The 72,089-nt window shown below is 44.3% G+C and overlaps 1 protein-coding gene and 1 long non-coding RNA gene across 3 annotated transcripts; both read right to left on the bottom strand.

Annotated features, from left to right (window-relative positions):
• Positions 1 to 41,580: 41,580 nt before the first annotated feature.
• LOC135532228 (mucin-2-like) lies at positions 41,581 to 52,522 on the bottom strand. Of its 2 annotated transcripts, XM_064959820.1 has the most exons (16): positions 52,277 to 52,522; positions 48,478 to 51,690; positions 47,786 to 47,887; positions 47,560 to 47,657; positions 46,844 to 46,987; positions 46,635 to 46,720; positions 46,394 to 46,527; positions 46,067 to 46,180; positions 45,449 to 45,618; positions 44,761 to 44,913; positions 44,505 to 44,617; positions 43,922 to 44,251; positions 43,587 to 43,668; positions 42,989 to 43,146; positions 42,236 to 42,395; positions 41,581 to 41,998 (listed from the first exon to the last, which is right to left on the bottom strand). In XM_064959820.1, exons 1-13 carry the CDS (start codon positions 52,308 to 52,310, stop codon positions 43,629 to 43,631), a joined length of 4,731 nt encoding a protein of 1,576 aa, XP_064815892.1. In that variant the 5' UTR covers positions 52,311 to 52,522; the 3' UTR covers positions 41,581 to 41,998; positions 42,236 to 42,395; positions 42,989 to 43,146; positions 43,587 to 43,628. The 2 variants fall into 2 exon arrangements, with proteins under 2 accessions (XP_064815892.1, XP_064815893.1); XM_064959821.1 differs by lacking the exons at positions 41,581 to 41,998; positions 42,236 to 42,395; positions 42,989 to 43,146; ... (2 more) ...; positions 44,505 to 44,617; positions 44,761 to 44,913 and having other exon boundaries at positions 45,532 to 45,618; positions 46,067 to 46,176.
• Positions 52,523 to 57,828: 5,306 nt separating this feature from the next.
• Positions 57,829 to 59,766, bottom strand: LOC135532226 (uncharacterized). Its single transcript, XR_010454322.1, has 5 exons — positions 59,664 to 59,766; positions 59,055 to 59,198; positions 58,849 to 58,935; positions 58,595 to 58,680; positions 57,829 to 58,270 (listed from the first exon to the last, which is right to left on the bottom strand). It is a non-coding gene; the product is annotated as an uncharacterized LOC135532226 (long non-coding RNA).
• Between the last annotated feature and the right edge of the window lie 12,323 nt (positions 59,767 to 72,089).

Raw genomic sequence — 72,089 nt, 5'->3', positions numbered from 1 at the left:
TCAGCTACATTTATGCCTTTACTAGACTATGGGGATATTTTATATATGAATGTTTCCGCTCAGTGTTTGAGATCAATTGACACACTTTACCATGGCACTTTGAGATTGATTTTAAACTGCAAAACCCTTACGCACCACTGCACTTTGTATACCAGGGTTGGCTGGCCTTCTAGTCACTCGTAGGCTCAGTCACTGGTATACTTTTATTTACAAAGCCATTTTGGGTTTACTATCTTTTTTATCTGGGCATTTGTATTGTTCAGAAATGTGGTGGAACTCTCTTTGTTCGCTGGACTTTATCCTGCTAACTGTTCCAAATGTCCCAACTGAATTTGGTAAAAGGGCTTTTATGTTCTCTGCACCATCGTCTTGGAACGCCTTACAAAATACTTTTAAACTGGAAGAACTTGTCCCTATTGGTATTTTTAAATCACTGATGAATGATCCTGAGACTGATTCCTGACCTGTCAATATTTTTAATTTGCTGTTTTTGATTTTGTTAGAATTCAAAAGAGTATATGGTTTTTAACTAGATTACTTGTAGTTTTTCATGTTGTTTGTCTGTAATGTTTGTAATGACTTGGTGTTGCCTATCTTGGCCAGGACTCACACTGCCAGGATGTTTGTTGTTGTTGAACGCTGTCGAATGCCGAAAGCAACTAAAGATCTCGGTTTAAAAGCAGTGTTTTTTTATATATATATATATATATATATATTTATTTTATTTTGAATCCTGCAGCTCTGTTGGGCTAAATGGCTTTGAGCGCTGCTATCTGTCCCTGGATCAGGCCAGATTCCATATAGGGGAGAAACAGCTAAAGCCAAGCTAGCTTAGCTGGCTCGGCAATCTTAAATGGAGGCAGCTGTTGAGCGTTTCCAGCGTTGCAGGAGCTGTGTTAACTTTTCATTGACTGTGTTAATGTGGACCGTGCTTAGTTTCAATGTTGCAACTTTTTGCTTGTGTAGGACTACAGGAGCGAAGTAGCTACTCTTAGCAAGCAAGTAGCAATCCTACATATGCTACTGGGGAACCCACGCCCACCTACTTTTCTTTTCTTCTACTCCAGTAGCTGGACACCGCTCTGGTCTGGTGGAAGGTTTGCCGCTGTGTCGGCTCCCCACAGCCGACTGGCCGGTGCTAGGCAGGGTTCCATCCCCCGAAGGGGTCTCCCCTTCCCTGGAGAACAGAGCTGTTCTCGACCCAACCAACCAGGCATGGGGCCGCCGTGGAAGTTGAAGAAGGTGTCCTCTGGAAACAGGGGTCTGACGCAGACCAGAAACAGCTTTGCCTCCCTGGATCCAGAAGTTCCGGGCACTTGGTCCTTGGTGACTTCCCAATCAAGATCGGATCCAGAGGTCGCTGCGTCTTTGGTTCTCGGTTTTGTCTCCCTCTCCGGTGGCTTCTACCTCAAGTTAAAATCACCAGACGGGAGACTGCCTGAGAGACCGGCCCAATCAATATCACCATCTGTCATCAGAGGCAGCTCTATTGTCACGGTTTTCTATATGCGAAGGAGAGTCGGACCAAAATGCGGCGTGTCTATTGATTCATGTTTAATGAAAACAAATGGAAACACGAATCAAAACAAAAACAACAAACATAACGTGAAAACCGAAAAAACAGCCTATACTGGTGTAAACTAACACAGAACAAGAACAAGGACATAAGGACAATCACCCACAAAATCCAACACCAAACAGGCTACCTAAATATGGTTCCCAATCAGAGACAATGACTAACACCTGCCTCTGATTGAGAACCATATCAGGCCAAACACAGAAACAGACAAACTAGACACACAACATAGAATGCCCACTCAGATCACACCCTGACCAAACAAAACATATCAACATACAAAGCAAACATGGTCAGGGTGTGACAGTACCCCCCAGGTGCGGACTCCGGCCGCAAAACCTGAACCTATTCGGGAGGGTCTGGGTGGCATCTGTCTGCGGTGGCGGCTCTGGTGCTGGACGTGGCCCCCACTTCAACATAGTCTTAGTCCGGGCCACCTTGTCCGCTCCTTGGCCTCCTTAACGACGGCGAATTCTACTACATGACCCCACTGGACAGAGGGGCATCTCAGGACAGAGGGGGCAGCTTGGGACAGAGGGGCAGCTCGGGACAGAGGGCAGCTCGGGACAGAGGGACAGCTGCTCGGGACAGAGGGGCAGCTGCTCGGGACAGAGGGGCAGCTGCTCGGGACTGAGGGGCTCTGGCTGCTCTGGGCTGAGGGGCTCTGGCTGCTCTGGGCTGAGGGGCCTGGCTGATCTGGGCTGAGGGGCTCTGGCGCCTCTGGGCTGAGGGGCTCTGGCGCCTCTGGGCTGAGGGGCTCTGGCGCCTCTGGGCTGAGGGGCTCTGGCAGCCCGGGCAGACTGGCGGCATCTGGCTGACTGGCGGCCCTGGCTGACTGGCGGCACTGGCGGCCCCTTGCAGACTGGCGGCACTGGCGGCCTCTTGCAGACTGGCGGCACTGGCGGCCCTTGCAGACTGGCGGCACTGGCGGCCCTTGCAGACTGGTGGTGCTGGGCAGACGGGTGGCCCAGGCGGCGCTGGGCAGACGGGTAGCTCAGATGGCGCTGGGCAGACTGACGATTCTGATGGGCAGACGGGAAGCTCCGGCAACGCTGGAGAGGAGGAAGGCTCTGGCAGTGCTGGAGAGGAGGAAGGCTCCGGCGCACTGGAGAGGCGGGAGCACCTGTAAGGATGAGCCGGAGAGACAGCCTGGTGCGGGGGCTGCCACCGGAGGGCTGGTGCGTGGAGGTGGTGACGGATAGACCAGACCGTGCAGGTCCGGAGCTCTTGAGCACCGAGCCTGCCCAACCTTACCCGGTTGAATGGTCCCGGTAGCCCTGCAAGTGCAGCGAGGTGGAATAGCCCGCACTGGGCTACGCAGACGAACCGGGACACCAAGCGCAAGGCTGGTGCCATGTGTCGGCCCAAGGAGACGCACTGGAGACCAGATGCGGAGCCGGCTTCATGGCACCGGCTCGATGCCCACTCTAGCCCGGCCGATACGCGGTGCTGGAATGTATCGCGCCGGGCTATGCACCCACACTGGGGACACCGTGCGCTCACAGCATAACACGGTGCCTGCCCGGTCTCTCTAGCCCCCCGGTAACCACAGGAAGCTGACGTAGGTCTCCTACCTGGCTTCGCCATACTTCCTGTGAGCCCCCGCCCAATACATTTTTGGGGCTGACTCTCGGCTTCCATCCACGCCGCCTGCTGCCTCCTCATACCAGCGACTCTTGCCTTCTCCGCCTCCAGCTCTTCTTTGGGGCGGCGATATTCTCCAGGCTGGGCTGTACCCAGGGTCCTTTACCGTCGAGGATTTCCTCCCCAAGTCCAGAAATCCTTATTTCGCTGCTCCTGCTGCCCGTTACCACGCCGCTTGGTCCTGTTGTAGGATTCTGTCACGGTTTTCTATATGCGAAGGAGAGTCGGACCAAAAATGTGGCATGGCTATTGTGATTCATGTTTAATGAAACAAATGGAAACACGATTCAAATACAAAAAACAACAAACATAATGTGAAAACCGAAAACAGCCTATACTGGTGTAAACTAACACAGAACAGGAACAAGGACATAAGGACAACCACCCACAAAACCCAACACCAAACAGGCTACCTAAATATGGTTCCCAATCAGAGACAATGACTAACACCTGCCTCTGATTGAGAACCATATCAGGCCAAAACACAGAAACAGACAAACTAGACACACAACATAGAATGTCCACTCAGATCACACCCTGACCAAACAAAAACAGATAAACATACAAAGCAACCTATGGTCAGGGTGTGACATCTATGGTGAAAAAACATCTCGGTTCCCAGGGCAAAAACCCTGTGTTACCCAGGAGCATGAGTACAGGACATCACAAGGCTGCTTCTGACTGTTCTACCACAGATGCCGGGAGCTGACAATGTAGTCCATGTGGGCCGTGGGTGAAAGATTCAGCAGACTGCTGGCATTACACATCTGGTTGTGACAACTGTAGCTCTGCTGGGAGTCACTTTTTTGATAACTTTGACACCTTCTGTCACGTTCTGACCATAGTTCTTTTGTATTTTCTTTGTTTTAGTGTTGGTAAGACGTGAGCTGAGTGGGCATTCTATGTTGTATGTCTAGTTTGTCAGAAGCTGTCAGAGCCAACCAGCCTGAGCAACCTGAGCTACTGGAGCTAGCCACCCCTCTCTCAGTCCTGAGCTACCCTCGGTCCCGGGGTCCTGAGCTACCTCTCGGTCCCTGAGCCACCTCGGTCCTTGACTCGGTCCCGAGCTCGGTCCCGGAGCTACCTCCGGTCCCGAGCTACCTCTCGGTCCCCAGGTCCCGGGAAGCTACCCCCTCGGCCCTGAGCTACCCTCGGTCCTGAGCGGAAGTTACCTCTCGGTCCTGAGCTACCTCTCGGTCCCGAGCTACCCTCGGTCCTGAGCTGCCCCTCAGCTGAAGCTGCCCCTCAGTCCGGAGGAGTTTGTTTAGTCCAGTGGGGCCCTTTAGTAGGGTTGCTAATCCTAGGTCGGGCGGTGAGGGTCGCCGTTCCTAGGAGGAGACTAAAGCGACAAAGACTATGGTGTAGTGGGGTCCCTGTCCTGTGCCAGAGCCGCCACCGCGGACAGATGCCCACCCAGACTCTCCCCTAGGTTCAGGTTTTATGTCGGAGTCCGCACCCTTGGGGGTGGGGGGGGGGGGGGGGGTACTGTCACGTTCTGACCATAGTTCTTTTGTGTTTTCTTTGTTTTAGTGTTGGTCAGGACATGAGCTGTGTGGGAATTCTATGTTGTATGTATAGTTTGTCTATTTCTATGTTTACCTAATATGGTTCTCAATCGAGGCAAGTCCACATTACCTCTGATTGGGAACCATATTTAGGTAGCCTGTTTTGTGTTGGGTTTTGTGGGTGGTTGTCTTCTGTCTTTGTGTCTATGCACCAGATAGGACTGTTTCTGGTTTTTAACTTTTGTTGTTTTGGTATTTTGTAGTGTTCACGTTTATGGTCTTTATTAAACATGTTGAACACTAACCACACTGCGCTTTGGTCCGATCCTTCGTCCACAGAAGAAAACCGTTACACCTTCTGGAAACAGAAGATGCTCTACAGGAATGACGGAGTCCATCCAAATCATCTTGGCGCCTGGACTCTGTCCACGCATTTCAAGGCTGCGTTGAAATAATGACTGGTAAATGAATCAAGACTAGCTCAGTTAATCCTTACCATTGTGACAATGAGTCGTCTTAATGCAGCATCAAATGTACATGATCTTAGGGGCATTGGCAAACACAATGTAAGTCATTTAATTTATGTACCCCTAATTGCACCAAATACATCTGTTTATCCTACAGCTATTGTAAGCAGTAATCATGAGCTTATAAACCAGAGTTACACTGTTAGCACTGAGCCGGTGTGCAATAGTAGGAAGACAACGTGCACCTCGCCCTGCACTATCAGCTCCAATGTAAATAACATGAGAACGTCTACCTCTGATAAGCTTCCCAGTAAAGCATTAAAAACAACTGATATTGCTAACTACTTTAATGACTTTTTCATTGGAAAGATAAGCAAACTTAGAGATGACATGCCAGCAACAAACACTGACACTACACATCCAAGTATATCGGACCAAATATATGAAAGACAAGAATTGTACACTTGAATTCCGAAAGTTAGTGTGGAAGAGGTGAAGAAATTATTGTTGCCTATCAACAATGACAAGCCACCGGGGTCCGGCAAACTGGATGGAAAATTACTGAGGACAAATATCAGACAATATTTCCACATCTTCAATTTAAGCCTAATAGAGAGCGTGTGCCATCAGGCATAAAGGGAAGCTAAAGTCATTCCGCTACCCAAGAATAGTAAAGCCCCTTTACTGGCTCAAATAGCCGAACAATCAGCCTGTTACCAACCCTCAGTAAATTTCTGGAAAAAATTGTGTTTGACCAGATACAATGCTATTTCACAGTAAACAAGTTGACAACAGAATTTCAGCATGCTTATAGGGAAGGACACTCAACAAGCACTTACACAAATGACTGATGATCGGCTGAGAGAAATTGATGATACAATTATTGTGGATTATACTGAATGGACATTTTGCAGGGGTTGATATATTGTTGTAACGGGGGAAAAAAAAAAATCAGGCATGAAATTTCAACGTGGAAATTACAAATGTCAGAAACCTTTTAAACCTCAAATAAAATACAAGTTCTCCGCCGAAAGGGTGATCAAATGAAGATCCTACTTCTGTATAAAACAGTAGGCCACAGACTACAGGGGGATGATGGCTGCTGTAACCGTTGTAGACACACTTTGGTGAAACCACTGTTCCCAAACGATTACAGTAGAACCAAACAGAGGGCAGAGAAAACTTTGCTGAGAAAAGAAAAGGTCTGGCTTCTATCAGTCAACAAGTGAAAATACTTTATTGCTCAATTAACATCTCCTGGTTTATTCATTCACTCACTGAGCCAGGAACAGAATAGGCCTCAACAGCATCAAAGTAGTAACAACCTCCCTCTAATCTGATGGAGTCATTGATCAACGTGAGGATTGTTACCCTTAGAAAACCTTCACTAACCATCTGGCCCCCTGATATTTTTCCTCAGAAAAGACCCAAGTCCTTCACCTGTCATCTGAAAGGATCTGCATAGAGGAAGGTGGTACATATTTTCCAGAACCTTGACAGATGCTCCATCATCTTGACTTGATGTTCAGCATGTAAAGTAGCTACATGTACAGTGGACATAAGAGAGACCTTACCAAGGTCTGCTCCTAGTTAAAGCTGAAATGTGTAACTTTTGGGGCTACTTGGCCACAAATTCACATAGAAATGTGAGTTATAGATCTGTTATTCTCATTGAAAGCAAGTCTAAGAAGTGGTAGATCTGCTCTATGTGCGTTATTTATATTCTTCTCATTCTTAAGTTTAGTTTTTGCATTTTACTTTCAGCTGAAAATACTATATTTTTGGTTATGGAAAATATATTTCACAGCAGTTTAGATAATCATTGTACTATCTACACTATACTTGCTTGTTTTGTCACATAAAATTCTATTAGTTCGCCTAACTTCAGTTTATCAACCTGTCAATGGCAGAAAGAGATTTCTGCATAGTGCATCTTTAACATTTCAGATTTCAGAATATGGATTAATGATGAAAATAACTGATTGAATCAACGCTGTCATTTCAACCAAAAAATGAAATGTGATGACGTTGAATTAGCGTGGAAAGCTGATTGGATTTGAAAAAAATAATTTAACATTTTTTTTCACTCAACTTTTAACCTTTAATCCAATGACATGGTTAAATGTTTTGTTGATTTCACATTAGTTGACAACTCAACCAAATGTAAATCAAACTGACGTTTGTGCCTAGTAGGAAGGGTTTCAATCATAAGGGAAAACATTTATTTGAAAGTACACACTGGAATGACATAATTTATTTAAATGCCAGACAAACTGTAAATAAAGTGTGGTAGCCCTAGCCCTAACCATAATATAACCAGTGTCTCATAACTGTCTGAAGATGACAACACACCATGACAAATTCTCGCCGTCCCAGGAGTTCCTTGGCTAGGACAGTCCCTCGTCCGGGGTTAGAGTTAGAGAGACAGACTCAGTCCTGCTGCCAAACCACAGGTTGCCGGCACACAGTCTTGCCAGAGAGCACGGTGATTGATCCTGGAGGGTTGAGCTAGCATTCTAATTGGTGGATAGTACCGCGCCAGGCCAGACAGCAGCAACAATGGGGGACGGACACACATGGAGTATTTAGGACCACACGGTGACAAACAGACTGGAAAGTAATAATGCTAGCAGCACAACACCTTGGAGATGCAGCCCAGTGCGGACAGTGGAAAGATGACTTCAGAGGGCTGAGTTCCACTAAGCCAGCCAGCACAAGAAATACAACTAAGTACTTCTATATGAGGAAAGCTCTCCTGAAAAGTCATCAGGATTAAAACCTCCAACTGGGTGTCATTGGCAAAGTCTCTGCTACAGTTCTGCTCTCTCATCCTTAAGAAAATACTATAGATCAGGCCTGGGCAATTATTTTCCATGGAGGGCCACATTAGAATATATTTTGTGCCATCGCAGGACAGAATCATATTACAGGATAATACATCATGTGTATGACTGTGTTGACAGATATATCTTCTGTAAATCACATCCAGATATGCTATTTATTTTACTGTTTTAACATGCACAGAAATAAACCACGTCCATGTTCTCCTTTGGTAGGTATTTTCATTATTAAACTTGCAATGAACTACATGGAGGGAAAAGTACACTGTGCATTCAGCACCACGGACAGAACTCTTAACGTGTATGCACAAAAACACAAGGAAAGGGAGAGAGCTCAACATTACATTTAAATTACTGAAATCAGTGTGAGGAGTGAAGTCTCTGAGGGACATTGACTAGAGCAGTGAAGTCAGGTATAGTTTCTGACGTCGCTATGAGCAGGATTGCTGAGAGGTGAGAGTCAGTAAGAGATGAACTGTGCCTTGACTTGTTATATTTCATCACTGAAAATGTCTGTTCACCTACATAGGTTGACCCAAACAGGACAAAACATCTTCTGAACATGACTCTTAATCTTTGAAAGTTTTGTTCATCGAGAGATGCATAGAACCTTGTCAGTGACATTGTTTTGAATGGTTCTCCAATCACTGCATCAGACTGAATATCGATAAGCTGGAGTTGGAGGTCAGTGGGAGTGTTATCCACATTGAAGGTGAAAGGAGAGTAAACCAGCAGCATGTAATTATCCAACACTTTGAAATCCTCAAAACAATGCGAAAACTCACTATTCAAAGTACGCAGCAGTGATGTATACCTCCCAGCTGGTCATCTGATAGGGAACAGACTAGTAGTGTCAGAAGGTGGGTGAGATTGTTGGCTTCTACTTGGCGGGTCAGGAGGAGTAATTTTCTCTTGAAGGCTTTGACAAAGCTGTACATCTGATGGGCAAAAAGGCCCTTCCTTTGTAGTTTGGAATTCCGTTCATTCATGAGGGCCATGATGTCCACGTTGAAGGCACAAATAGCCAACCATTCTGTATCTTGCAGTTGAGGGAAATCCACATATTTTCCGTTAATTTGCAAAAACTCAGCAATCTCCAACTCCAGGTCCCACACCTTTTTAAGCACCTTCCCCAAACTCAGCCATCTCATGTTTGTGTGGTAGGGAGATCTGAACAGTGAGAGAAACTGTCTGTGTGGTGGGGAGATCTGCATGACCCGAATGTCTCTTCCAACAGTGAGACAAACTGTCTGTGTGGTAGGGGAGATCTGCATGACCCGAATGTCTCTTCCAACAGTGAGACAAACCTGTGTGGTACTGCATCCGAATGTCTCTTCCAACAGTGAGAGAAACTGTCTGTGTGGTAGGGGAGATCTGCATGACCCGAATGTCTCTTCCAACAGTGAGACAAACTGTCTGTGTGGTAGGGGAGATCTGCATGACCCGAATGTCTCTTCCAACAGTGAGACAAACTGTCTGTGTGGTAGGGGAGATCTGCATGACCCGAATGTCTCTTCCAACAGTGAGACAAACTGTCTGTGTGGTAGGGGAGATCTGCATGACCCGAATGTCTCTTCCAACAGTGAGACAAACTGTCTGTGTGGTAAGGGAGTCTGTGACCCGAATGTCTCTTCCAACAGTGAGACAAACTGTCTGTGTGGTAGGGGAGATCTGCAAAATGAGACAAACTGTCTGTGTGGTATTTGACCCGAATCAACAGTGAGACAAACTGTCTGTGTGGTAAGTCTGCATGACCCGAATGTCTCTTCCAACAGTGAGACAAGCTGGTTTAAAGATTTGCTCTTATGAAGTGTACCACTTTAGTGACTGTATCCATTTTTTCAGAACACATTGACAGAGCACCTCCTGATGAATAATGCAATGCAGGAAAATTATTTTCTGATCTAGGTTCAGCTCAGCTACTTGATATTGTCTCCTTTTCAAAAGGGGGCACCCGTCAGCAGTCACACTGGATAACTTTCAAAACTCAGTCCTAGCTTTGCCACACACTTATTAACCTCCTCCAATAAATCTTTCCCTGTGGTTGTGCTCTTCACGTGCATCACTGCTCACATGCATCACTGCTCTCATCCAGGGCCAAGGAGAAATAGGTGAAATCCTGTATCTTGCCTTTCAACTGTTGTTCCATATTTTCTGCGATGTCCTCAACATGGCGTGTCACTCTTCGACAGGGAAACATTTTCAAACAGCTTTTTCTTGTCGGGTCAAAGTATTGCTGCAGTGTCAATTTATTTTATTTTTTTATGAATTCACCCTCGGCGAATGGGGTAAGTACAAAGAAATTTAGCAATTTTGTGGGACAGTAAATAGCTAGCTCTTGCAATCTCGTTGTTTGCTGAATGCAGTTTTATGAAGTCCTTGCTGCTTTTGCAACTAAGAAAGCAACTGTTTCGATGCACTTGCCCTCTGCCCAGAAGACATATTCCTATATTTCTCTGCATGCTTCATCTAGTGTCGGGACAAGTTGTAGTCTTTCAAGACAACGATGCTCTCTTTGCACACTAAACACACAGCTTTCCCCGATACCTCAATAAAGACATATTTCAATGTCCACTCTCACTGGAACACACTACATTCATTGTCTACTTTCCTTTTCTTTGAAATCTTTGAAGAACTCATTTTTGCACAATTTCTAGCTAGCTACTATTTGTAACTGTGACGTGTGTGTCAGTCACTGTCTGTCCTCGTGCAGTTGTTATTTATACGTGCCTTCAAAATAAATGTCCCCCAAGCGGTGGGAGTTAAATCGTTACACAAAGGCGAGTGTTCATTGGGCTTTTAATTTGTGTAACAAATACTTTTTTCAAAACTTTACAATCACAAAATCTTTATGTGATCTGAACATGATTCTGCTGGCCGTATTGAATCAGGTCGAGGGCTCTTTGCCCAGGCCTGCAGTATATCATTACCGTGTCACGGTGCTGACTTTTGCCCAATACCTGCAGCAAAAGCCTCTTTTAGTTACTTCGTTGTAACAAGGGCCTAGCCGTGCGGCCCTACCAACCCCTTCTATTTATTCGTAATGGCCCTTCGCGTGAGTTGGGTTTGTTCCTTCGTTCACGTTGTCACTCCCTTATTTTCCAGTCTAGTATGAGGTCTTACTATTAATATTTAAATAGGAGTATATCTGAGTGTTATGGATTCCTCCTATATTTCCTTACTTTCAAGTTTATTTACCTCTGTATGTATAAATACCTAATAACTTCTTCTATTAGTTATTATGCTCAGCTAGTAGTCACTTGGAAACTGCTACATGGTCTGAAAATATATCTTAAAATGCAATTTACTTTCAAAAAACAAAATACAAGGGATTCCATACAAATTTGGCCACATTAATGTCCAAGTCAGAAAAAGGAACTATCAAAGAGAACAAAATACAAAGTGGATCACACATTTCCTCCTTCGACTTTCTTGTGGCTCTAAAGGTTTTTGGTCACTCCTTGAACAAATTACAATTCAATGGTTAAAGACAAAAGTTTCTTAACACAAAAAATGTTAATCAATCTCTCATTTGATGGTATTCAGACAGTTCAACTACACCAACAACACAGAGCAGCTTTTTTTAAAATATTGGATCCTAGAATAGTGGTGAGGATTCTTTTAATATTTTCATCACTTCACCTCTGGGGATTTGGAGTGACTGTTTCGATGCCTGTGGCTCCTGTGATGCCCTGGGACAAAATGTCGAGACAGCTTCGAGGTCAAACTGGGCAATAAGTACTTAGGCAAAATTATCCAGTTCTCAAATATTGTTCTAGTCTAAAAAAAGCATCTTAAAAGTCTCCATATGAAGTCTGTCTCAATGAGGACAGCTGAAAATATGTCACACATCACAAATATAAACTTACACCGGCTGCTTACACCGTTTGACTTTTTTTAATCTTTACACCGGCTGCTTAGACGGTATGGTAGCCATCGCTATGATACCCGGGGACTTTGAGCGGTGACGCCCTCTCGGGAGCGGTGGCGACGGGGCTTTTGCTGCGGTGGACGTTTCCGGCACCGGGGGGATGGGCTGTGTGCAACCGGAGAGACAAGCAATGCACGCATCATTAATACCTAGGATAGGATAAGTAATCCTTCTCACCCCCTTAAATGATTTAGATGCACTATTGTAAGTGGCTGTTCCACTGGATGTCAGAAGGTGAATTCACCAATTTGTAAGTCGCTCTGGATAAGAGCGTCTGCTTAAATGACTTAAATGTAAATGTAAATGTAGTATTGGTATATGTTTTGACTCTCCCGGCAAAAATATATTATTGCTTACATATTATTGTCCACACAATGAAATATTATTAGTGCAATCACTTTAACCTATACCCAGGGTCACTGAGAGTGTCAGTGAGAGTGTCAAAGGCATTTGCTCTCCAGATGTTAATCTGGCCTAGTTGTCAAAGTTTCAAGTTTTTATTGGGGCGGCACTGCAGGGTAGCCTAGTGGTTAGAGCATTGGACTAGTAATCGGAAGGTTGTGAGTTCAAACCCCCGAGCTGAAAAGGACTGCTACAAAGGTACAATCTGTCGTTCTGTCCCTGAACAGGCAGTTAACCCACTGTTCCCAGGCCGTCATTGAAAATAAGAATGTGTTCTTTAACTGACTTGCCTGGTTAAATAAAGGTAAAATAATAATAATAATTAGGTCACTCTGTTTGTCTTATACACATTATTACAATTCAATGGTTATACAGTTTCTTAACACAACAACCGGCACTGTAGACTGCTTAATCAATGCTTACAAAGCTTTAAGCTTATGCCAGATAATATTGCAAAACTTTAAATGCATTAACACTTCTAACAATACTGACTAAATAGCAAAAATAGTCAAATTACCTAAAATGCTCACCCCTTGGTCACTTTCCTGTAATCGATATTCTCACAGCACTAACGCTTAGATTCCAAATTTTAACCGGCACTAGACTCTTAATACACTGTAACTCCACACCGGCACTGTACTCTGTTACACCGGGACTGCACACCGGCACTGTATACACCGGCTGCTTACTTAGTAACTGGTAGACTGCTTACACCGGCACTGTAGACTGCTTACACCGGCACTGTATTGCTAATCACTTCTGGTCCTGATGTCTCACTGTGTGAATGCCTCTTTGTCTGTGATCAAGAGGTGTCGAGACCCTGTGTTTCGGGTTCACAAAGTTTAACCAGGTCGCTTCACATAGTGATCCAATATTGTTCTAGTAACAAAAACTTAGTGCAATTAAATTTACTCAGACTGATTAACCGCCGTAGAATTGTCTTAGTCTAACATGTCAGCGTATAGTGCAATAGTAAATTTACCTATGATGATTCTCCGGGGAAGTCTGTCTCATATGTCAGTGAGATCATGCCTCTTACACCATCTCTGTGCTCTTTATATACTTTTGCACCTGTAAGTTCTCAAGTTTCTGGAGCTGTGTCTAAACCACACTGGATTGCACACCGACACTGCACACTGTAGACTGCTGCTTACACCGGCACTGTAGACTGCTTACACCGGCACTGTAGATTGCTTACACCGGCACTGTAGACTGCTTACACCGGCACTGTAGACTGCTTACACCGGCACTGTAGACTGCTTACACCGGGCACTGTAGACTGCTTACACCGGCACTGTAGATTGCTTACACCGGCACTGTAGAAGGCTTACACCGGCACTGTAGACTGCTTACACCGGCACTGTAGACTGCTTACACCGGCACTGTAGACTGCTTACACCGGCACTGTAGAAGGCTTACACCGGCACTGTAGACTGCTTACACCGGCACTGTGGACTGCTTACACCGGCACTGTAGATTGCTTACACCGGCACTGTAGACTGCTTACACCGGCTGCTTACACCGGCACTGTAGATTGCTTACACCGGCACTGTAGACTGCTTAGGCTTACACCGGCACTGTAGAAGGCTTACACCGGCACTGTAGATTGCTTACACCGGCACTGTAGACTGCTTACACCGGCACTGTAGATTGCTTACACCGGTACTGTAGACTGCTTACACCGGCACTGTAGATTGCTTACACCGGCACTGTAGATTGCTTACACCGGCACTGTAGACTGCTTACACCGCACTGTAGATTGCTTACACCGCACTGTGGACTGCTTACACCGGCACTGTAGACTGCTTACACCGGCACTGTAGACTGCTTACACCGGCACTGTAGATTGCTTACACCGCACTGTAGACTGCTTACACCGCACTGTGGATTGCTTACACCGGCACTGTAGATTGCTTACACCGCACTGTAGATTGCTTACACCGCACTGTGGACTGCTTACACCGGCACTGTGGATTGCTTACACCGGCACTGTAGACTGCTTACACCGCACTGTAGATTGCTTACACCGGCACTGTAGGATTGCTTACACCGGCACTGTAGATTGCTTACACCGCACTGTAGATTGCTTACACCGGCACTGTAGATTGCTTACACCGGCACTGTGGACTGCTTACACCGGCACTGTAGATTGCTTACACAGGCCTGGACTGCACACCGTGTAGATTGCTTACACCGGCACTGTGGACTGCTTACACCGGCACTGTAGATTGCTTACACCGGCACTGTGAAGACTGCTTACACCGGCACTGTGGACTGCTTACACCGGTACTGTAGACTGCTTACACCGGCACTGTAGAAGGCTTACACCGCTTTACACCGGCACTGTAGACTGCTTACACCGGCACTGTAGACTGCTTACACCGCTACACCGGCACTGTAGACTGCTTACACCGCACTGTAAGTCGCCATTACTGCATCTTAGACCTGTGTCTAAACGGAAGCTTCCTATTCTAAACCTAGGTCATGCACTACTAACTCCCACATTGCTGCTTCTGTGTTACTGTTGGCTGATTCTACTTGATGATACCAGCTGGTTGTTTCTACCACTGGAGGTGGCGTAGGTATGTCAAGCTTCAGCTGGGAGAAGTCTATGATAGGTATCTCCTCTGCTTCCCTGTTGTCCAGTTTCTGCAGGTGTGGTCCATGGTTCCATGAGGTCCCGTGGATGCCCTGTGTTGTTGTCCCCATTGCTTGATGGAGTGGGCAGATTCTTTTGGCTCTTGTCACAACCGATTTCCACCCGCCAATAAGACTTAAATACATTACGACAACACTGCATGGCAAATAATTGCGCAGAAGTACCAGAGATAGCCCAAAATAGAATGACAGAAAGAAATGACAGAAATATTGGTATATGTCATTGATAGGGTTTATAATTCTGCCTCAGACTGTAAACAAACCAATTGGACAACTCAACATTATCTTCATTTGTGGGAAAAGGGACATTTGGTGTATTCTCTTCCCCTGTATGGTGAGTTCACCTATTTCACCGTCAGTAAGGGTTAACTGCCTCTACCACAAGGATGTCTGGCTTACCACAGCAACCCATCTTTGGTATAACTGGTAGCATAACATTGATGGGCCTCACCACATCAATGTGTCTTTGGGATAACTGCAGCATAACATTGATGGGCCTCACCACATCAATGTGTCTTTGGGATAACTGTAGCATAACATTGATGGGCCTCACCACATCAATGTGTCTTTGGGATAACTGTAGCATAACATTGATGGGCCTCACCACATCCATGTGTCTTTGGGATAACTGTAGCATAACATTGATGGGCCTCACCACATCAATGTGTCTTTGGGATAACTGTAGCATAACATTGATGGGCCTCACCACATCCATGTGTCTTTGGGATAACTGTAGCATAACATTGATGGGCCTCACCACATCCATGTGTCTTTGGGATAACTGTAGCATAACATTGATGGGCCTCACCACATCAATGTGGCTTTGAATGTATCAAACTCCAGTAGCAGAGCAGCTGAGGATCAACAAGATGAAAGACGGTACCACAGAATCACCACTGGAACATCCTAAAATGGCTCTGTGTCTGACAGAGACTACTGTGGCTGTGTTTGGGTTCGTGGTTGAGATGGGCGATGATCTAATGTTGTGAGCTCAGAGAGAGAGAGACTGGCATGGACTTACTGCTGTCTCAGCCTCCCTCCTCTGCTCTCTCCTCTGTCTCCTCTCCGTCACCTCTTTCCTCTCCTCCCTTGCAGTCTTCTCTCAGTCTCCTCTCCTCTCCGCTGTCCTTTCTCCTCTCCCCTCCCTCCTGTCCTTTCCTCTCCCCTCTCTTCTCAGTCTCCTCTGTCTCCTCTCAGTCTTCTCACTCCTCTGTCTCCTCCTCTTTCTCTTCTCCTCTCCTCTCAGTCTCTTCTCCTGTCCTGTCCTCTGCTTTGCTCTCTTTACTTCTCCTCTTCTTTTCTCCTCCCTCTCCTCCCCACTGTCGGCCTCGATAAAATTCCCTGCAGCCTCCCGTGAGGCCTACTCAAAGTCATCGGGAGAAGTTTGACGACCAGACCGCGCTTTAAACCCAGCAGACGAAGGAGGATGATGCTCCTGTTGCAATTGAGGAGTGAAATACCACCCTCTTCAGCAAACGTCCTGATAAACGATCTGTCGACACACTGGGATCCTGGAAGCGTGCGGTGGACTGCTTGCCCGGTGGACTATTCCTAAAAACAAACACATACTTCCAGATCCCTCCACCGCCCTCGTAAAATAGGTCTCCTTCTTTCAGACACTCATTGGTGGAGAGGTAGCTAGGCCAGTTGCCAGGTAACAGGAAGCCAGTTGCCAGGTAACAGGAAGCCAGTTTCCTGGTAAAGGGTACAAGTATAACCCAAGAACCATTGGGACCCCTGGCATAAAAATAAGATAATATAGGCCCTATTCAAATGTCTAGAAACGGAGAGGTAGAAATGGAACCCGCTCGTAAATCTCCTGAACAGACTGGAAGATGGCGCAGAACCCTCACAGAGAAAGACCTGGAGCAGCGGGGGAGAGAGTGGTTGTATCTGTCCAAACCACCTGTAAACAAGTTTTCTCCAACTCTCGAGTCACAACAATGGACCGGTCCGCTGCCAAACCAGATCTTAAATAAGCCACACAGAAACAAGAGTTATTAGCAAGAGCCTTGGGGAGGTAGAAACAGTGATTCCAAACAGTACTGAAATCATTAAGACTACTCTGTTCCAAAAGGGTTCATTGGCTGACCCCATAGAAGAACCTTTTGGTTCCAGGTAGTACTTTACACAGAGGGTTCTAGATGAAACCCAAAGGTGTTCTACCTGGAACCAAAAGGGTTCTTCAAAGGGCTCTCTATGGGGACAGCCGAATTAGACTTTTTTCCCTAAGAGTGTATATTAAACCTCTGAGACATGGTAGGGTCTGTAGTCCAAGGTTTGTAGTCCCACGTCTGTAGTCCAAGAGAGGAATACATACAGTACATTCCAGGAACTCTACTTATGCAGTATATCTTAAAGGTTGAGTATATCCTGTGAATATGCCTCAAAGACCCTAAAGTTCGACAAAGCTCAAGCTGTAAAACTTTAGAGACTCAATCACTACTCTGCTCTGAGACTCCAATAAAAATGTATTTTGACATGACTGTCTTACACACTGATAAGAATATATATATAATTGTGAGTTGAAGCATTTCCTTGTGAGAGCATAACTTGGCTGGGGTTGAGGCCCCCGGAGGACGCCAGGAAATTAAACACCATCACTTGTCAGAGTGTTTTCTATTTCTTGGAGGAGAAGGAATCCGTTTCCCAGTCATGTGTGCTGAAGAGGCTTAAGCTCAATGTGATGGACAATCATGGGAATGACGCCTTTCAGGAAACAAACCCACTCAAACAAAGGTTTAATTCACCCAGAGTGAGCAGCAATAGTACATTACTTAGCAGACACAGGAAGTCACCTAAGTGGAGCGTTTGAAAAAAAAAGTTAACTTGATTACTGCACACTAGGTGCAAGGATCGTAACAAATTCTTAAATCCATATTTTTTTAAATGTTTGTTCAACTTCAATGGCAGTGATAGAGAGTATAACTGAGTGCAACACCTTTCAGTCTAACTGCTGTTTGTTCGAAAATGAAAGTGTGGAAACCCTTATCTCCTCTCAGCTAGAATGTTCCTTCCGAGCCGGATATCATACAAATAACAGCCTTGTTCGAATTTGATCATTGAGACACTCTGGACCCCTCATGTGTGTCGTCTGAACACAAGACCTAAACCAGTTCAGACAGAAAACCAAAGAGCAGAGCAGTAAAATACAGAAACCAGACATAATCCAACCTGTGGTATAATTACAATGATTCTCTGAACGCATCAGAGAGAGACGTCTGTCTGCCGTCATCATGTCACGATGTAGTAACCCCTCAACTATTTCAACCATCGCAGCTGTGAGCAATTATGAAAATGATATTTGATGTTTAGATTATTTCTACAGACAGAGCACTGCTAATCCTCTCCTGACTGTTCCAAGAACTGCTGCTCCAGTGGTCCGTCACAACCAAAACATGTTTGCTCCAAGAAAAGTCCCCGACCTCTCGACTCCCACGCTAAACGGGTGTAGAAACGAACCTCTGCGGACGGAGTAGCCTCCTGTTCGACCCAGCGGGGGAAGCACAGGCTGGTGCTGACCGCATCTCCAAGAGGAAAACTGATAAGGTACGGTGGGTCTTAGGTTGATAGAGTAGTAAATGAACAACTTGATTCCCACTGTCAAAGAAGACCAACGCATCTGACATCTGACATCTGACGTTTACAAGGCATCTGAAAGTCTTCACATGGTGTGAAAACAGAATTAGCAGCAGTAATTGCAGTGTTACTGTACCTCATAACTAGTGTAATATCATTTTGCAGTTACCCCGATGTAACGGCTTTCTTCTGTGGACGAAGGAGAGGACCAAAGCGCAACGTGGTTAGTGTTCATCATGTTTAATATAGACGATAAACGTGAACACTACAAAATAACAAATGTGGAAAAAACCAAACAGTTCTGTCTGGTGCAGACACACGAAGACAGAAGACAATCACCCACAAAAACCCAACACAAAACAGGCTACCTAAATTTGGTTCCCAATAAGAGACAATGACTAACACCTGCCTCTGATTGAGAACCATATCAGGCCAAACATAGAAACGGGAAAACTAGACTCACAACATAGAATGCCCACTCAGCTCACATCCTGACCAACACTAAAACAAAGAAAACACAAAAGAACTATGGTCAGAACGTGACACCCGGAATAATGTCTATGTAATATGGTTGCATATCTATATGGTTGTATACGGTTCTATGTAATATGGTTGCATATCTATATGGTTGTATACGGTTCTATGTAATATGGTTGCATACCTTTGCACCCCAGTATCTCTACTTGCACATTCATCTTCTGCACATCAATCACTCCAGTGTTTAATTGCTATATTGTCATCATTTCACCACTACGGCCTATTTATTGCCGTACCTCCCTTTATCTTACCTCATCTGCACACACTGTATATAGACTTTTCTATTGTGTTATTGACTGTATGTTTGTTTATTCCATGTGTAACTCGGTGTTGTTGTTTGTGTCACACTGCTTTGCTTTATCTTGGCCAGGTCGCAGTTGTAAATGAGAACTTGTTCTCAACTGGCCTGCCTACCTGGTTAAATAAAGGTGAGATAAAAATAATATTAAAATAAATCTATGTGCACTTGGCGTCTACATCACAACTATTATAGAGATACTCTAAGACCAGATCAGCAGTATAATGGCTATAAAACAAGTCTCAGTACCAGGCACCATAAACATGGTTATTTGAACCACCAGTGAAGTGTGGCAGAGACCTTACATATGGCTCATGGCTATAGACACACAGAGGATAAATAACTAGCAAAAATGCCATAAAGAGTAATTCCACCTATTGTCTGTCTTTTGGATGGTGGCCAACAACAGACTTTGTGCTTTCAGTGTACATGATCTAAAGCAACAGTTCTCAATGCCAGTCCTGGAAGCGTCTGCAGGTTTTGTTGAAAAAATGCGTTCAAATCTGTAGTGCAACAACAATGCTTGTGACTTTGATGGCATCACCAGTAAACCTGGTTACTGTGCAACTGCATAGGCTTCCAGGTTGGATGGGCATTGTGTCAAGAAGCAGTGCGGCTTGGTTGGGTCTCTCCCGAGACCGTACGGGAGTTGCAGCGATGAGACAAGAGTGTAACTACCAATTGGATACCACGAAATTGGGTAGAAAAATGGGGTATTTTTTTTTTTTTTTTTTTTTTTTTTTACATCTGTATAGGACCCTAAAAAGTTGTCAACAGTGTATGTTTGTGATGACTAGCACCCCTAAAGGCCTTATCAATGTGTGTGTTTGTGATGATGTCATAGAAATATAGAATCCTGAGAATCAAAGGCATGGATAGTCAGTTCACAGTCCCTTAATCTCACATGATCACTGCCTTTTCATTCCTCTCTCACAGTGAAACATTCTAGAGACTCGACACATCACCTGACATTCAGCTGTATTTAAGGAGAACAAAGCTGAGGGAACCTCCTCCCCACTCTAAACAAACACCATATGTGTCTGTGGTGCTCACTGCTTTATCCAGCCCTGTAGCATAATGCAGTACCACCACCTCTAACTCACTCACTCACTCACTCACTCACTCACTCACTCACTCACTCACTCACCACCACCACTCACTCACACACTCACACACTCACACACTCACTCACACACACAACCAGGCCTCTTAAGGAAAAAGTGTTTCATTTTCCAGAACAGGAAAACACATGTTTTGACATCAACACTGTGGTGTAGGGCTATGGTGTATTTTGGAGTGATATTTTGGTGACAACTTAATTATGAGGAATCAATCATCAATGTTCTCTGTAAAATCACACATACAACATTCTGTAAATGTAATCACTATTCCAGCTGTCTCACTTCAGAGATGATTTCTCTACTCTATTGAGGTGGATGAAAAAAAGCTGTCGTGGTGTCTGCCCCATGTTTGACTGACAGAAATCCTATACCAGGGGAGCATTCTCATAAAGTCCTTTGAATACTAGAGTCCTATGAAACTTGATTACCTTAGACTCTGGAAAGAGAAACACTTATATTTCAGTTTTATCAGAATGGAGAACTCACCTGTCCACTCAAGTTGTTCCAGCTCCACCACATTCACTAGCTAACTCAAAATATCCTCACTATAGCCCATGCCCTGCTGTAGGAGTGGTTATGTTGTTAAATCACACACATACTGTATAGTTCAGACCATATCACAGGTCCACCAGTTGAGTGTTTATATGGCTCTGAGGTCAGCATGGAGAGATGGCTGTAGCTGAAATAGGAAAGTCATTAAAGCACAAACCAGTTGTAGAGACCAGAAGTGGTTTTAACTAACTGAAATGAAGTGTGTCGACGAAACACAAAGATACTGTGTATAGTTTAACTCCGTAGTTCCCAGCCAGCTGATACAGAATGTATAGATCACAGGAGGCTGCTGAGGGAGGACGGCTCATAATAATGGCCGGAACAAATGGAATGACATCAAACACATGGAAACCATGGAAACCATGTGTTGATGTATTTGATACCATTCCACCTATTCCACTCCCACCATTACCACAAGCCCGTTCTCCCAATTAAGGTGCCACCAACCTCCTGTGGTATAGATTATACTGCTATGTGACAATAACCTCAGATACTCCACGATCTACTATCGCTACGGCAACACACTGCTTGCCAGCCTCCTGAATCAAAGGGAAGTCTTTTGCATTGCTGCTTTTGTTGACACATGCCTGAAGTGAAAACACAGGCAAGGAAAAAATCAGACTGGCCAGGCAGTCATCCATCTTTGTGATTTAACGCTAGCTGCCTGTTCGCCAAATACCTCCAGGAATTCCTCTCTTTAAAAGACACAGAGAAGAGAGGAGACCAGATTCACGGGAGAGAGCTAATTTATGAGTTGAGACATCATCCGCACAACATCAATCACTTCACAAGGGCTTTTTCTTAAACCCAGTTCAGCTCAGCTTAGCATGAGTCCTGCAGGACAATAAAAGGGAGGCATCTTTTCAATTAGCCTCTTCACAGGTAGTTGATGTTGACTGCCGCCAGAGTGGTGACCTGACATGACAGAGGGTGTGGATGAGAAGAGAACACCTTCCAGAAAGGTACTTGAGTCTGCAGCAGAGTCAAATATAATTTTAGTCATTCAGCATATGCTCTTCTCCAGAGCAACGTACAGTAGTGAGTGCATACATTTTTATACATTTCTGTGTACTGGTCCCCCTATGAGAATCAAACCCACAACCCTGGCACTGAAAGCACCATGCTCTACCAACTGAGCTACACAGAGGGCAGAGTGAGACGCAGACCCTCACTGAGTGTTCTGATTCTTTTACAAAGAGCCAGTGATGGGAGAGGAGGGAGATGGAGGGGCATGTTTATGAGCTTCAGTTCCTCTGTGAGATTCCACAGGTCTGACTGCTGTTTCCAGGTCTCTCTCTCTCCCCTCAGCAGCATAGCGTGGTCGGGTAACAGGACAGGAGACAGCTTCAATATAGCAGTAAGGATCAGGGGGTACATCATGGTCCTATTAGCCTGTGTCTGTGGTGAGCCCCGCACCACTTCCAACACAGCAGGGTCTTAATAGGGAGAAATCTTATAGAATGCACTCAGACATATTAAAATGACTATGACCACTTTAATGGTAAACCCCAGTTCAGACTGAAAACAGGACATGCCTCCATATGGTCCATAACACCACAGGAATATTCTATCAGCCATTCTGCTGTTCTTTAACATGCTAACTAACGCTCAAGTTCTTCCATGTTCGCAAAGAAGACACCAGACCAGACTATTCATGTGTCCCCTCCTTCCCTTTTATTGACAACTGGTGATGTTGTATGTTAATAAATGGTTGGAAATTGCTGTACACTTTAACCATAAAAGTGTGCACAGGTGCTTGATGAAATATCAATGTATCTCTTGGTGCAAACGAGATTTCCAAGCCACAAAAACAGCAATTAATAATGGCTTAGTTTACACTTAGCATTTTTATTTCTTAGCATTTCTTCTTTATTTCTTCAATTTCATGAAACCATGTGTGATGTAATTTCTACTGCTCCTTTCCCAGTCCTTGGCATCTTCAGGTATGAACTGGGAAAGGATTACTGATGCAGCACCCATCAATCCTCCTCAATGGCTCACAATTAAACCCCACAATGGCTTTAAATAAAAGCGGACATGTGAAAACAGGCAGAGGCCGGGATCCTCATCATCAGAAGCATTATTCTCTTATGTTTCCACCCTGGGCTGGTTTTAAATCACCACAGACCATTTTGTAATGGAGATGATTCTCTTTATTGAGAAGGGCAAGAGCAGAACCCCTGTGACTCTGTTCAGAGGAGTCACCTTTTCCATTAGAGAAAGAGATAGACGTTGCTGATGGGCAGTGGGTCTGGAGCTCAGCGAGATAGGAGGAGAGAGAGAGAGAGAGAGAGAGCGAGAGGGGGAGCTAGAGAAACAGAGAGAGAAGCTACAAGCTCAGAACTACAGTAAGAAACAAGTTGGCATGGTAGATATCACTAATCACATGATCTCTCTACCCTTAAAGCCAGTCATATTTCTTCCACAGATGCCATTCGTCACTGGTCTTGGGATATATCCAAGAGGAACAAATTGACAAAGGCCTGCAACCTGACTAAGGGGGAGATATAACATAGTAAATGAAAATCCTGGACACTCAAATTAGTATGATATGTTACGTTTGGTATGATATGTATTCATTTGTGGATGTCCATCATCCATTTTGTAGGATATGTTACAAATTACAATTTTTATGCTATTACAAATTACAATTTTTATGCTGTTACAAATTGCAATTTGTTGTGGTTAACGTTATTAGTGGCTAACGTTAGCTAGGTGGCTAACGTTAGCTAGGCTAGGGGTTAGGATTAGGGTTATATAATAGGGTTAAGGTTAAGAGTTAGGTTAAAGGGTTAAGGTTATAGGAAGGGTTAGCTAACAAGCTATATAGCTGCAAAGTAGCTAAAAGTAATAATTAGCTGCAAAGTCGCTAATTAGCTAAAATAAAGTTATCCGTGATGAGATTTGTACAGGTTTTTGCCATCCAGTCTTATGTAAACATACCAAACATAACATATATTTCTAATTTGAGTGTCCCAGAATTTTGTTTACTATGTTACGTCTAGTCTATGAGAACAGCCTGGACAACGGCATCCTCAGAACACAGGAGGGCATGTTCATCGAATCAGGCCTTAGGGAGTCCAATCTATCTATCTACCTTTAGACAAAATGTTGTTGTTCATGGTACTGCTGTTGATGTGTTCTTAGTAGATGCCGGTGTGAATGTGAAAAACAAACTGTGATATAGAAAGTTACGTGACACAAGTAAAAACCTGTTCACTACTCATTGCCAATATAATGTAGGATGTGCACATTGGCACGGAGTGATTCTGCTGTCAGGTAAAAATGTTGTTTGAGATATAGTGTATAAGATATATCTACACTAATGTTACACACTACACTAGATCACTCCACACATCCTGTTTCTCAGAGGAAGAGCCTTGGCCACTCCTTGCCTCCATGCTCACAACACCCATCTAACCGAATGACACTGAACAGATATTATGGAGGGGGAAGAAGTGTGAAGGAGCAAGAGCTGTCAGAATGCCGGCATGGCCGGGGAATCCCTCTCTAATTTCCCTCCCGCCTTTTTTTGTGTATCCCGTGAAACAGTAGGGGGTGTGGATCCCAAAACCTTCGCCACACATGCCTTACATCGTCAGGCACACGTGGGGTCACAGCCCCGGCACATGGCGAGGTTCCTAGGCACGTCACGAAATGTGATAAACTTTTTGGGTCAGACTGACGAGCCCCTGAAAGAAAAAAAGGCTTATTGTATTTTCCTTTCCTTTGTTGTTTCTCTTATTCTAATATTAGCTGAAGCTGATACATTCAAGGGCCGTAATGGACACCAGAGCCAAGCGTTGACAGCACAGGAGAGGGAAAGGAGGGGAGGCGGAAGGGGCAGGATTCAGGCTTCTCATCCAGAGGTAGACACAAACAATGTGGTCAATCCAAATCACACAGATTCCTCAAACACGTGAAATATATCCTGACAGTTCTACTCATGTGGTCATAGTCAGAGTATAGTTAGTCTCATTGACTCCCCACATAACTTGCTGAAAGGGTATTTGAGAAACAGCCGAGGGATCCATAACAAAGACTGAAGGGCAGAACGCCAGTCAACATTTATCTCAGTGGGAGACATTCATTGTTTTCCTTTCAAGGTCAAAATTGTCCTAGATTAATCACCTCACACACACACACACACACTGAAGGGCCGAACGCCAGCCAACATTTATTTATCAACATTCACTCAAAAACACACTCTCACTGGTTCTCCCAGCAGCTTTAGCAAAACCAACTTAAGGCTGGAAGCTAAGCTCCCACAAAGTTCAGCAAACTAGCTGTGGAATGATTCAGAGCTTGGATCAGGATAGGGGCTGGAGAATCTCGACATCCCCTGTCCACAAACTCTCACCCCCTGGATGATGACCCTGGATCCAGTCAGCTTCCAGCTAAGCCGTTGCTGTGGTAACAGACTGTTGTGTTTTAAAGGCCTTGCGTTTTCCTACATCCAGAGAATGTATTCTTTATGATTGTGATGTTGTGTTCTCCTGCATGCCTCCCCTGTTGTTTCTGTTTAAATCAGATGGAGGGGGGCGGGGGGAGGCATCTATCTGGCTTGAATGTGTTGTCATATATACATGAATCTACAGAACAACTCACATGTGAAAACATGATTTTCATGTGAAAACAAGTGTTTGTGGAACACTTCACATGTGAAATGAATGTGTTTTGATTCAACGTTGTTTCCACATTTCAATTAACTTAAAATGTAGAATGGTTTCTAGTTTCTAACCGACTCATGCAAAATAGAAGCATTTAGTCTGTCGCTATTTGCAGTCCAGCCAAGGTGCATGTTCCTAATGAAGGCTCAAAGTCTGAACTGTTTTTAATAATTATAGTGAGCAAAATGTTTAGCAGTTCTCTAAGAATGTACCCCTAAATTAGCCTTGTGAAACAAATGAACCTTGAATTACTGAAATTAGACATACATAAGGGAAAGTGAATATGCTAAAAGGCTTTTCATAAACATCTCTATTTATCTGCATTAATGAGGAAGACTGGTGAAGTTTAGATGGACTGTTCCACTGCCATAATAAATCCCCCTTCAGAGGAAGAGTTTGGCGCCACCGCATGGCAGTTGAAGGTAGACACAGAGGCTGCGTCAAAACAAAAATATAATTGTATTTGTCACATGCTTCGTAAACAACAGGTGTAGACTAACAGTGAACTGCTTACTTATCAGTACCAGTACATGGGTGAAATCACTGGTGAAGCCAAGTCCCCCCCAGCAAAAGAAAGCCATATTTCAACCTGTGTTGTGATAATTGCTAGTTTGCTCTATAACCTGTTAATTAATTGTCCTTGCGACCGTGATATATAAGCATAAAGGCCGAGACAATAAGAAGACAAAGTGGCAGAATAAATTCAACCACACATTTGTTTTATCACAAAACCGTATAGCTCTGTCCAATGAAGTCCACAAAGCATATTGTGTGTACCACTAGAGATTCTGGGGTTCGAGTCCAGCCTCTGTTGCAGCTGGCTGTGGCGGAGCACAATTTGGCCGGCAGGGATGTCCTTGTGTGGCTGGCCGGGCGCATTGCACGCTGACACGGTCGCCAGGTGTACAGTGTTTCCTCCGACACATTGGTGTGGCTGGCTTCCGGGTTATGTGGGCATTGTGTCAAGAAGCAGTGCGGCTTGGCTGGGTTGTGTTTCGGAGGAGGCAGGGCTCTCAGCCTTCGCCTCTCCTGAGTCCGTATGGGAGTTGCAGCGATGAGATAAGACTGTGACTACCACGTAATTGGGGTAAAAAAAGGTCTAAAAATGTAAAATAGGAGCTGCATCCACTATTCCAGCAAAACTTAAACATTTGAACATCATCAAATCACCTCTGCTGAGTCTAATACAGTGTCAACTAAAATATACCAAAACAATTTAATCCAATCACTGTAAGCTGAATATGTTGTGGCTGCCAATGGTTCTGATTTCTGTGTGAGTAAAAGTAGAAAAACATGTTGACTCACCCTAACTGTTACTTGTAGAGAAATGCCAATTCCATCCTCCTCTCATTCATGTTGAGAAAACTGTCTATCACTCTGGCATACAGTACATGCTTTAATTTTTTGCTGTCCTAGGCTACCTGGTTTCCATTCGTGGGCAACATTAGCGAGTTACAACATTAGCCTTCTACATCGAACGTTACTGTAGCTACATATTGAACTTCCATCGTCTCAGGCCAGGGGCACAACAATGTATGTATTAATGGTTGGATCAGAATCGCCATTATAATCATTGGCTAGTACAGAGAATTAAGTAAAAGCACAAGGCTAAATCACTATCTCCAAACATGGCTAATTTAGGAAAGGGCATTTTTTTTGTTAGCTAGCCACCGGGGGACAACAACACAACGAGAAGCAACAATTCAAGTTTTTCCATCAATGACGTATGCTCTCAATGGGACTTGATAGGAGTAAACCAAAATCCAATCTGGCCTTGCTTGACACTTTTTTTTGGTGGGCCAGGACCACTCATAGTTGAGCTTGCTAAGCTCAACGCTAATTGTTTTATACTTTTTTTGTCAAGGAGGCCAGCGTGCTTCACTTGCCTTCAATGCTACGGGCAGCAACAATGTCGTAGTCCTTTGGACCAGACAGAATGAGATAGATGGCCTACACGTAGAGAGAAAGAGGGTGCTCTTTTGCTCGCTAGGATGCTTTCTCATTTGAGATACATTATTTTTATTGTGGGGGAAGCCTGGCTTCTCTTGGCATCCATGAATACAAAATAGTTATAGAAGGAATAAATGCACAGTGTCATGCATACTTAAATGATTTGAGTCTTACTAATGGTGTGAATGTGCTACATCACGGGGTACCAGTAAGGAGATATCCTAACTGTCATATATAGTGACAATATCATTCATTGCCTGTTGATAATATCATTCAACCCGGCCCAGATGCAAACCTTCGCAATGACCTATTCCAAAACAGACTATGGGAGGCGCACATTACTACATAGAGTCATGACTACACGGAACTCTATTCCACATCAGGTAACTGATTCAAGCAATAGAATAAGAAAATCAGATAAAAATAAACCTTATGGAACAGCTGGGACTGTACAGAGACACACACACACACACACACACACACACACACACACACACACACACACACACACACACACACACACACACACACACACACACACACACACACACACACACACACACACACACACACACACACAGGTACAGACAAATGGACACACACACACAAACTCTAGCTCACACACTCTACACACACGTACATTGTAATATTGTAGTATGGTGGTATTATACATTTTGCATTGTAGATATGTAGTGGTGCAATAATGTTATATGATGTACTGTTTTATATTTAGTTTTATGTGTAATGTAAGTGTCTTAATGTGTTAGGATCTCAGGAAGAGGCTAAATAAATATATTTATTTTTATCTTCTGGAGAAAACAAATGACATGGAAATGACTCAAACCAAATCTAAACTGTGTTGAAATGATAATGGACCTACATTTATAGTCTCTTCACTCTGTCCAGCTTGATAAAAGTCAAATAAAACCTAGACAGTCAGGGAGCTTGGAATATTCAAAAAGCACTGGACAGAGGACTATTTCTAGCAAATATTGACTGCGAGGAAGTATAATATCTAAAATACAATGTGTGTCATCGCTGTCAGCTCACCTGACAAGTAGTCTCCATCCTGAGTCTTCTGTGAGCCGGATGGTACCGCAATCGCTACTCCTTCAAGGGACTCAGAATCACCTTTATTCACCAAATACTTGGAATTTGACTGAGTGACATGGTGTTAATAAAACTAACAGAATATTCAGACGGAAAATAAACAAAAATAATACATACGGACAATTTATATACAGTCTTGAGTGGCTTCTGCCAACACACTGACTCAACTCCAGCCACTTTAATAATGGGAATTGATGGGAAATGATGTAAAATATATCACTAGCCACTTTAAACAATGCTACCTAATATAATGTTTACATACCCTACATTATTCATCTCATATGTATATGTATATACTGTACTCTATATCATCTACTGCATCCTTATGTAATACATGTATCACTAGCCACTTTAAACTATGCTACCTAATATAATGTTTACATACCCTACATTATTCATCTCATATGTATATGTATATACTGTACTCTATATCATCTACTGCATCCTTATGTAATACATGTATCACTAGCCACTTTAACTATGCCACTTTGTTTACATACTCATCTCATATGTATATACTGTACTCGATACCATCTACTGTATCTTGCCTATGCTGCTCTGTACCATCACTCATTCATATATCTGTATGTACATATTCTTTATCCCCTTACACTTGTGTGTATAAGACAGAATTGTTAGTTAGATGACTTGTTGGTTATTACTGCATTGTCGGAACTAGAAGCACAAGCATTTCTCTACACTCGCATTAACATCTGCTAACCATGTGTATGTGACAAATAAAATTGGATTTGATTTGAGTTCCCTGTCACAACGTGGCCCTTTGGGGTGCATATCGTGGCTCCCCCCTCTCTCACTCTATCACAAACTTCATGACTTTACAACAGGTCATAAATTCCTGTCAGGGACTCTCTCCCCCTATGGAACAAATAGCTTCTCTTTGTTCAACTCCTAATCCCCAAAATTGGACAACTAAACATTATTTAGATTTTTGAGAATGTGGGAATGGTCCGTGGGTATTTAAAGAACAATCCTGTCGAAGTTGTTTATTTTGTGACATCTGTCACGATCGTCATATTGAGGAGACCAAAGTGAAGCGTGGTGTGAATGCATACTTTAATGAATGGACGAAAAACACGAAGTACACTAAAACAAACCAGCAAACCAACAAACCAACAAACCAGCAAACCAGCAAACCAGCAAACCAGCAAACCAACAAACCAACAAACCAACAAACCAACAAACCAACAAACTAACAAACTAACAAACTAACAAACTAACAAACTAACAAACTAACAAACTAACAAACTAACAAACTGTGACTGCTAAAGAAACACTGTGCTAACAAGCAACATAACATAGACAATAACCCACAAACCGCAATACAAAACAGGCTACCTAAATATGGTTCCCAATCAGAGACAAGGACAAACACCTGCCACTGATTGAGAACCATATCAGGCCAAAACACATAGAAACAGACTAACTAGACATGCAACATAGAATGCCCACTCATATCACACCCTGACCAAGCAAAACATAGAAACAAACAACTCAAATAATGGTCAGAGTGTTACAACATCAGGAAGTACAGTAGCACAGAATAAAGGTGGCTTTGGAAGTGTACATTTCTCAGTTACTTGTTTTCTACCTGACTATTGTGTAAAATATATGATTGAATATGGAACTATTTGTGAGAAGATGTAATGTCATGTTGGCCTCCTAAAGATAATTGTTTAGTTATAAAGTTTTAACTAGTCAGTCAGTGGCCACATCCCCGTGAGCCCAGACATTACGTAGACATCATAGAACCACCCCTTCTTCCACAGAGAATAAAACCAACTTCCTGCAAAATATACATTAAGTCAAAGAATGCCGGGACATAGTCCCCACGTTGGAATGGCTACAATTATATAGGCCAAGGAGACCATACAGCTGTAGTTTTGGCTACACGGCTGGAAATGGTTAAACTCTGAGACTATCAAATAAGAATTCGAATAATACAGAATAAGAACAAATCTTAGACGTATAATTACTAGTCTGCAGCTAGAGATTCTGTAAATCTAGTACGAGAATACCGACAACAACCAAAACATCTATTCTAAGAAAAAGCCTGACGTATCCATTAGAACAGACACTATCCAGAGCCACGGAGAAAGCTACAACCACAAAGGACATTGTGACGTCAGGGGAAGTTAACCAGAAACTCTCTGATGAACTGACTCACCAGCAGACGGACAAGCAACAGAGAAGACAACAATGACATACGGGCATTAATATATACATTGCAATTATTCTGGAATGAGTGGCCATTCATGTGCAAAGGATTAGCATTTCAATGAATATAATTATCAACTGTGTGTAGTGAATCCATTTAGTCTTTCACCCTCTTTCCCAGTCCCCACCCCTTTTCTTTGTCTTTGAAGCCGTCATATCGGCTTTGTCCACTATGGACATGTTCTTTGTATAATGTGATAACCCAAGTATGTACTGTTTGTTTGTTATGTCATTCTGTGTGATTATTTAGTTAGTTAGTGAATAAATAATTAAGCCAATTTGTATATCGCTGATTCATGATTTAGGCTAGAGTTTGTGCAGATATCCAAGGGTTTGCGACGTTCAGTAATGAGAACTGAGGAGGAAATAATAACTAATTGATAGACTGGAATTGATTACATATTAAAATATCTGAAGAGTTATATTCAGAGAATTATGACTGTAAATCTCAACATTTTCCGTGGTGCCCCGACTTCTGAGTTAATTAATGTTTACATGATTAGTTTAATCACGTAATAAATCAAATCAAATCAAATTTTATTTGTCACATACACATGGTTAGCAGATGTTAATGCAAGTGTAGCGAAATGCTTGTGCTTCTAGTTCCGACAATGCAGTAATAACCAACGAGTAATCTAACCTAACAATTTCACAACAACTACCTTATACACACAGTGTAAAGGGATGAAGAATATGTACATAAAAATATATGAATGAGTGTGGTACAGAACGGCATAGGCAAGATGCAGTAGATGGTATCGAGTACAGTATATACATATGAGATGAGTAATGTAGGCTATGTAACATATAAATGTGGCATTGTTTAAAGTGGCTCGTGATACATGTATTACATAAAGATGGCAAGATGCAGTAGATGGTATAGAGTACAGTATATACATATGAGATGAGTAATATAGGCTATGTAAACATTATATTAAGTGGGATCGTTTAAAGTGGCTCGTGATACATTTTTACATCCATTTTTCCATTATTAAAGTGGCTGGAGTTGAGTCAGTATGATGGCAGCAGCCACTCAATGTTGGTGGTGGCTGTTATTAAACAGTCTGATGGCCTTGCGATAGAAGCTGTTTTTCAGTCTCTCTGTCTCTGCTTTGATGCACCTGTACTGACCTCGTCTTCTGGATGATAGCGGGGTGAACAGGCAGTGGCTCGGGTGGTTGTTGTCCTTGCTGATCTTTATGGCCTTCCTGTGACAACGGGTGGTGTAGGTGTCCTGGAGGGCAGGTAGTTTGCCCCCTGTGATGCATTGTGCAGACCTCACTACCCTCTGGAGAGCCTTACGGTCGTGGGCGGAGCAATTTCCGTACCAGGCGGTGATACAGCATTTCTAGCTTGATGACGAGTTTGGAGGGTACTATGGTGTTAAATGCTGAGCTATCGTCGATGAACAGCATTCTCACATAGGTATTCCTCTTGTCCAGATGGGTTAGGGCAGTGAGCAGTGTGGTTGCGCTTTGCGTTGTCTGTGAACCTATTGGGGCGGTAAGCAAATTGGAGTGGGTCTAGGGTGTCAGGTAGGGTGGAGGTGATATGGTCCTTGAATAGTCTCTTAAGAACCAGTGTATCTTTTTAATTATATGTAGAACATGTATCTTTAGTCAAAGTTTATGATGATAATTTCTGTTATTTGGCGTAGCTTTCTATAATTCCTCCTGACATTTTGGAGAATTTTCTGAACATGGTGTCAATGTAAACCGAGATTTATGGATATAAAATGCATATTATCGAACAAAACATAAATGTACTGTGTAACATGTCATATGACTGTCATCTGATGAAGATTTTCAAGAGGTTAGTGAATGATTTTTTTTTAATCCTGCTTTTGTCATTTTATCTTTTGTGGTACAAAATGGCTACGTTTTTTCTTTGTTTTGGTGGTGGTCTAACATAAATATATGCTGTGTTTTCGCCGTAAAACATTTTCAAAATCTGACACGCTGGGTAGATGAACAAGGTGTTCATCTTTCATTTGAAGTATTGGACTTGTTAATGTGTGGAGGTTAAATATTTCTAAGAATATTTTTGCATTCCCTGCGCCACCGTTTCAGCTGAACGGGGGGGTGTAGTTCCTGTAGGGGAACCCATAGGCTTATTATCCTGTTAGAGATAGGGGGCAGTATTTCCCCTTTGGATGAATTGCGTGCCCATAGTGAACTGCATCAAAATCTGTCCTAAATTGCTAATATATGCATATTATTATTACTATTGGACAGAAAACACTCTGAAGCTTCTAAAACCGTTTGAATTATGTCTGTGAGTATAACAGAACTCACAGGGCAGGCAATAATCCAAACTTGTTTTGGAATCCTGAAAGTTGGGGCAACTTTGACGTCAGCGCCCCCTCCCTTCCCAACAAGTTATGGATCTGGAAACACTTCCTATGTCTTCCACTAGATGTCCTCATTCAGTAGAAAGTGTAATGGAGCATTTGCTGTGAACTTTGACCTAATGGGAAGTAAAGTACTAAGTGTCGCAAAGATTTCATGTGCTTGAAGGCGCATATGCGTTAGAGTGCTTTGACTGTTCCAGTCAGCCCCAGATGAACTAGGATGGCCCAGTTGGAATGCTATTCGATTTGTATGATTATAACATCCTGAAGATTGATTATGCACTTAGTTTGACCAGTTTCGTTGACCTGTAATATGTAATTTGGAAGTTTTGATGCACAATTATCCTGGACCAGAAGTCATTTTTTGGGCATTTGAGCTGAAAGTGGTAGCAGTAGCTGCTACATGGACACTAGAATTGAACATTATGAAACAAAATAATTTATTGTTGAACTAGGACTCCTTGCACTACATTCTGATGGAAGATCATAAAAGGTAAGGGAATATTTATGTTGTAATTTTGTATTTCGTTTGACTCCAACATAGCAGAGAAATATTGTTACGTCTGAGCGCCGTCTCAGATTATTGCAATGTTAGGCTTTTTCCGTAACGTTAAAAAAAATGTGACACAGCGGTTGCATTAAAGCACTTCATGATGACGGAAGTGAGTGCTATGGGGCGGTAGTCGTTAGGCTCAGTTACCTTAGCTTTCTTGGGAACAGGAACAATGGTGGCCCTCTTGAAGCATGTGCGGACAGCAGACTGGGATAAGGATTGATTGAATATGTCCGTAAACACACCAACCAGCTGGTCTGCGCATGCTCTGAGGACGCGGCTGGGGATGCCGTCTGGGCCTGCAGACTTGCGAGGGTTAACATGTTTAACTTCTTGCGTCGAGCAATCCCGGATCCGGGATCCTATTTATAGCCTCAAGCTCATTAGCATAACGCAACGTTAACTATTCATGAAAATCGCAAATTAAATAAATATATTTGCACTCAAGCTTAGACTTTTGTTAACAACACTGTCATCTCAGATTTTCAAAATATGCTTTTCAACCATAGCTAAACAAGCATTTGTGTAAGAGTATTGATTGCTAACATAGCTATAAGCCTAGAATTCAGCCAGCAACATTTTCACAAAAACAAGAAAATCATTCAAATAAAATCATTTACCTTTGAAGAACTTCAGATGTTTTCAATGAGGAGACTCTCAGTTAGATAGCAAATGTTCAGTTTTTCAAAAAAATATTATTTGTGTAGGACAAATCGCTCCTTTTTGTTCACGTTTGGCTATGAAAAAAACCTGTATCCAGTTATAGCCTCAAGCTCATTGGCATAACGTAACGTTAACGATTTCTGAAAATCGCAAATGAAATGAAAATAATGCGCCTGCTCTCAAGCTTAGCCTTTTCTTAACAACACTGTCATCTCAGATTTTCAAAATATGCTTTTGAACCATAGCAGATCACTAATTTGTTTAAGAGTATGCTAAGCTAGCTTAGCATTTTGAGTAGCATTTAGTACGCAACATTTTCACAATGTTTTCTTTTTGTAATCCGTGATTGACTGACGACCCTGCAACATACATCTTATGTCTGAGTCATTGAATTGTGACTCTACTTTGTCTCTATACTGACACTTAGCTTGTTTGATTGCCTTGCGGAGGGATTAGCTACACAGTTTGTATTCGGTCATGTTTCAAGTCACCTTGCCCTGGTTAATTAAACCTAGAGAACTGATTTGATATAAATAATAGTCCAGACACGACATCCCACATATTCTGAGCACTTGTCGGTTGCTTTTCCTTCACTCTGCTGTCCAACTCATCCCAAATCATCTCAATCGGGTTGAGGTCGGGAGGCCAGATCATCTAATGCAGCACTCCATCACTCTCCTTAGTCAAATAGCCTTTACAAAGGCTGGAGGTGTTGCGTCATTGTCCTGTTGAAAAACAAATGATAATCCCACTAAGCGGAAATCAGATGGGATGGAGTATCGCTGCAGAATGTTGTGGTAGCCATGATGGATAAGTGTCTGATAGGTGAGAATTGTCTGTTAATTGAATGATTAGAATATTCCACCCTGAAACATATAATTGTATGGAATTGATTAGAATGTATGAAATCATAATCAATAAATGTGTAGTCCGAGTCAGAATTAGGGTAAAACAATATGCCTTTATGTTATTTTAAACACAGACTGTCTGAGCTTGGTGCCAACCTGACTGGAGATTTGGGAGAGAACGGGAGTACGTCTTAAGGACAAAGTCACTATCTCTGTCGGCTGGGAAGTGAGACAGACAGTGTGTGCTTAGCAGGACATGTGTGTGCGTATGTTTGTGTGTGTGTGTGTGTGCGTATGTTTGTGTGTATGTGTGGGCGTGAGAAGTCAGTATAAAATGAATTGATTTCTATTCTTGACTTCAGAACTTTTTGACCATTTAGCTGGGCCTCCGTCTGTTTCATTCGACCAGGATCTTACAAATTCTGGTTTGCAGACAGAGTAAAATAATTAAATTGGGTGATGTACCTGGAGAACATAATTCTCTTATCAGTGTCCCTTGAATTATAAGTAAATCCCAGACAGTGTCACCAGCAAAGTACCCAAACACCATCACACCATTCCCCCAACATGTCCAGCATGTCCCCCAGCATGTCCAGCATCTCCCCCAGCATGTCCCCCAGCATATCCCCCAGCATGTCCCCCAGCATGTCCAGCATCTCCCCCAGCATGTCCCCCAGCATGTCCAGCATATCCCCCAGCATGTCCAGCATGTCCCCCAGCATGTCCCCCAGCATGTCCAGCATGTCCAACATGTCCCCCAGCGTGTCCAGCATGTCCAGCATGTCCCCAGCATGTCCAGCATGTCCCCCAGCATGTCCAGCATGTCCCCCAGCATGTCCCCCAGCATGTCCAGCATGTACAACATGTCCCCCAGCATGTCCAGCATGTCCAACATGTCCCCCAGCATGTCCAGCATGTCCAGCATGTCCCCCAGCATGTCCAGCATGTCCCCCAGAATGTCCCCCAGCATGTCCAGAATGTCCCCCAGCATGTCCAGCATGTCCCCCAGCATGTCCAGCATGTCCAGCATGTCCCTCAGCATGTCCAGCATGTCCCCGAGCATGTCCAGCATGTCCCCCAGCATGTCCAGCATGTCCCCCAGCATGTCCAGCATGTCCCCTAGCATGTCCCCCAGCATGTCCCCCAGCATGTCCCCCAGCATGTCCAGCATGTCCAGCATGTCCCCCAGCATGTCCCCCAGCATGTCCAGCATGTCCAGTATGTCCCCCAGCATGTCCAGCATGTCCAACATGTCCCCCAGCATGTCCAGCATGTCCAACATGTCCCCCAGCATGTCCAGCATGTCCCCCAGCATGTCCAGCATGTCCAGTATGTCCCCCAGCATGTCCAGCATGTCCAACATGTCCCCCAGCATGTCCAGCATGTCCTCCAGCATGTCCAGCATGTCCCCCAGCATGTCCCCCAGCATGTCCAACATGTCCCCCAGCGTGTCCAGCATGTCCAGCATGTCCCCAGCATGTCCAGCATGTCCAGCATGTCCCCCAGCATGTCCAGCATGTACAACATGTCCCCCAGCATGTCCAGCATGTCCAACATGTCCCCCAGCATGTCCAGCATGTCCCCCAGCATGTCCAACATGTCCAGCATGTCCCCCAGCATGTCCAGCATGTCCCCCAGCATGTCCCCCAGCATGTCCAGAATGTCCCCCAGCATGTCCAGCATGTCCCCCAGCATGTCCACCATGTCCAGCATGTCCCTCAGCATGTCCAGCATATCCCCCAGCATGTCCAGCATGTCCCCGAGCATGTCCAGCATGTCCCCCAGCATGTCCAGCATGTCCCCTAGCATGTCCCCCAGCATGTCCCCCAGCATGTCCCCCAGCATGTCCAGCATGTCCCCCAGCATGTCCCCCAGCATGTCCAGCATGTCCCCCAGCATGTCCCCCAGCATGTCCAGCATGTCCAGCATGTCCAGTATGTCCCCCAGCATGTCCAGCATGTCCAACATGTCCCCCAGCATGTCCAGCATGTCCAACATGTCCCCCAGCATGTCCAGCATGTCCAGCATGTCCCCCAGCATGTCCAGCATGTCCAGTATGTCCCCCAGCATGTCCAGCATGTCCAACATGTCCCCCAGCATGTCCAGCATGTCCCCAGCATGTCCAGCATGTCCCCCAGCATGTCCAGCATGTCCCCCAGCATGTCCAGCATGTCCAACATGTCCCCCAGCATGTCCAGCATGTCCCCCAGCATGTCCAACATGTCCAGCATGTCCCCCAGCATGTCCAGCATGTCCCCCAGCATGTCCCCCAGCATGTCCAGAATGTCCCCCAGCATGTCCAGCATGTCCCCCAGCATGTCCACCATGTCCAGCATGTCCCTCAGCATGTCCAGCATATCCCCCAGCATGTCCAGCATGTCCCCAGGCATGTCCAGCATGTCCCCCAGCATGTCCAGCATGTCCCCTAGCATGTCCCCCAGCATGTCCCCCAGCATGTCCCCCAGCATGTCCAGCATGTCCCCCAGCATGTCCCCCAGCATGTCCAGCATGTCCCCCAGCATGTCCCCCAGCATGTCCAGCATGTCCAGCATGTCCAGTATGTCCCCCAGCATGTCCAGCATGTCCAACATGTCCCCCAGCATGTCCAGCATGTCCAACATGTCCCCCAGCATGTCCAGCATGTCCCCCAGCATGTCCAACATGTCCAGCATGTCCCCCAGCATGTCCAGCATGTCCCCCAGCATGTCCCCCAGCATGTCCAGAATGTCCCCCAGCATGTCCAGCATGTCCCCCAGCATGTCCACCATGTCCAGCATGTCCCTCAGCATGTCCAGCATATCCCCCAGCATGTCCAGCATGTCCCCAGGCATGTCCAGCATGTCCCCCAGCATGTCCAGCATGTCCCCTAGCATGTCCCCCAGCATGTCCCCCAGCATGTCCCCCAGCATGTCCAGCATGTCCCCCAGCATGTCCCCCAGCATGTCCAGCATGTCCCCCAGCATGTCCCCCAGCATGTCCAGCATGTCCAGCATGTCCAGTATGTCCCCCAGCATGTCCAGCATGTCCAACATGTCCCCCAGCATGTCCAGCATGTCCAACATGTCCCCCAGCATGTCCAGCATGTCCAGCATGTCCCCCAGCATGTCCCCCAGCATGTCCAACATGTCCCCCAGCGTGTCCAGCATGTCCAGCATGTCCCCAGCATGTCCAGCATGTCCAGCATGTCCCCCAGCATGTCCAGCATGTACAACATGTCCCCCAGCATGTCCAGCATGTCCAACATGTCCCCCAGCATGTCCAGCATGTCCCCCAGCATGTCCAACATGTCCAGCATGTCCCCCAGCATGTCCAGCATGTCCCCCAGCATGTCCCCCAGCATGTCCAGAATGTCCCCCAGCATGTCCAGCATGTCCCCCAGCATGTCCAGCATGTCCAACATGTCCCCCCAGCATGTCCAGCATGTCCAGCATGTCCCCCAGCATGTCCCCCAGCATGTCCAACATGTCCCCCAGCGTGTCCAGCATGTCCAGCATGTCCCCAGCATGTCCAGCATGTCCAGCATGTCCCCCAGCATGTCCAGCATGTACAACATGTCCCCCAGCATGTCCAGCATGTCCAGCATGTCCCCCAGCATGTCCCCCAGCATGTCCAGCATGTCCAACATGTCCCCCAGCATGTCCAGCATGTCCAGCATGTCCCCCAGCATGTCCAACATGTCCAGCATGTCCCCCAGCATGTCCAGCATGTCCCCCAGCATGTCCAGCATGTCCCCCAGCATGTCCAGCATGTCCAGCATGTCCCTCAGCATGTCCAGCATGTCCAACTGCTGTGTTTTTTCACGACTCTGACATACCTGCTTTCTTCCTCAACCTTTCATATCTCACTCTGACATGCCTGCTTTCTTCCTCAACCTTTCATATCTCCCTCTGACATGCCTGCTTTCTTCCTCAACCTTTCATACCTCCCTCTGACATGCCTGCTTTCTTCCTCAACCTTTCATATCTCCCTCTGACATACCTGCTTTCTTCCTCAACCTTTCATATCTCCCTCTGACATGCCTGCTTTCTTCCTCAACCTTTCATATCTCCCTCTGACATGCCTGCTTTCTTCCTCAACCTTTCATATCTCCCTCTGACAAGCCTGCTTTCTTCCTCAACCTTTCATATCTCCCTCTGACATGCCTGCTTTCTTCCTCAACCTTTCATATCTCCCTCTGACAAGCCTGCTTTCTTCCTCAACCTTTCATACCTCCCTCTGACATGCCTGCTTTCTTCCTCAACCTTTCATATCTCCCTCTGACAAGCCTGCTTTCTTCCTCAACCTTTCATACCTCCCTCTGACATGCCTGCTTTCTTCCTCAACCTTTCATATCTCCCTCTGACAAGCCTGCTTTCTTCCTCAACCTTTCATACCTCCCTCTGACATGCCTGCTTTCTTCCTCAACCTTTCATATCTCCCTCTGACATGCCTGCTTTCTTCCTCAACCTTTCATATCTCCCTCTGACAAGCCTGCTTTCTTCCTCAACCTTTCATACCTCCCTCTGACATGCCTGCTTTCTTCCTCAACCTTTCATATCTCCCTCTGACAAGCCTGCTTTCTTCCTCAACCTTTCATATCTCCCTCTGACAAGCCTGCTTTCTTCCTCAACCTTTCATATCTCCCTCTGACAAGCCTGCTTTCTTCCTCAACCTTTCATACCTCCCTCTGACATGCCTGCTTTCTTCCTCAACCTTTCATATCTCCCTCTGACAAGCCTGCTTTCTTCCTCAACCTTTCATATCTCCCTCTGACATGCCTGCTTTCTTCCTCAACCTTTCATATCTCCCTCTGACATGCCTGCTTTCTTCCTCAACCTTTCATATCTCCCTCTGACATGCCTGCTTTCTTCCTCAACCTTTCATATCTCCCTCTGACATACCTGCTTTCTTCCTCAACCTTTCATATCTCCCTCTGACATGCCTGCTTTCTTCCTCAACCTTTCATATCTCCCTCTGACATACCTGCTTTCTTCCTCAACCTTTCATATCTCCCTCTGACATGCCTGCTTTCTTCCTCAACCTTTCATATCTCCCTCTGACATGCCTGCTTTCTTCCTCAACCTTTCATACCTCCCTCTGACATGCCTGCTTTCTTCCTCAACCTTTCATATCTCCCTCTGACATGCCTGCTTTCTTCCTCAACCTTTCATACCTCCCTCTGACATGCCTGCTTTCTTCCTCAACCTTTCATACCTCCCTCTGACATGCCTGCTTTCTTCCTCAACCTTTCATATCTCCCTCTGACATGCCTGCTTTCTTCCTCAGTGTTTCATATCTCCCTCTGACATGCCTGCTTTCTTCCTCAACCTTTCATATCTCCCTCTGACATACCTGCTTTCTTCCTCAACCTTTCATATCTCCCTCTGACATGCCTGCTTTCTTCCTCAACCTTTCATATCTCCCTCTGACATGCCTGCTTTCTTCCTCAACCTTTCATACCTCCCTCTGACATGCCTGCTTTCTTTCTCAACCTTTCATATCTCCCTCTGACATGCCTGCTTTCTTCCTCAACCTTTCATACCTCCCTCTGACATGCCTGCTTTCTTCCTCAACCTTTCATACCTCCCTCTGACATGCCTGCTTTCTTCCTCAACCTTTCATATCTCCCTCTGACATGCCTGTTTTCTTCCTCAGCCTTTCATACCTCCATCTGCACCACAGCACTCCTTTGGATCTGCTTTCTTCCAGCTTGACCAGAACCAGTCTATATTGGTTTGCTGTTCCTCCGCCTCCCTGAGTGCTCCGCTGGTTAATCACTTGCGACCACTGACCTCAATCTCTGCCTGTCGAACCCTCTCATCCTTGCTGTCCCGCAGCATCATAGGCTGACGTGCTTTTGTTGCCTTGTAGTCCTCTACCACAGATGTAACTGGCAGCTGCAGCTTGCTTCCTGTGCAGTACAGGCCGATGGAGTAGAAGCTTCTTAATCAATTTTAAGTGCGTACCATCTGACCTCGGTAATGACCAAATGTGGCCTGAGGGGAACATTTGTTTGACACCCCTGGGCTACGCTGTCTAAATTTATTTTCGGAGATATTGTGTAAAATAGTGGTTTTTCTCACTATGAAAAACTACAAACATCCGCTTAAAAGAGAATGATTAAAGATTTATTTAAAACAGTAACATTTTATAAAGAACAAATGTTCAGGATATATAAAAATCATTGGACACAACTTCTGAGGGAATTTGCAGTGAATATACGTTGATACAAAATGTTGTGTGTATGATACTGTATATTATAGGGAAATAGTGGAGGTATATGAGATATTTTACAACAGAGGTTGAACTTACAGCCCATCAGCTAGATGTCTGTGAGGACCAAGGTGGAGATGACAGATCAGTGTCCAGATGTGTGTATGATTCTACTTTATCACTGTGCTCGCCTCGCCATAGACTGAACTTCCTAGTGTGAAGAGGATCCTAACACTAGAGACAGATTTCAAAGCACTTGACAACTTTTTCTTGAATATTGCTGTTCTCGCTGTGAACAAAATGAAAATCTGCAAACCCTGTGGAGCAAAAACACAAGGACATTATCAAGTATTTTCAGGAACACACAAGGACAAACAAAAGGTAGCGTTTCCATAAGGAGCAGCTCAATTTATTTATGTTTAGTAGGTGTCTAATTTTCAATCATGTCTGGATTCTGTGGTACAATAGACAAGTATTTCTAGTTTACATTTGAGTCATTTAGCAGATGCTCTTATCCAGAGGGACTTACAGTAGTGAGTGCATACGTTTACTACCTGAGTGGTGGTGAGAACACAGAAGGAGATGTTGAGTATGGTGTACATGGTCTGGTTCTGTGTAATGAGCAACAGATAGCCCAGGATCCAGGAGAGACCGAGCACCACAGCCAGAGAGAAGCTACTGAGGAACTTCTTCTTCATCGATGTGTGTCTTGTACTGGGAAACATAACCAACATACTTAGACTGCTGTAATAGACTGCTGTAATAGACTGCTGTAATAGACTGCTGTAATAGACTGCTGTTGCTGTAATAGACTGCTGTAATAGACTGCTGTTGCTGTAATAGACTGCTGTAATAGACTGCTGTTGCTGTAATAGACTGCTGTAATAGACTGCTGTAATAGACTGCTGTAATAGACTGCTGTAATAGACTGCTGTAATAGACTGCTGTTGCTGTAATAGACTGCTGTAATAGACTGCTGTAATAGACTGCTGTTGCTGTAATAGACTGCTGTAATAGACTGCTGTAATAGACTGCTGTTGCTGTAATAGACTGCTGTAATAGACTGCTGTAATAGACTGCTGTAATGCTGTGGTAGAAGAACATTTGACATCCAATGGGTGAGTGGGATAGAGCACAGTGCTTATTCAATTGTGATTTTGTTACTAATAACTAATAATAAATAAATAATTTATAATAGGCTTTTCATTGAAAGACAATTTAAACTTAACAAGCTTGTTAGTAGGCATTTAAATCAAGATGGATCTTTGTGACTCCAATTTTCTACCTCATGCCCCCATTAATGTTACCTGGTTAAATGTGGGTTGGTCTTGCCTGTTGTAACTGCAAAACATATCAACACCACTGTGTTGAAGATAAGCATGAATGCCACAGGTATCAGGAACCCCCAAAACATTGGCAGCTTGAAATCAAAGTTCCCCTTGGATCGAGGGCAGCAAGCCAGCAACTGAGAGGTCAAATGAATGAGTTTGAGAGTGGAACTCTATGACAGACAAAACAGAATGCCTGTTATTTGAAGAACGTGGTTTTAATCAAACCTGGTCGGTAGTATAAGTAAGCAAGAAACTATGGAGAAAAATTGATCATTCATAATATACTCTAACTATATTTTTTACTTTTAATATCGCCAATTATTCACATGCATAATACACATGTATACAAAAACTGACAGGGATAATCAATTGCCCTACTTTAATTCAAAATGAACCTATTATGTAATAACCACAGAGAAAGAAAACGGTACTCAGGTGTAGTTGTGGTAGTATAGTACAGTACAGTGAAGTAATACAGAAGTAGTATAGTACAGGTCAGTATAGTACAGTATAGTATAGTACAATCCAGTACAGAGAAGTAGTACAGTAGTAGTGTAGTACACTATTGACTCACAATTCCTCCTGCCTGTAACCCAGTGGATCATCCACTCTGTAACTAATTCCTAAGGTGAGGGCCACCACAACCGCAGGCAGTCCTAAAATACAGAATGTTGTTGTTATTGTCTTGTAGATTTGCATGCAGCCATATACAGAGTATAGACACTACACATACAGTACATCCTCTAAAGACACAACATCACTATACAAGTTGCTTTTAAGTTCTATTTCAGGCTAACTAGAGCCTGAAAATATCACCTAGCCTTAGTTTTGGTTCAAGGAACCCAGGGCTAATGCCAGCCAAAGCTTCTGAAACAACTAAATAATGTATTTTTCTCCATAATGTCCTACCCCATCCGATGGCCACGGTATAGGCTGTGAAGTGTGACGGGCTGGTGGCCAGGCTGTTTCTGATCATCAGGAAGACATGTGTGGCGAACAGCGTGTTCCAGGTGAACGTCCCCAACAGGAAGTACTGCAGCAGGACCGCCACTGCAGTACAAGGCCCCCTGTCCCACTCTGTGTGTGTGTCGGACGGGGAGAATGTTGTCCTCCTGTATTTCAGGTTTGTCCAGCTGTTTATGAGGGTTGTCCACTCCCAACATGAAGAGCAGGGTGAAGATCAGAAGACACATGCAGACACTCACTAAGAGGACTGTTGGGTTGGTTTTGCGTGATTTCCTGGGGACAGGTGACAGACAACACTATGTTATGGAAGTTATATATGTAGTTATGGATGTGTTGGTTCATTAATAGTGGGTTTTATAATGGTTTCACCTATCAAGTCCTGTTGGATCAGACAAAGGGCTTCTTTACACTTGAGAAGCACCCAATATTATGAATTGGTTCTGGAACCCTGTAGGATCTTACCGGGTCACGATCTGGAATGTTACTGTATATTTTGAATTGGTTCTGGAACCCTGTAGGATCTTACCTGGTTGCGATCTGAAATGTCATTGTTAAACTCAACCCTATGATGGACATGGAGCATCCCAATATGGTGATCCAGTTTAGCGCTTCAGCGTATTTAAAATCCTTCCTGTACGACTGTAGAAAGAACATAAAAAATATGTTTCTGTCACAGTCATATAGAAAGTCATTGCCCTCATGTGTCTGGAGCCTGCTAATGATGTAAAATATATGTCAGAGTGTGGTCAGTAAAATGGAGATGAAGGCAGCTAGCTACTCACCATCAGCACAGCAAAGTTAGTGGTGTGATTACAGAAACATCGCAGGCCGTCTTCTGAGTGGTTGACTTTGGAGCAGCCAAAGGTGCTCCAGTCTTTCAACGTGTAGTTCCACCACACACAGGCAAAGTCATGGAGGGAGGTGTTGGGAACAGTCTGAGAAGTAAGAACAGAAACAATCTCACTGTAAATCCTTCAGAAAAACACATGCATTCACAGTATTCTTAATTGAAAAAATAATAATCATAAAGGAAATTGTGAAGTATAACAGGTCATTAAGCACATTTGGGAAAGAAAAAATAGATATTCTATACATCATATTATATACAATACAACGTGTGCTTTTTTGTTCACTGGCCAAAATATGCTTCTTTGTTCCTTATGACTGATAAGCGTCAATTAATATCTTAGATCAAGGCTAGGCAACCCTGGTCCTGGAGGGCCACAGGCACATCCTGTTTTGATTTAAACGACCTGGAAGACCAGGTGTGCTGACTTTAGGCAATCACTGAACTGAACAAATAGCTCAGTTGGTCAGATGAAGTGCCTAGTTGGAACAACATCCTGTAATACCTGCAGCACTCCAGGAACTGTGCTGTCTACCCCCTAACTAGATAATGGATAACCTCCCATTGTGTTTCCCAGAGAATTTGGACCACTATGTGTTTACTGATTCCAAGAGAAATCTTACTGTGGGCTTGAAGAGCATCTCAACATGTAACCCAGACACTTGTCCCAGGTTAGCAGAGATGACCCTTCTGCTGGTCCCTGAAGAAGCTCTGAAAGCCCTGGACCTGAAGAACCGGTCATTTTGGTAGAGCACAAAACCAATGGAGTGGTTTGTGTTTTTACTACGTAAAACTGAGTGGAGAGAGAGAGAGACATCGTTAAAACACTACATAGCCATAATATTACATTTGAAATGTCTCTATTCCATTGAAACTTTTGTGAATGTAATGTTTACAGTTCATTTTTTCACCTTTGTTTATTATCTATTTCACTAGCTTTGGCAATGTAAATATATGTTTCCCATGCCAATAAAACCCTTTGAATTTAATTGAGCGTGTTTGAGAGAGAGAGAATGTTTTTCATATCATGACTTTATATACATGAGTAGCTTGACCTTGCCTTGTAGGCTTATTGTGAAAGCCAACTTACTTATCATTAGTTTACTTATCCATATCTCATCTGACACTGCTTACCTGATTTCGACGACCACCAAGAGCAGTTAAGTTCTCTCAGTGAAAGCTGAACAAGGAAATTGAAGCTTGAGTTTATACACTATGTTTGTATATCAACATTGGCTCACCTGGTGGGAATTTGATAACAATCTGGACATCGGTAGAACCTCCTTTGTCAGCTATCAGTTCAGAGGTATTGATGTTGAGATGAATTCTGTTGGCCACAAAATTGCCAGAACTTCCTGGAGAAGGAGATTCATTTGATTTAGCAATTTAAAGCAGAGCAATATATAGTGTTACTTCTGTATTTGTCTGTAATCCATACCAAACCTTACTGACCAACAGAGGAGAAACATTTGAATTGTTGTTTTGTTTGAACCAGTCTGGTATATTAACACAGATACAAATTATCACTTTAAATTACAGTGTGCAGGTTCACTAGCAGTCTCACTCACCAGTTAGAGCAGTAAACTGGATCCCTACTGTGTCACTTGGTACTTGGACAGACTGGACTGCCAGGTTGGGCTGAACCACCAAGGACACATTATTGTGCTGGTCCAGGGAAAAGTTCTCCAGGGTCTCTGTGAGGCTGGGAGAGAAACATAAAACCATTTGTTTACATGCACCCATGCAGACACGCAGAGGCACACGCACACACGTAAAATCAAACGTATGCAGAAACACAGACACACATACCTCTGGACAGCATCTCTCTCCTGTGTACTCTCCTTATTGGCATTCAGCAGCTGACTGATGGTAGTTATAGCTGCCACTGCGATGTCCTGCAACATCAAAAATCAAAACCAGGGGATGAACCTCAAGTGTTCAAATCACTGCAGTGACAACCTCACGTTTCTCTCCAGAACATGTCATAGTTCACGACTTGATTTCAAAACATGTTATACCTCTGTGATTTTTGCAGACTTAAGCAGCGTGTTAGCTATCTGAGCTGCTGTGGTGATGTTGTCAGCTGACAGCTGATGTTTTTGGTAGGTCAGGATCTGAGTACTGAAGGCTAACTGTAGTAAATCACCTGAACTGCTGGAGATCTGAATAGGAACAGAGAAGGATTTTTATTCATTTGATTTTACTAGAGCAAGGCACTTGCAATGCCAGGGTTGTGGGTTCAATTCCAAACATGGAACAGTACAAAAAAGTACAAAAATATATGCAAATGCATGCAAATTCAATGTAATGTAAAACACAAGAAATAAAACAATTATGTTCATCATCAACTGTTAAGCAGAGTAAAAAGACAGAATACATGAGTTGAAGGTGAACGCCAGGTGTTCAAAATGTAAGATGGACTCCTCATGATAATAACTGTAAATCAAATTTGATTTGTCACAGGGGCCAAATACAGCAGATGTAGACTTTACTGTGAAATGCTCACTTACGACCCAATAATGCAGAGGTAAAAAGTATCAAAATTAGCACCTGAGGAAATAGTAACACAATAAAATAACAATCACGAAGCTATATACAGGGAGTACCAGTATCGAGTCAATGCATTGAGGTATGAGGTAGTTGAGTTGGTTTAGATAATTGACCCAAAGAAAGAAGAACACTAAATCAAGACTGGTCATAAATCAGGATCATAAAAATATGCCTATTGACTTACATTTCCTTGAATGTCATTGAGGGTTAATTCATACTGCAGAATGTGAAGAGGACCAAACATTGGAGAGCCGGTGTCATTCAAACATCTTGCTGAGGCTTCTGGTAAACCGGATTGAGGAACCAAGACAAAAAGATACTCAAGGTTTTGTTTTACCTAATACAACATTAATTAGGATTGTAACAAAATAATCAAACGGTTTCATTGTAGGTGAATAAAAGTAACATACTGGTTGTCTTCTTATCACGCAACACTTCTGAATAAGCAGACCAGCCAACCGTTGTTCTTGGGAAGGAGAATCCATCCTTGCTGGTGGAATTGCAGAAATTCCCTATCGAATTAAAATACATTTCAACATGCAAACATGAAATATACATTCTGAATGTGAGATCCAGGGTTAGGTATAGTAGTGTAGTGGTGTGTACTGTGAATGTGAGATCCAGGGTTAGGTATAGTAGTGTAGTGGTGTGTACTGTGAATGTGAGATCCAGGGTTAGGTATAGTAGTGTAGTGGTGTGGTGTGTACTGTGAATGTGAGATCCAGGGTTAGGTATAGTAGTGTAGTGGTGTGTACTGTGAATGTGAGATCCAGGGTTAGGTATAGTAGTGTAGTGGTGTGTACTGTGAATGTGAGATCCAGGGTTAGGTATAGTAGTGTAGTGGTGTGTACTGTGAATGTGAGATCAAGGGTTATGTATAGTAGTGTAGTGGTGTGTACTGTGAATGTGAGATCCAGGGTTATGTATAGTAGTGTAGTGGTGTGTACTGTGAATGTGAGATCCAGGGTTAGGTATAGTAGTGTAGTGGTGTGTACTGTGAATGTGAGATTCAGGGTTAGGTATAGTAGTGTAGTGGTGTGTACTGTGAATGTGAGATCCAGGGTTATGTATAGTAGTGTAGTGGTGTGTACTGTGAATGTACCATCTGAACAGGTCTCTCCAGTCCACTCATCAGGACAGATACAAACTTGACTCTGTAGTTTACCACCGTTGATACAGACCAGAGGAGGAGTGGTGGTCGAGGTGGTGGTGGGAGAGGTGGTGGGAGAGATGGTGGTGGGAGAGGAGATGGTGGTGCTGGGGACTGTAGGAGAGGTGGTGGTGGGGATTGTGGGAAATGTTGTGGTGGGAGAGGTGGTGGTTGGGATTGTGGGAGAGGTGGTGGTGGGAGAGATGATGTTGGGGGTGGTGGTAGAGGTGGTGGTGGGAGAGATGATGTTGGGGGTGGTGGTAGAGGTGGTGGGAGAGTTGGTGGTGGGAATTGTGGGAGAGGTGGTGGTGGGAGAGGTGGTGGTGGGAAAGGGAATGGTGGGGGTGGTGGTAGAGGTGGTGGGAGAGTGTGTGGTAGAGGTGGTGATGGGAGAGCTGGTGGTGGGGGTGGTGGGAGAGATGGTGGTGGGAGAGGGTCTGGTGGGAGAGGTGATGGTGGGGGTGGTGGTAGAGGTTGTGGTGGGGGTGGTGGTGGTGGGGGTGGTGGTAATTGGTCCACACACTATTGTGTACGGAAGTGAAGTATGTTCAGTAGTTGAAATGTTGGTAGTTGGAATGTCAGTTGTTGGCGTCTCGGTTGTTGGCATGTCGGTTGTTGGCGTGTCAGATGTCGGTGTGCCGGTTGATATCGTGCCGGTATTTGGAGTGTCGGTAGTTGTGAAGTCGACAGTTGGACAGTCAGTAGTTGGACAGCCAGTAGTTGGAGTGTCAGTAGTTGGAGCGTCGGTAGTTGGAATGTCCGTTGCTGGAGTGTTGGTTGCTGGAGTGTTGGTTGCTGGAGTGTTGGTAGCTGTAGTGTCAGATGTTGACGTGTCGGTTGTTGGCGTACCGGTTGATAGCGTGCCTGTTGTTGGAGTGTCGGTAATTGGAGTGTCGGTAGTTGGAGTGTCGGTATTTGGAGTGCTGGTAGTTGGAGTGTAGGTAGTTGGACAGTCGGTAGTTGGAGGGTCGGTAGTTGGACAGTCAGTAGTTGGACAGTCGGTAGTTGGACAGTCGGTAGTTGGAGAGTTGATAGTTTTAGTGACTGTAGTTGGAGTGTCAGTAGTTGGAGTGTCTGTTGCTGGAGTGTTGGTTCTTGCAGTGTCTGTTGCTGGAGTGTCTGTTGCTGGAGTGTCTGTTGCTGGAGTGTCTGTTGCTGGAGTGTCTGTTGCTGGAGTGTCGGTTGCTGGAGTGTCGGTTGCTGGAGTGTTGGTTGCTGGAGTGTTGGTAGCTGTAGTGTCAGATGTTGACGTGTCGCTTGTTGGCGTGCTGGTTGATAGCGTGCCGGTTGTTGGAGTGTTGGTTGTTGGAGAGTCGGTAGTTGGAGGGACGGTAGTTGGAGTATCAATAGTTGGAGTGTTGGTAGTTGGAAAGTCGGTAGTTGGAGAGTTGATAGTTTTAGTGACTGTAGTTGGAGTGTCAGTAGTTGGAGTGTCTGTTGCTGGAGTGTCTGTTGCTGGAGTGTTGGTTGCTGGAGTGTCTGTTGCTGGAGTGTTGGTTGCTGGAGTGTTGGTTGCTGGAGTGTCTGTTGCTGGAGTGTCTGTTGCTGGAGTGTCTGTTGCTGGAGTGTTGGTTGCTGGAGTGTCTGATGCTGGAGTGTCTGTTGCTGGAGTGTCTGTTGCTGGAGTGTCTGTTGCTGGAGTGTTGGTTGCTGGAATGTTGGTTGCTGGAGTGTTGGTTGCTGGAGTGTTGGTAGCTGTAGTGTCAGATGTTGACGTGTCGTTTGTTGGCGTGCTGGTTGATAGCGTGCCGGTTGTTGGAGTGTCGGTTGTTGGAGAGTCGGTAGTTGGAGGGTCGGTAGTTGGAGTATCGATAGTTGGAGTGTTGGTAGTTGGAAAGTCGGTAATTGGAGTGTCAGTAGTTGGACATTCGGTAGTTGGAGTGTTGGCAGTTGGCGTTTCGGTAGTTGGAGTGTCGGTTGCTTGTGTGTCGGTTGCTGGAGTGTCAGTTGTTGGAAAGTTGGTAGTTGGACTATCGGTAGTTGGACAGTTGGTAGTTTTAGTGACTGTAGCTGGAGTGTCGGTAGTTGGAGAGTCGGTAATTGGAGTGTCAGTAGGTGGACATTCAGTAGTTGGAGTGTCGATAGTTGGCGTTTCGGTAGTTGGAGTGTCGGTTGCTGGAGTGTCGGTTGCTGGAGTGTCGGCTGCTGGAGTGTTGGTAGCTGGAGTGTCGGTTGCTGGAGTGTCAGCTGCTGGAGTGTCGGTAGCTGGAGTGTTGGTAGCTGGAGTGTCGGTTGCTGGAGTGTCGGTTGCTGGAGTGTCGGCTGCTGGAGTGTCGGTTGCTGGAGTGTCGGTTGCTGGAGTGTCAGCTGCTGGAGTGTTGGTAGCTGGAGTGTCGGCTGCTGGAGTGTTGGTAGCTGTAGTATCGGAAGTTGGAAAGTCTGTTGCTGGAAGGTCGTTTGCTTGTAGGTCGGTTGCTGGAGTGTCAGTTTCTGGAGTGTCCGTTGTTGGAAAGTCGGTAGTTGGATAGTGGGTAGTTGGTGAGTTGGTATTTGGAGTGTAGTTTAATGATATTTCGGAAGCTGGAGGGTCGGTAGCGAGAAGGTCAGTAGTTGGAGGGTTGGTAGTTGGAGGATCAGTAGTTTTAGTGTCGGTTGCTGGTGTTTCAGTAGCTGTCGTGTCAGATGTTGATGTGTAGGTTGTTGGACAGTTAGTAGTTGGACAGTCGGTAGTTTTAGTGACTGTAGCTTGAGTGTCGGTAGTTGGCATGTCGGTTGTTGGAGAGTCGGTAGTTGGAGTATCGATAGTTGGAGTGTCGGTAGTTGGAAAGTCGGTAGTTGGAATATCAGTAGTTGGACATTCGGTAGTTGGACATTCGGTAGTTGAAAAGTCGGTAGTTGGAGGATCAGTAGTTTTAGGGTCGGTTGGTGGAGTGTCGGTTGCTGGAGTGTCAGTCGTTGGATTCTCGGTCGTTGGAGGGTATGTAATTGGAGTGCCGGTTGCTGGACTGTCGGTTGCTGGATTGTCGGCTGCTGGAGTGTCGGTAGCTGGAGAGTCAGTAGTTGGAGGGTCAGGTGTTAAAGGGGCAGCAGTAGTTGGAGTGTAAGTAGTTCGTGGGGGACAAGCTGGAGGGTCAGGGTTTAAAAGGACATCAGTAGTTGGGGTAGTTATGTCAATGGTGGTTGGAATGGCAGATGATATGGTGAGATCCCCCTGTGATAAAGAGACTTTAAACAAGAGAATTAACTCAGTTAACCACATAAACAAGGGAACATAGTGCCAGTTGCTATAAACATAGCAGATGATCTATGCTGTTCCAGTTTCATTGTGTCTGCATCAGTGTAGAAATGTTTTCTACTGTAGTTTATGAGAGAAAGAAGTCATTATCACTGCCAATAAACAGTTGATAGCAAAGGCTACTCTGTTATCAACTGTATCTGAGACCTGACAGTAGTCTATTCACAGTATGTAACAATGGCGTAGCAATACAACTAAATAGTGTTTGGATAAAAATAAAGTCTGAAACAATGTCTTTATTGATGCTATTGTATTCCTCGCAGCAAACAGACAAAACATCAATCAATCATTGATTATAAAATAAACTTTAACATTCATTAACAACCACGTAAAAACAGTAAGGTCATATATTGGTAATAATCCATTGACAAGTTAAATTAATCATACATTTTTGAACCCCTGGACAGTGACAGCAATTTTGTTACGCAATTCTCAATCATACAACAAACTTAACAGCATCATACATCTGAACATCTTAAATCACTCTGAATGAATAAAAAATAGAGCAAGTCTTACCTGCAAAGACAACCATAACCCATAGCTCCTTCATCTCTAGTGTTTCCAGGCATCCAGTGTCAGCAGACTGCACATTATTAGGACGTCTGTTGGTCTTATGCTGCAGGCTCTCCACCTGTCACAGAGACTGTAGTAACTTTCAGGTACCAGTTAATGATTTACTATTGAAATTAAGGGGAAAGTACTGTACAGGATCAGTAAAGACACACACAAATAAGTCAGCTATGTTACAGGATGAATAAAATGGACCAGTCAACCAATAGCATTACCCTTCTCTGCAAAACATTATTGGTTGCAGCTGGGAGGTAAAGTATATGTTTTGGTAAACAAGTTTTTTCCATTAGAGCAGGTGTAATTCAATCTCCTGATTAGAGGGGAAGTATAAAACAAAGTAATGGAAGTGTCTTGGAGGTCTGGATTAGAATGTGAGGACACCAGAAGGTAGACTTCTTTAGAACAGGGTTTCCCAAACTCAGTCCTGCCCCTCAGTTCTGGATGGCTCCTCTCATTAGGCCACATCATGCCCTGACCTAGTCATGGGTATGTCCCAAAAATATCTCCTTCGTCCTGAAGTGTACACTCATTCACAATTTCATCCACAAATCTAAAAACATTGGATTCGCAGAGGCATTGTCCAACTCAGAGATGGGCAACTGCTGGCCCAGTGTAGACATTTAAAAATGAAAGAAAAAATGTGGGTTTCAACTTACTTTTGAAAGTTAGAATAGTAGAAAACACAAGGTGCAATTTCAATATGTGGTTGTGCATCAGCAGTTTTTCTCTTGTTATGTTAGTCTCTGATAGTCACTCAATTAGCCCATGTCTGCTAACATTTGTTTAGATTGGTAAGATAGTCTAGCCAGCGATCTAAACTTGTAGTAATCGTGGTCGCCAGTCTCACTCAGATATCATTTAAAAAATTGCAAACATTTCTCTCCATCCAATAGTAAAGCGTAAAATTTCAGGAAATTAGCTGGAAAACTGTAAATTTCTCTCCGCCCCATGTCAAAATGTGTAGAACATCAGGGACACACACACAAAATTCCCCTTAGGGCCCCAAAAGGCTAGTGCCGGCTCTGACTGCATGTGTGGGTATGGATGAGGTTACGTAAACCCGCGAGGCACTGCAGCCCCCTCATGATGAGTTCAGATGTTTTGTGGTCCCCACCCCATCAAAGCTGCATGTCCCTGGTCTAGTGGGAGTTTCTACCATATTTATTATTCCAGTCATTTCCTTTCAAATCAGTGAACAAGTGTGTTCAGTAATTTTGTAATCAATGTTCATAAATTCCAATTATCTTTATCTGTCTGATAACCAGAGGTTGTAAAGTTCTGGTCTTAAATGAAACAGACAGAATTCCCAGCTCACAATTGATCAGATCCAGATTTATTTGCGAGAGCTCTCTCATGCACACACAAATCCATTCCTTTTATACCATCCTAACCTATGCAGATACATACACACTAACATTTGGATTCTCGCTTTTTCTACTGAAGTCTCACCACAGTTTTTTTACCACTCAGCTGACAGTTCCAGTCCCCCTCAGATACGGGAATATACTGGAGGGGCTCTCCCTGTCCTATCTTATCTCTCCAGAGTTATAGCTGGGTCGGTTCAAACATAGGTTAAGGAGCCTCTTTGTTTTCGTTAGGCACACACATGCATTCCTTTCTTCCTAGATCTATGCTACATAACCCCTTCCTAATGAACAAACATTATTTAACACTACTAGAAAGACAGGGTAGAATTCCTGCCAGTTATAGTTCTGTATACATCATTTAGTCATTATTCATAAAAATCCCATAACAATCCACACTTTGACTAAATATTATACTCACAAGCACACATCTATTTTTATTAGAAATATCTATTGTTATCCAAAATCAAAGTAACAGTTACCAATATATGTAATTACATTGACTGTTCTAGGCCTATTTCAGAATCATAACTCTTCATATCAGGATTTTTGTTATAATCTTCATCAAATAAACAGTTTAAACATCAAAACAAGGAAACCTATACATCAAAAATGGTCTCATCAAACATAGGCTCCTCGTAATTAAAAGACACAGAGCCTTCTCCTAGGCCTGGAAGTCTGTATTCTTCATCCCACTGGTCAGAGCTTTGAATTGTTCCGTATCTCACGATCTGTTGAGTCATCAATCTCTCCAGAGTCCTGGAAATGAGAACTTTCACTCACGGAATCAAACCACATCCGCACAAAACTAACACAGTCACACAGGTGAAAGTTGCCCACAACACCGTGATCATGACATTTTTTCCTTTCTCAAACACACTATCAAACCAATTTGTTAGAGCATTATCTACTCCAGTTCTCTGCCAGGGCCTTGGTCACTGATCCGTCTGGAGCTGTGTTATCGGGGATGAAATTACAACATTCTGCTCCGAACCTCATACACCCCCCTTCTCTTTTCAGCCAGTAACATATCCAAGGCTATTCTATTCTGTCATCCCATCAACCTAGTTGCAGCTGTTATCACCAGAAGATGCTTGATTCCAATCCAGAACTCATCAGGTAACCCACTTGGAACTCCAATGCTATCAATGTAAACTCTATTGTCAAAAGATCCTGACGGAGCCCTCCTTCTCTCTCTTCTACCTGGCTCTGGGTAAGGGTGAAGAGCATGCCTAACTCTGCACTAGTGCACAATTACCGGTCCAATCGGTGGGCAGGTTAGGCCACAGCTTCATACCTCCACACTCTAAGCCTTTTCATCTGCCAGTCAGGTCCCTCATTGCATGTTCTATGTTCGTACTTCCACTACGTCCCTTCCGTATGTGATGTATCGAGCCATGCAATAATAATGTCCTCCTGTAACTCTGAAAGGGGGAAATCTGGATGTAATGGGCACATTGTCATTGTCTGGTTTCCCTGCCTTCATGAACAGCTTTACCATACAGGCCATTCTTCTGGGTGAATTAATTCCATCGAATGGAAAGGGAATGGTTGTCAACTGAGGTTTTGCTGTGGCGCAGGCATAACATTCTTCTTTTGCTACTGATCTGGCTGTATACTGAATCCATTCTAACCACAGGTTAGAATTCCCATAACCAGTTTCCACCTCAATCACTTCCTTAAGATATTTCGTCTGAACTATCCACACCGGCCCTTGGTTCTGGACAACTCCACTGTCAGTATCTGTTTTGTCCGGGGCTCTACTTGCATTCTGGCTGACATCTGATAGAGCTATCATCTGCCCTAAATTATTCTACCCGGAATGGCACTAGGTTATCAACTGAAACCCTCACTTTCACTACACTCCATCTTCTTCCATACTGGGTATGTGGATTTATGTAGCCCCCTATCTCGGTGTGAGCTACAACCTGTTTCCATGAACTACACAGGGACTTGCACAGATATCTTCCATAATGGCGCATAGTCCTAGATTGCCAAGGATTCAGAGACCCTATTTGGTCTACATAGAACCCCACTCCCAATCTCTACACTCACTTCCTGTTTATCCAGATCAAGTGATCTCTTATGCTTGGTTAATTCAAAATCCTCATTGTCTAAGTATGTGTCAAGTTACCACCTTCTGAATTCTCGGATGGGTCTTGGTGTATTTAGGAATATTGCTCCCACAATAAAACATCTCAGACCAATCAGCACTCATGTAAAGCCCCATTCTTTCCCGGAGAACATATCCTCAGCTAGAGGCCAGCCCACACTTTCACTTCTATGAACACCCACAATGGGAAAAAGACTGGCTCAGGGAATCTTCGTTAGAGAGATGACCCCCGAACCCTGTTGGCTTCGGTTCTCCTCTCTAACACTGTGATTGTTCGACACTGTCAGTGTGTTGTACCCATTTGCAGTGTGTGATATGAACCCAGATAGCTCTTTTAAGCTTTTCTCACCGCGACGGCTGTCATCAGGAGTACTTGACTTGGTATGGCGCCTCCCAATGGGGCTGCTTCCCGTCTATTCCCCTCAGGGACTGGATTGAGTGAATCACCTTCTCCTGTAATTCAACTGTGGTGCATAACATCTTGGACATACAGGTTTGGTTAACAAACAGTTTCTCATTTGTTCTATCTGATTACATTGGGGAGAACAAGTATTTGATACATTGCCGATTTTGCAGGTTTTCCCACTTACAAAGCACCTAGAGGTCTGTAACTTTTATCATAGGTACACTTCAACTGTGAGAGACGGAATCTAAAACAAAAACCCAGAAAATCACGTTGTATGATTTTTAAGTAATTCATTTGCATTTTATTGCTTGACATAAGTATTTGATCACCTACCAACCAGTAAGAATTCCGGATCTCACAGACCTGTTAGTTTTTCTTTAAGAAGCCCTCCTGTTCTCCACTCATTACCTGTATTAACTGCACCTGTCCACACACTCAATCAAACAGACTCTAACCTCTCCACAATGGCCAAGACCAAAGAGCTGTGTAAGGACATCAGGGATAAAATTGTAGACCTGCACAAGGCTGCGATGGGCGAAAGGACAATAGGCAAGCAGCTTGGTGAGAAGGCAACAACTGTTGGTGCAATTATTTAAAAAATGGAAGAAGTTCAAGATGACGGTCAATCACCCTCGGTCTGGGGCTCCATGCAAGATCTCACCTCGTGGGGCATCAATGATCATGAGGAAGGTGAGGGATCAGCCCAGAACTACACGGCAGGACCTGATCAATGACCTGAAGAGAGCTGGGACCACAGTCTCAAAGAAAACCATTAGTAACACACTACGCCGTCATGGATTAAAATCCTGCAGCGCACCCAAGGTCCCCCTGCTCAAGCCAGCGCATGTCCAGGCCCGTCTGAAGTCTACCAATGACCATCTGGATGATCCAGAGGAGGAATGGGAGAAGGTCATGTGGTCTGATGAGACAGAAATATAGCTTTTTGGTCAAAACTCCACTCACCGTGTTTGGAGGAAGAAGGATGAGTACAACCCCAAGAACACCATCCCAACCGTGAAGCATGGAGGTGGAAACATCATTCTTTGGGGATGCTTTTCTGCAAAGGGGACAGGACGACTGCACTGTATTGAGGGGAGGATGGATGGGGCCATGTATCGTGAGACCAACAACCTCCTTCCCTCAGTAAGAGCATTGAAGATGGGACGTGGCTGGGTCTTCCAGCATGACAACGACCCAAAACACACAGCCAGGGCAACTAAGGAGTGGCTCCGTAAGAAGCATCTCAAGGTCCTGGAGTGGCCTAGCCAGTCTCCAGACCTGAACCCAATAGAAAATCTTTGGAGGGAGCTGAAAGTCCGTATTGCCCAGCGACAGCCCCGAAACCTGAAGGATCTGGAGAAGGTCTGTATGGAGGAGTGGGCCAAAATCCCTGCTGCAGTGTGTGCAAACCTGGTCAAGAACTACAGGAAATGTATGATCTCTGTAATTGCAAACAAAGGTTTCTGTACCAAATATTGAGTTCTGCTTTTCTGGATTTTCTGGATTTTTGTTTTAGATTCCGTCTCTCACAGTTGAAGTGTACCTATGATAAAATGACAGACCTCTACATGCTTTGTAAGTAGGAAAACCTGCAAAATTGGCAGTGTATGAAATACTTGTTCTCCCCACTGTACAATACAACATGTGCTTCCTTGTTCACTGGACAAATATGCTACCTTGTTCCCTATGGCTGATAAGAGTCAATGAATAACTTTGATCCGGGTTAGGCAACCCTGGTCTTGGAGGGCCACAGGCACATCATGTTTTTGACTTAACCGACCAGGAAGTGACCAATTAGCAGATGAAGTGCCTAGTTGGAACAACATCCTGTAATACCTGCAGCACTCCAGGAACTGTGCTGCCTACCCCCTAACTAGATAATGGATAACCTCCCACTGTGTTTCCCAGAGAATTTGGATCACTATGTGTTTACTGATTCCAAGATAAATCTTACTGTGGGCTTGAAGAGCATCTCAACATGTAACCCAGACACTTGTCCCAGGTTAGCAGAGATGACCCTTCTCCTGGTTCCTGAAGAAGCACTGAAAGCCCTGGACCTGAAGAACCGGTCATTTTGGTAGAGCACAAAACCAAATGTTTTTACTACGTAAAACTGAGTGTAGTGAAAGAGAAAGAGAGGAAGAGAGAGAGAGACATCGTTATAACACTGTACATAGTCATAATATGACATATGATATGCCTCTATTCCTTTGAAACTTTGTGAGTGTAATGTTTACTGTTAATTTTTGGACAATCAATCAATTTTTGTCACTGCTGACCACGGAGACCACAAAGAGCAGTTAAGTTCTCTCAGTGGAAGTGGAACAGGGGAATTGAAGCTTGAGTTTATACACTATGTTTGCATAACAACATTGACTCACCTGGAGGGAATTTCATGACAATCTGGACATCGGTAGAACCTCCTTTGTCAGCTATCAGATCAGAGGTACTGGTGTTGAGATGAATTCTGTTGGCCACAAAATTACCAGAAGGAGATTCATTTGATTTAGCAATTTAAAGCAGAGCAGTGAGGTGGGAGAGAAACAGATTTGTTTACATTCACCCATGAAAACATGCACAAAGACGCAATTACACACATCAACTAAAACGTATGCAGAAACACAAACACACATACCTCTGGACAGCGTCTCTCTCCTGTGTACTCTCCTCACTGGCATTCAGCAGCTGACTGATGGTAGTTACCATCATGTCCTGCGATGTCCTGCATCATGATCAAAACCAGGGGATGAACCTCAAGTGTTCAAATCACTGCAGTAACAACCTCACGTTTCTCTCCAGAACATGTCATAGTTCACGACTTGATTCCAAAACATATTATACCTCTGTGATATTTGCAGACTGAAGCAGCGTGTTAGCAATCTGAGCTGCCGTGGTGATGTTGTCAGCTGACAGCTGCTCTGGTTGGGAAGTCAGGATCTGAGAACTGAAGGCTAACTGTAGTAAATCACCTGAACTGCTGGAGATCTGAACAGGGAGAGAGAATGATTTTTTAAATTGTTTTTATTGTTTTTCAACAGGACATTGTATAAGTGACAGCAACATGCTGAACTGGGAGTGCATTTGGATATTAAATTCCCAGTATTAACTACGTGGTTCAGTTGGTAGAGAACGGCACTTGCAACAGGGTTGTGGGTTTGATTCCCACAGGGCAACAGTATGAAAATGTATACACTCACTGTGGATAAGAGCATCTGCTGAATGACTCAATAAAAAGTAATGTAAAACATAAATAAAAAATAATGTTCCTCATCAACTGTTAAGCAGAATAAAGGAACAGAATACATGATCTGAAGGTAAAAGCCAGTTGTTACTGATCTTCAAACTGTAATATCCACTCCTCATAATGATGACCTAAGTAACTGACCTGAAGAACACTAAATCAAGACTGGTCATAAATCAGGATCATAAAAAATATACCTATTGACTTACATTTCCTTGAATGTTACTGAGGGTAAATTCACACTGCAGAATGTGAGGAGGACCAAACATTGGAGAGCCGGTGTCTTTCAAACATCTTGCTGAGGCTTCTGGTAAACCGGATTGAGGAACCAAGACAAATAGATACTCAAGGTTTTGTTTTAACTAATACAACATTAATTAGGATTGTAACAAAATAATCAAATGGTTTCATTGTCGGTGAATAAAAGTAACATACTGGTTGTCTTCTTATCACGCAACACTTCTGAATAAGCAGACCAGCCAACCAGTGTTCTTGGGAAGGAGAATCCATCCTTGCTGGTGGAATTGCAGAAATTCCCTATCGAATTAAAATGCATCTCAACATGGACCAAGTATATGACTGCAAACATGAAATATACATTCTGAATGTGAGATCCAGGGTTATGTATAGTAGTGTAGTGGTGTGTACTGTGAATGTGAGATCCAGGGTTAGGTATAGTAGTGTAGTGGTGTGTACTGTGAATGTGAGATCCAGGGTTAGGTATAGTAGTGTAGTGGTGTGTACTGTGAATGTGAGATCCAGGGTTAGGTATAGTAGTGTAGTGGTGTGTACTGTGAATGTGAGATCCAGGGTTAGGTATAGTAGTGTAGTGGTGTGTACTGTGAATGTGAGATCCAGGGTTAGGTATAGTAGTGTAGTGGTGTGTACTGTGAATGTGAGATCCAGGGTTAGGTATAGTAGTGTAGTGGTGTGTACTGTGAATGTGAGATCCAGGGTTAGGTATAGTATTGTAGTGGTGTGTACTGTGAATGTGAGATCCAGGGTTATGTATAGTAGTGTAGTGGTGTGTACTGTGAATGTGAGATCCAGGGTTAGGTATAGTAGTGTAGTGGTGTGTACTGTGAATGTGAGATCCAGGGTTAGGTATAGTATTGTAGTGGTGTGTACTGTGAATGTGAGATCCAGGGTTATGTATAGTAGTGTAGTGGTGTGTACTGTGAATGTGAGATCCAGGGTTAGGTATAGTAGTGTAGCGGTGTGTACTGTGAATGTGAGATCCAGGGTTAGGTATAGTAGTGTAGTGGTGTGTACTGTGAATGTGAGATCCAGGGTTAGGTATAGTAGTGTAGTGGTGTGTACTGTGAATGTGAGATCCAGGGTTAGGTATAGTAGTGTAGCCGTGTGTACTGTGAATGTGAGATTCAGGGTTAGTTATAGTGTAAGCGTGTAGACTACCATTTGAACAGGTCTCTCCAGTCCACTCATCAGGACAGATACAGACTCCTCTCTTCAGCTCACTACCATTGATACAGACCAGAGAGGCGTTGTGGTGGGAGAGGTGGTGGTGGAGGTGGTGGGAGTGGTAGAGGTGGTGGCAGAGGTGGTAGAGTTGGTTGAAGGGTTGGTGGTGGAAGTGATGGTGGGGAGAGGCAATAGTGTGGGTGGTGGGGAGTGTGGTACTGGTTCCACCCACTCTTGTGCTTGGAGGTGAAGGATGTGCAATAGTTGGAGTGTCAGTGATTGGAGTGCAGGCAGTTGGAGTGTCAGTGGTTGGAGTGCAGGCAGTTGGAGTGTCAGTGGTTGGAGTGCAGGCAGTTGGAGTGTCAGTGGTTGGAGTGCAGGTGTAACAGGGTTATATTGGTGATTCCCCTTGCCACTTTATTGTTAAGCCAATGGGTTTTTGGTTTGAGTTTGTCTTGCCTTCACCTACTCAACATGGCATCTTATTGGCTGGTTTGCGTAGCTTGCTTACGAGGGGGATGTTCCAGTTAGAATCGTCCCAGTGAACAAGCACCAAACCAGCGGTAAGTTGTTGGTTGCCAAGCACTGTACATCAAAAGTGATTCTCATACTCTCAAGTGATGATTTAAATGTGCAATTTATATCAAATTGTTTGTAAATGTTATTCGAACATCACATATAAGATGCAGCGGTTTTTGGAGAATATTTGTTGCGCATTTTGTTGTAAAGAATTCCCGCCAGTACTAGCTAGCAACTTACTGTGTCTGGTGGGGGGTTCATATATTTTATACAGTGCATGAGTGCAGAGTTGGATGGTGAGAGGTGCATTGCATGATGTGCAATTTTGTGCCGTTCCTAACAGAATAAAGCTACATGACTGGTGCTACATATTGGAGTTCCGTGTCGATGACTGATTGTACACAACGCAAGAAGAGTGCTGTTACAGTGGTGCCGTGACCGTTCTTCTGGATCGGCTCATCCTTCGCTGGATTTCCATCTCAGAACCTCGCCGTGGTTGCTGTTGAAGAATCAGATAAGACGTTGCTGGTGCAGTTCATGGCAATATCGCATTTCGCCACAAGATGGCCCCACTGGAACGTTTTATTATCGCAATTGATGATTTCTCTGGCTGAGGCTCTTCACAGATAAAGGATAACATTTGTGTTACTTGTTTATTTGCAATTCTGATGTATATCTGATATAAGTAGGGTGAGTTTTACCAGTGTACTAGATATAGGTTAGATTTTGACGTGAGGCTAAAATATATATATATATATATATATGTTTTGCTATTTACATTTTCATTAGGATGTTGAGTTCCCATTGTTAAAATGGAAAGTGTTGGGAGAGGTAGGGGTTTCCTGTCATTTAATCTGTCACCATCTGTTGGTAGGGGTTCAGCCAAAATTCCAGTTACTTCTACACCTATGCCCAAACTGGAGGGTTTTGATGATAGGTTACCCATGGACACGCCCACGGATGTGTATGAAAGAGTTTTGCCAAATACAGGGAGTGGGGAGGTCTCCATGAATTTCATAGCAGACATTGTACAGCAGATTGGTCATTCCATTGGGGAGAACATTGCCTCCTGTTTGGAGTCAAAGGCAATTGTTGGACATGTTGGGGACAATGTTATGGGGAGTGTATGCAGCTCGAGGGGTATGGATGTGTCAGGCCTGAACCTGGTATTGAAGTCTGATATCAGGGAACCGGTGTACTTTCGGGGGAATGGCTTTGAAAAGTGCACAGTGCATGAGTGGGAGGATATGGTAATGGTTTACATGCGTAAGAGGGGCGTGTCTGTGATGGACCATGCAGTTGAGGTTATGGGCAGGCTTATGGGAAGGCCCGCGATGTTAAAGTTGGCATACGCAGCAATCCCTCCATTGATATATCTAAAGGCCCGAGTCCCATCTTTGACATACTGAAACAACATTTTAGTGACATTGTTTTTTCAAGCCCCTTGCTGACTTTTATGCCACATTACCTCTGACTGATGAACAACCATTTGAATATTGGCTCAGACTAAACAGGGCTATGGAGGTTGCTGAAGATTGTCTAAAGAGACAGAAAAAAAGTGTTGAAGACCCATCTCGTGAGCTCACAGTCATGTTCATCAGACATTGCCCGAATGCTGAACTGTTGCTTATCTTTAAGTGCAAGCCATTACAGCAGTGGACTGCAGCAGATGTTCATGAGAGGCTGGATGAATATAGGAGGGAGCGGAGGTACTCTCACTTATCTAAGTTGACCCCAGCCATTGCAACAATGAAGCAGGAAGTTGGTGCTGTCATGCCGATCACAGTGCCTGCTGTGAGAACCCACATGGAAGTACCCAATACATTGCCTTACCCAGCCCAGACTATTCAGGGCTCAGCTGAGCCAATGGAACGTATCCTTGCAATGCTGGAGCGTGTGTTGGAGCAGAGGCCACAACAGTCTGACCACAAGTTCCAAAAGGGAATAGGAGCAGAGTGAAGTGCGGGGATGCTGGACATGATACTTACTTTCACTGCAGGGCCAATCACCTCTGCTTTCTTTGTCATGTAGCTGGCCACGCACGCTCTCAGTGCCCCAAGGCCGCAGCTCTGAGCACAGCTGGTGGAGTCCCTACAGTAATCACTGCTCAGCTTCCGGGAAAACTAGTAGGCCTGCATGTAGAAGGGGAGAGTGTTGGGCCTTTTGTAGAGTCCCCATCAGTGAGAGCTGTTGATTTGGAGTCTGTATATAAAAGTGTTTGTGATGAAATGGAGACTGAGAAGAGTATCATAATGCAGAACACACAGAGACTTTCCCCGTATGATGATTTATTCTATGCCAAGGTGTTAATAGGAGGAGAAGTAGAAGTGAGAGCTATGCTTGACAGTGGATCCATGGCTTGTACCTTGAGCTCTAGGGTCTTACCTGAACTGTTGCATGCAGGAGTGTTGAAAAGTCCATCATTGAGTCCTACAGAGGTAGTCTTGGTTGGTTGTGGTGGGTTGAAGACGAGGCCTTTGGGAGTATGTGAGCTGGAGATGGAGGTGTACGGATGTAGAGTTGCTGTGCCTACACTGGTGGTTGAAGGCCAGAGTGATGACCTCATCTTGGGCAGCAATCTCCTAAAGCACTTGATTCGCCACCTGAAGACGGATGGAGATCTCTGGAAGAGGGTTTATACTCCTGTGTGTGACGGGGGGTGAGGAGAGCAAGCTAATCGATATGATGGCTAATGTGGAGAGATGGAGAGACAGTGAAGTACCTGACAAAGTTGGAACTGTGAGACTAAAAGGGGCTGTGACTCAAGAGCCTATGGAGGAGTACTTAGTCTGGGGCAGACTACGAAACACTCAGAACCTATCAGCTGGCAGTGCTGTTGTCATTGAGCCCAGCAGTTCAAGGTCAACACCACAACTTCACCGACAAGCAGCGCGTCATGGATGCGGCTAGAAACATCGGCTCTGATGGTAGTCAACGTAAAGGTCCAAAGGTCTTATTCTTCAATGATTATTCCACAGCGGTTGTACGAAGACGCAAAGCGTTTGAGGCGATGCTCGACTCAAGAGAATGAAGATAGACTATGCACTGCTAGACCCGGCCACATTGAAGATTATGGTCAACAGATTGCCTAAAAAAACTCTACACACCTGAAGAGGCTGCTGCGTTTATTGACTCTCTTGGGTAAATAACTTTAAGCTGCACCTCCTCAGCATTGGATAACTTTTTATTTTTATTTGAATCTCATCATGAAACAGTGGTGTGAGTTCTCACGTGCTCCAGTTCAGTAATATTCGTATCTTTATTATTTTTCTTGCTAAAGGAACTGCCGAGATAGCTCAGGCTGAGATATGTGTGAATCCATATTGGTTCCCAGGCTTGGTTTTAGGTGGAAGAGCCTCAATCTTCTTCTATTGATTTTCATTTCCATATATAAAAGGACGAGGCTATTGAGTGGCAATGCGGACCTAAGAGTCTACATTGGAAAGTTGAAATCCCCTGCATGTTAGCTAGTGGGAAAACCCCCCTTTGGATCTTTACATGTTTCATTTTGGGGTTTAGTATAGTTCGAGTTCAGGGTTCATATCGTTTGTTTATGCTCGGTGAGATAGAGGAGAGTTTAACACATGGAAAAAAGGTACCACCCCACTTTTACAGTAGGATTCAGTCTGGATATTGAATGGTCAATGGCGTGTATGTACATGGAACATTAGAGGGAGCCATAACCCCATTAAAAATGTATACGGAGACTTGATTACACACAGATGGATTGTATTTATCATCATTAGTCATTTAGGTCAACATTGGATCATTCAGAGATCCTCACTGAACTTCTGGAGAGAGTTTGCTGCACTGAAAGTAAAGGGGCTGAATAATTTTGCACGCCCAATTTTTCAGTTTTTGATTTGTTAAAAAAGTTTGAAATATCCAATAAATGTCGTTCCACTTCATGATTGTGTCCCACTTGTTGTTGATTCTTCACAAAAAAATACAGTTTTATATCTTTATGTTTGAAGCCTGAAATGTGGCAAACGGTCGCAAAGTTCAAGGGGGCCGAATACTTTCGTAAGGCACTGTATATATATATATATATATATATATATATATATATATATATATATATATATATATATATATATATATATATATATATATATATATATATATATATATATATATATATATATATATATATATGTATATATATATATATATATATATATATATATATATATATATATATATATTGATATCGCCCTGTTGCAAGAAACTCATTTGGATGATAAGTAGCATCTGAAATTACAACAAGGGGTGTTTGGTAAAGTGTTTTTCTCATCATTTACATCCAGAAGGAGAGGTGTTGCAATTCTTGTGAAAAATAACTTACCACTTAAGGTCTTGAATTGTGTGAAAGATAAATTTGGTCGCTTTGTTATAATTAATAGTACTTTACAAGGGCAGAACATTTCCATAATGCATATTTACTTCCCCCTGCCCACCCCCTGATTTCCTCACTAAGGTAGGTATTTCTAGACTTTTCAGAATTAAAATCAGACACTGTAGTGGATGGTGGAGATTTTAATTATTGTTTGTTGAACCCCCCTTATTGATAAGTTTCCCAGCGGTATAGCTTCACTCTCACTTAAAGCTATTTGTGATGATCTGGGGTATGCTGATGTTTGGAGAACTTTTCATCCCTCCAACAGAGAGTTCACTTTTTCTCCGCACCTCATGGATGTCAGACTAGAATAGATTACCTTTTTATGCCCAGGACGTCTTTGCGTCTGTTTTATCCACTAGGATGGGAAGCATATTCATATCTGATCATGCTGAGGTGATCCTGGACATAAAACTCAACGGGGCATTCAATCGGTCAAGACATTGGAGGTTGAATACAACCATTCTTAAAGACCATACATTCACATCACATTTTATTACAAAGTTTAAAGCATTTTTCTCTATTAACTCTCAATCAACAGATAAACCCTCGCTCCTTTGGGAAACCTGTAAAGCGTATGCCAGGGGTCTGATTATGTCATACACAGCCACTAAGAGACCTGTAAAGCGTACGCCAGGGGTCTGATTATGTCATACACAGCCACTTAGAGACCTGTAAAGCGTACGCCAGGGGTCTGATTATGTCATACACAGCCACTAAGAGACCTGTAAAGCGTACGCCAGGGGTCTGATTATATCATACACAGCCACTAAGAGACCTGTAAAGCGTACGCCAGGGGTCTGATTATGTCATACACAGCCACTGAGAGACCTGTAAAGCGTACGCCAGGGGTCTGATTATGTCATACACAGCCACTGAGAGACCTGTAAAGCGTACGCCAGGGGTCTGATTATATCATACACAGCCACTGAGAGACCTGTAAAGCGTACGCCAGGGGTCTGATTATGTCATACACAGCCACTAAGAGACCTGTAAAGCGTACGCCAGGCGTCTGATTATGTCATACACAGCCACTAAGAGACCTGTAAAGCGTACGCCAGGGGTCTGATTATGTCATACACAGCCACTAAGAGACCTGTAAAGTGTACGCCAGGGGTCTGATTATATCATACACAGCCACTGAGAGACCTGTAAAGCGTACGCCAGGGGTCTGATTATATCATACACAGCCACTGAGAGACCTGTAAAGCGTACGCCAGGGGTCTGATTATGTCATACACAGCCACTAAGAGACCTGTAAAGCGTACGCCAGGGGTCTGATTATGTCATACACAGCAACTAAGAGACCTGTAAAGCGTACGCCAGGGGTCTGATTATATCATACACAGCCACTGAGAGACCTGTAAAGCGTACGCCAGGGGTCTGATTATATCATACACAGCCACTGAGAGACCTGTAAAAGCGTACGCCAGGGGTCTGATTATGTCATACACAGCCACTAAGAGACCTGTAAAGCGTACGCCAAGGGTCTGATTATGTCATACACAGCCACTGAGAGACCTGTAAAGCGTACACCAGGGGTCTGATTATGTCATACACAGCCACTAAGAGACCTGTAAAGCGTACGCCAAGGGTCTGATTATGTCATACACAGCCACTAAGAGACCTGTAAAGCGTACATCAGGGGTCTGATTATGTCATACACAGCCACTAAGAGACCTGTAAAGCGTACGCCAAGGGTCTGATTATGTCATACACAGCCACTAAGAGACCTGTAAAGCGTACGCCAAGGGTCTGATTATGTCATACACAGCCACTGAGAGACCTGTAAAGCGTACGCCAGGGGTCTGATTATGTCATACACAGCCACTAAGAGACCTGTAAAGCGTACGCCAAGGGTCTGATTATGTCATACACAGCCACTGAGAGACCTGTAAAGCGTACACCAGGGGTCTGATTATGTCATACACAGCCACTAAGAGACCTGTAAAGCGTACGCCAAGGGTCTGATTATGTCATACACAGCCACTAAGAGACCTGTAAAGCGTACATCAGGGGTCAGATTATGTCATACACAGCCACTAAGAGACCTGTAAAGCGTACGCCAGGGGTCTGATTATGTCATACACAGCCACTAAGAGACCTGTAAAGCGTATGCCAGGGGTCTGATTATGTCATACACAGCCACTAAGAGACCTGTAAAGCGTACATCAGGGGTCAGATTATGTCATACACAGCCACTAAGAGACCTGTAAAGCGTACGCCAGGGGTCTGATTATGTCATACACAGCCACTAAGAGACCTGTAAAGCGTATGCCAGGGGTCTGATTATGTCATACACAGCCACTAAGAGACCTGTAAAGCGTATGCCAGGGGTCTGATTATGTCATACACAGTCACTAAGAGACCTGTAAAGCGTACGCCAGGGGTCTGATTATATCATACACAGCCACTGAGAGACCTGTAAAGCGTATGCCAGGGGTCAGATTATGTCATACACAGCCACTAAGAGACCTGTAAAGTGTACGCCAGGGGTCTGATTATGTCATACACAGCCACTAAGAGACCTGTAAAGCGTACGCCAGGGGTCTGATTATGTCATACACAGCCACTAAGAGACCTGTAAAGTGTACGCCAGGCGTCTGATTATGTCATACACAGCCTCTAAGAGACCTGTAAAGCGTACACCAGGGGTCTGATTATGTCACAGCCACTAAGAGACCTGTAAAGCGTACGCCAGGGGTCTGATTATGTCATACGCAGCCACTAAGAGACCTGTAAAGCGTACACCAGGGGTCTGATTATGTTATACACAGCCACTAAGAGACCTGTAAAGCGTATGCCAGGGGTCTGATTATGTCATACACAGCCACTAAGAGACCTGTAAAGCGTACGCCAGGGGTCTGATTATATCATACACAGCCACTGAGAGACCTGTAAAGTGTACGCCAGGGGTCTGATTATATCATACACAGCCACTGAGAGACCTGTAAAGCGTACGCCAGGGGTCTGATTATATCATACACAGCCACTGAGAGACCTGTAAAGCGTACGCCAGGGGTCTGATTATATCATACACAGCCACTAAGAGACCTGTAAAGCGTATGCCAGGGGTCTGATTATATCATACACAGCCACTAAGAGACCTGTAAAGCGTACGCCAGGGGTCTGATTATGTCATACACAGCCACTAAGAGACCTGTAAAGTGTACGCCAGGGGTCTGATTATGTCATACACAACCACTAAGAGACCTGTAAAGTGTACGCCAGGGGTCTGATTATGTCATACACAGCCACTAAGAGACCTGTAAAGCGTACGCCAGGGGTCTGATTATATCATACACAGCCACTGAGAGACCTGTAAAGTGTACGCCAGGGGTCTGATTATATCATACACAGCCACTGAGAGACCTGTAAAGCGTACGCCAGGGGTCTGATTATATCATACACAGCCACTGAGAGACCTGTAAAGCGTACGCCAGGGGTCTGATTATATCATACACAGCCACTAAGAGACCTGTAAAGCGTACGCCAGAGGTCTGATTATGTCATACACAGCCACTAAGAGACCTGTAAAGCGTACGCCAGGGGTCTGATTATGTCATACACAGCCATTAAGAGACCTGTAAAGCGTACGCCAGGGGTCTGATTATATCATACACAGCCACTAAGAGACCTGTAAAGCGTACGCCAGGGGTCTGATTATGTCATACACAGCCACTAAGAGACCTGTAAAGCGTACGCCAGGGGTCTGATTATATCATACACAGCCATTAAGAGACCTGTAAAGTGTACGCCAGGGGTCTGATTATATCATACACAGCCACTAAGAGACCTGTAAAGCGTACGCCAGGGGTCTGATTATGTCATACACAGCCACTGAGAGACCTGTAAAGCGTACGCCAGGGGTCTGATTATGTCATACACAGCCACTAAGAGACCTGTAAAGCGTACGCCAGGGGTCTGATTATGTCATACACAGCCACTAAGAGACCTGTAAAGCGTACGCCAGGGGTCTGATTATGTCACAGCCACTAAGAGACCTGTAAAGCGTATGCCAGGGGTCTGATTATGTCACAGCCACTAAGAGACCTGTAAAGCGTACGCCAGGGGTCTGATTATGTCACAGCCACTAAGAGACCTGTAAAGCGTACGCCAGGGGTCTGATTATGTCATACACAGCCACTAAGAGACCTGTAAAGCGTATGCCAGGGGTCTGATTATGTCATACACAGCCACTAAGAGACCTGTAAAGCGTACGCCAGGGGTCTGATTATGTCACAGCCACTAAGAGACCTGTAAAGCGTACGCCAGGGGTCTGATTATGTCACAGCCACTAAGAGACCTGTAAAGCGTACGCCAGGGGTCTGATTATGTCATACACAGCCACTAAGAGACCTGTAAAGCGTATGCCAGGGGTCTGATTATGTCATACACAGCCACTAAGAGACCTGTAAAGCGTACGCCAGGGGTCTGATTATGTCATACACAGCCACTAAGAGACCTGTAAAGCGTACGCCAGGGGTCTGATTATGTCATACACAGCCACTAAGAGACCTGTAAAGTGTACGCCAGGGGTCTGATTATGTCATACACAGCCACTAAGAGACCTGTAAAGCGTACGCCAGGGGTCTGATTATGTCATACACAGCCACTAAGAGACCTGTAAAGCGTACATCAGGGGTCAGATGATGTCATACACAGCCACTAAGAGACCTGTAAAGCGTACGCCAGGGGTCTGATTATGTCATACACAGCCACTAAGAGACCTGTAAAGCGTATGCCAGGGGTCTGATTATGTCATACACAGCCACTAAGAGACCTGTAAAGCGTACATCAGGGGTCAGATTATGTCATACACAGCCACTAAGAGACCTGTAAAGCGTACGCCAGGGGTCTGATTATGTCATACACAGCCACTAAGAGACCTGTAAAGCGTACGCCAGGGGTCTGATTATGTCATACACAGCCATTAAGAGACCTGTAAAGTGTATGCCAGGGGTCTGATTATATCATACACAGCCACTAAGAGACCTGTAAAGCGTATGCCAGGGGTCTGATTATATCATACACAGCCACTAAGAGACCTGTAAAGCGTACGCCAGGGGTCTGATTATGTCATACACAGCCACTAAGAGACCTGTAAAGTGTACGCCAGGGGTCTGATTATGTCATACACAGCCACTAAGAGACCTGTAAAGCGTACGCCAGGGGTCTGATTATATCATACACAGCCACTGAGAGACCTGTAAAGTGTACGCCAGGGGTCTGATTATATCATACACAGCCACTGAGAGACCTGTAAAGCGTACGCCAGGGGTCTGATTATATCATACACAGCCACTGAGAGACCTGTAAAGCGTACGCCAGGGGTCTGATTATATCATACACAGCCACTAAGAGACCTGTAAAGCGTACGCCAGAGGTCTGATTATGTCATACACAGCCACTAAGAGACCTGTAAAGCGTACGCCAGGGGTCTGATTATGTCATACACAGCCATTAAGAGACCTGTAAAGCGTACGCCAGGGGTCTGATTATATCATACACAGCCACTGAGAGACCTGTAAAGCGTACGCCAGGGGTCTGATTATGTCATACACAGCCACTAAGAGACCTGTAAAGCGTACGCCAGGGGTCTGATTATATCATACACAGCCATTAAGAGACCTGTAAAGTGTACGCCAGGGGTCTGATTATATCATACACAGCCACTAAGAGACCTGTAAGCGTACGCCAGGGGTCTGATTATGTCATACACAGCCACTGAGAGACCTGTAAAGCGTACGCCAGGGGTCTGATTATGTCATACACAGCCACTAAGAGACCTGTAAAGCGTACGCCAGGGGTCTGATTATGTCATACACAGCCACTAAGAGACCTGTAAAGCGTACGCCAGGGGTCTGATTATGTCACAGCCACTAAGAGACCTGTAAAGCGTATGCCAGGGGTCTGATTATGTCACAGCCACTAAGAGACCTGTAAAGCGTACGCCAGGGGTCTGATTATGTCACAGCCACTAAGAGACCTGTAAAGCGTACGCCAGGGGTCTGATTATGTCATACACAGCCACTAAGAGACCTGTAAAGCGTATGCCAGGGGTCTGATTATGTCATACACAGCCACTAAGAGACCTGTAAAGCGTACGCCAGGGGTCTGATTATGTCACAGCCACTAAGAGACCTGTAAAGCGTACGCCAGGGGTCTGATTATGTCACAGCCACTAAGAGACCTGTAAAGCGTACGCCAGGGGTCTGATTATGTCATACACAGCCACTAAGAGACCTGTAAAGCGTATGCCAGGGGTCTGATTATGTCATACACAGCCACTAAGAGA

This window comes from Oncorhynchus masou, unplaced genomic scaffold, assembly GCF_036934945.1.
Source record: "Oncorhynchus masou masou isolate Uvic2021 unplaced genomic scaffold, UVic_Omas_1.1 unplaced_scaffold_1773, whole genome shotgun sequence".
NCBI lineage: Eukaryota > Metazoa > Chordata > Actinopteri > Salmoniformes > Salmonidae > Oncorhynchus > Oncorhynchus masou.
This window is presented reverse-complemented; position numbering and strand designations above follow the sequence as displayed.

What these genes read in the sequence shown, in the direction of transcription:
- LOC135532228 (XM_064959820.1), bottom strand. Translation starts at nt 52,310, where the DNA reads ATGAAGGAGCTATGGGTTATGGTTGTCTTTGCAG. An exon ending in TGGAGAGACCTGTTCAGATG is followed by an intron (nt 47,888 to 48,477) that starts GTACATTCACAG and finishes TTAATTCGATAG; the next exon opens with GGAATTTCTGCAATTCCACC. An exon ending in ACATTTCAGATCGCAACCAG is followed by an intron (nt 44,252 to 44,504) that starts GTAAGATCCTAC and finishes ACCTGTCCCCAG; the next exon opens with GAAATCACGCAAAACCAACC.